A 68,335-nucleotide genomic window follows, 5' to 3' on the forward strand; every position below is an offset into this window, starting at 1 on the left:
AAAAAATGAACCAAATTTTCAAAGTCTGCTCCACAAATGCATGAGCCATCAAGAACTAGATGATCTATTAACTTATCAAAATTTAGGTTACTGGCATTATTACGCAACTGACACAATAGAATATATTTAATGCCCTATGCTTACAGTAAAAAAAAAACATCAGAAATAAAGACAGGGAATACAGATTTAAGCTTATTTTTTAGGCTCGAGATAGATACAGAATCTCTAATAGAAGGATCTAAAGAGTTCTATAAGTTCATAGAAGAGGGGAAGAGACTGTTTTGATAGGAGCTAGTTCTAGAAGCAGGTATATTAAAGTATCTTTCATTTCTAAAATTGTAGTTAGTATTATACTACAGGGCCTTTCATTTATTGTTATTCCTAAAATACTGTCTCAAAAGTCTTTTTTTTTAAACAAGATTCTATGTAATAACTGTCTGTGTTACTAGTATAAGCAGAGACATATATACAGAGAGCTCTGTATAAAGCTATTCTGAAAACAGTAACTAGACTTCTATATGTAGATCATTTTCTATCTCGATCTATGCATGTTTTATGATTTCACTGTAAATGACGTGTTATGTTTTAATTGATCTAATTAAACCGTATGTCAAACAATTAGAGCTTAAAGAATACGACATACTACTTTTTAATTGTGCTTATAATATAACGGGCTTTAGGTCCAGTGTAGTAAATAGGGTATGCGTTCCGTTTTATTATTTCAAATTTAGATCATCATAGTCACAGTCAATGAAACGCTTTATTGATTTGTCAGTAAAGTAAGCGTTGGTGTGATTTCAAAACAGAAAGGCGGGCATTGCGAAAAGAAAAGATGAAGATCTTATTTGGGTTTTGATAAAACTTTCCGAGGTAGGCCTATAGTATGGAAAGCCTTTTATAAAAAATGATACACACTTGTTTTAAGAATGTAAACAGTATCATGATAACGTTACATCCTGTACTGTACAGGGGTTTGCTGCCAAGCAGTACGTAAACAGTACCGTTACGCTTATGTACTGTAACAGTCACTAGGTACTGTACATGTAGGGTATATCCGTATGGCCTATTATGAACATCTCGCCCATTTTGACTACGTAACCTTAATCATAACCTTGCGTTGGATGTTTCAGTTGTACACTGCACAATATGCAAACGCTAACAGTTAGCGTGCTTTATTATGAAGTTGCCATCTTCGATTCACGGAACACGATTCAATATATTGCGGAAATTGCACAGTAGACTACAGTACTGTACCCATACTGTATATAAACTATGGCTATAATCTCACGTCAAGTTGATTTTTGAAAGCACACGTTACATCTCTCTGGTAGTTTGCAAAAGCTAATTAACAGTGAAAATTCAAAACCGTTAAGAAACATACAGTACACAAATCTCTTTTGTACAAGATACAATGATCTTTATTTTGTGTCGTGTGTTTTAAAAACAAACACCTTGTAACAAGGAAGAGAATAGTGTGTCTCGAGCGGGAATCGAACCCCCTTGCGCAAAGCTAGAAGGCGACCATATTACCATGTTCACTATTTACAATTAAAACCAGCTGCCACTAGCTCAGAGCTATTTCAATGACGGACACAATTTAAATGTATCAATACAAGATAATGTAGTACACAGAAAAACTATAATAGGCATGCAAATATTCATCACAGTTGGAACAAAATAATTTCATTTTCTTATCTGATGGAATTCTCTTAATTTGTTTTTCTCATTCCAGATGAATCATAATCGGCAACACTTTGGGTGCTCCTCCGTGAAAAGTGATGAATCATCACAACAGCTGATTATCAAAAATGCATTTGACCGATTATATGAGAGAAGTCCACTCCCTGAAGTAAGGAGAACATTGGGAGGGAAAAAAAGTTTAATTGATTTGAATTTAGGTTTATTTACTTTTACTAACAGTGTGTCTAGCTCCCCAGTGGCCAAATAGGGTCAATATTGCAAAATCTTTAGAGATCCTTCCTCTGTAACATGTTAACATCTTCTGAATGAATTGATGGATATTTATCAAATTTGATCTCAAGGATTATCAGGTTAAGGGGATCAAATGTTTAATAAAAAAGGGACTGGTTCCTAAGGAGTGGTAGAGATATGGGCCCCATCTGACAGATAAAAGAGGAATTTCTTGAGGATTTTACTTTATGTATGTATTAACATGAAGGGATTTTGATTGAATTTGATCTGCAGCATTCTTGTACAACATGAATATGGGTTGTTTATATTGAAAGCCTGTTCCTTCTAGGTTTCACCTTAATTTTCTTTAATCCTCTTATTGGAAAATTTCATTTTGAGCATGATTGATGGAATTGCCATTGGAAATAATTCAAATTGATAAGAATTATTGGATGGCAGTTTGATGATATGCTCATATTGACCCTGACTGACCCCCAGGGTTGATGGATGGGGCCACAATGGATCAAATTGACTGAACTAATATACCAGACCTTATGTGACCATTAAAACCCATAAGCCTCTTGTTTGTTAAAAGCTGGTTCATTTCCCCACTTTTTTGGAACACTTTACACAAAGAAAAGAAAAAGATTGACACACTTTTTACCATGGAATTTGAGGAGGATATTGTCAGTTTCAAATTCTAAAGTCAACCTGTTATTAACAGTAAAGTTGTGAATGGAAAAAAATAGCAGTGTTGAAACAGACATGATAAAAATTGTAAAGAAAAAAGCATATTGGGTATTGCACATGCTAAAGCAAATACATGTCCCCTACTGGCTCCTACCAAAATCCCTGAAACTCCAACTTGTCTGAGATATTATGGTCCTTTATCATTGTGTAAAGTTCAACCAAAATCCCTCAAGGAATGAAGCGGTTAGCGTGCTGACAAACCTTGGCGTTGCGTACAAGACAGAGAGGAAACCTATATTTTCCTGCTAGGGAGGTGACTAACAAGTGGAAATCTATCTTGAACTGTTAAATTCCTGATATGGTGTACACCAGTTTAACAAGCTCTTTCTAATTCTTTTAGCTTCTCCAAAGTCACCTTGGGAACAGTCCGAAGAAAAGGTTCCATGGAACAGGCAACGTAAGATTTTATCACTTCAAAATGTAGTATACACTGACTGTACAAGTAATACATGTTTTATTTTTGTATCTTCAGACAAATTGATTTTTGTGGGTAAGAGTGTCATATTTTTGTGATCGATGAATAAGGAGAATTATGATTTTGGAAAATTTGGCTTTTTTTTTTTTTTGTTGTTGCAATGCAAGATCAACATTTGCAAATGTCTATCAAACTATTGCTTTATTAATGTGGAGGTTTGTAGTACTAGTTGTGGGGGGGGGGGGGGGGGGGGGGGGGGGGGGATATAGAAATTTTAGTGAAATTCAGAGCTATGCCAGACATATTATGATATATACATGTGTATATGTGTAATTCTGTTGTATGTAATACTTAGAAGTGTATAAATAGGATATATTTTAGGTGTTCAATAGGTTGTGATACATTATAATATTGCACCTGACCTCTGTATTTGATAATGTAATTAAAATATATGCCTGGTTAGTTATGATATGATTGAAATTCATGTACATGTTTTCAGTTTTGAAATTACTATGAATTTAATAAGGAACACAGAATAACTATTTTCTGATTTTTTATTGCAACACAGGCAACACCATCTGACAGATTTAACCAGATTTATGCATCTCTGAAGAAAACAAGAAAGACTGATACTTCACTTTCTCACTCAGACCATAGTGCTAGTTTTTCCCACAACAACAGTTTCTCCAAAGACTATGTCCATGATTCCCCACACTTGAACAGAAGTTCAGATTCTGTGTTCAGGAGTCCTGTTCGACACTGGGATGACAGAGACACAAGTTTTAGCAGAGGTGCAGAAAACAAAAAAAATCCTAATCAGAACCGAAATAACAACTACAACAGTGAGTTTTCATTGAGACTTGACAATGAAAAGAATGTAAGACACAATATTGAAGTGTATGGAGAATCAAGAGACAAGTTTGTCGGAGAATCCACTCAGGGAGTAAACTCACAAGTTTCTTTTAGGGATGATGATTTCAGAGAAGATTTTGAATGTGACAGTGAAAATCGTGAAATCGTAGAAAGAGGGGCAAATTTTAAGCATAGAAACCATCAGTATAGGAAGGAAAGGGACACTCAAATCTCTGGGAGATATCGCAAGGAGAATGTAAACCGTACAGGCATGTCTGGTTGTCAATGGGACAAATCAGACTCTCATAGGGACATTCAAAATTTTGACATGCTCACAGGTAACCAAGAAGACAACCAACTTGTTTCCCCTGTCATACCAATCCAAGGGCGTGGACGCAAACCTCTTTGCACCAAGGGACCTGTGATGTCTGATCAGACACACTCTCGTTATGAAATATTAAGATCAAAAGGTAATTACGAAATAAATGCTTACGGTTTAGAAACTGTAATGTCCTTATATGGTACATACATATATCAGGACATTTTTATGAATTTATTTTTGATAGATGTCTGGAGTTGATAACCTTTATTTTTTAAAATTTTTACTCAAAACAAAGAGAAAAAATAATTCATCAAGAAAGTTAAGAATTGGAATTGGATTGTGCTGCTAATTTGTGCATAGCACTAGCATTGTATGTGGTACAATGTTATCACATTTTATGAATGTACTGTGCACATAATTGTTTGATAATGTATGGTTTAATGATTTAAGTACTGTGTGAACATATTTCCGACAAAATCTGCTTTTATATTACATTTTAGGTAACTTACTGGTAATTCCAGTCAAATGAACTTTTTTGCTTTAATAACATATATACTTTAGAGTCTGAGACATGGTGTGTAGCAGGAGGTGATTAGATATGTTCCATTTGTTGGCTGTAGTGTTTAATTGTGATTTACCTGTCTGTTTTGTACAAGGTCTGTATGAAGAATGACTAATTGATTTGTACTAGGTCCTGTATGAAGAATGACTAATTGATTTGTACAAGGTCCGTATGAAGAATGACTAATTGATTTGTACTAGGTCCTGTATGAAGAATGACTAATTGATTTGTACTAGGTCCTGTATGAAGAATGACTAATTGATTTGTACTAGGTCCTGTATGAAGAATGACTAATTGATTTGTACAAGGTCCTGTATGAAGAATGACTAATTGATTTGTACAAGGTCCTGTATGAAGAATGACTAATTGATTTGTACTAGGTCCTGTATGAAGAATGACTAATTGATTTGTACAAGGTCTGTATGAAGAATGACTAATTGATTTGCAAGAAAGTGATCCAGTGATCCTCATGCTCTTAACCGTTATGTTGACTCTGATCTTCCGAAACTTAATGAATGACTAATGTAATTATGAAAAAATATTTTGAAATGCACTGATCATTTCGTATGAATTTCTACTTCATTATTTCTTGAATTTTGATAATCATAATTCATCTGTATTTGCAGAAAGATCTTGTAGAGAAGAAAGGAGTATTAATAAAGGCAGGGAAGCAACAGTTGATTACAATAGTGAATCCGATTTTGAGAGAGGTGGGCATGAGCCTGGAGACGTTTTGAAGACTATCTTAACTGTTTCACAATAATGTTATTAATTCATATTAGTCACTGTTGTTGGTCTAGCTGATAATAATAAAATAAAGGTTTTAATGTATGCACGACAGTGGTACTCAATATTTAACTCCTGCAGGATGCATTCAAATTTTTAGTACCCATTAATATATCTCTTAGTAATTGAAAATGGTGTTATGAACTTGCTTGATACAAATCCTACAAAAAATAAAGGCCTAGGGGCATTCTTTCATTCGGACATCGGAAACATGCACAATTTCTATTGATGATATCTATGTCCGAATGATGATTATATGATTGTACGTGCCTACATGTAATGAAATTAATGCCAAAATGTACAAGAAAAAGGCATATCATATACAAATACTGTATGCCTTTGCAGTAGTTAGTGTTACTAAGGGTCGAATTAAGAATTTTCAGGACTTAATACTCGAAGAACTTTCGTTTATCTTGAGTGTAAAACTGCTTTATTAATGTAAAGATTATAATTTTTACTATTAGGAAAAATACATATTTTCCAGTAAGACTACCTTAACTTTATTAAAACGAAGGAATGCCCCTTTAATGCAATTAATTTGAAGGAAAAGAGCATGATTTATTTCACACATCGTCAGTGTGAAGTGGGCTGACAATTGATTTTCATACACAAACCATGTGAATTTGTTTACAAACTGATGGAGATGGGATAAAAGATGATAATTTTCTTCCTTGAGAATATAACAAACAAATCTCAACCTTTGAATGAGATTGCTAAATGTCCAACAAAAGCCTCAGTATGTACATTCCAGAATTCAGATTGAGTTTAATTTGTCACAATCAGCCTGGCTTATTATTTAGCAATTGTAATTTGCAGAATATGGAAATCCTGGTTGTGATAGAGCTGAATCAGATGGAAGCATTAGTGATATTGACCTTATACAAAGTGATAATGAGGACATCCACCCCCATCCGACTGACCACAACAGTCAGGGCCATGAGGGAAATCATGAGCTCCAGTCTATCTCCCATCAAGGTCAGTGTTGGAATGATTGTACCATTGCTATTTAATGTCTACTTCATTCTTGTTGTAACTAACTGTTCTATAGTGAACATTGCTCAAATGAAAATTGTTACTAGTATCCTTATAGGACCCTAATCAGTTTCTCTTCTCTTGAAGATCTTGGAACAGATAATCAGTCTTAAAATTTAAATCAATTCAAATAACAGCTAGAAAATAACTGTTGAATCTATTTTTTTCTTGAACTATGATTTAGCTGATTAGTGATGCATGAATTAGCTTGACTTTGTAATCTTTTGATTTTAAAAACAGAAATGATATTGCACATTGTCTTGTAAGCAAGAGGAATCTTCCTATTAGATATTAAGAAATCATACAAAAGTTGATAAGAGTTGTATTGTATTAACAAAGGTACAGAGATTGACACAGAAGATACTCGAGTACATCATGGATCTGTATCCATGGCTGATCAGGATGCAGAAAAAGTCTTACTAGATCAACCTAGTGAGGCAGCCATTGGCAAGAGGAGTCTGGGCAAGAAAGGCAAATGTGATAGTGATAGAGATAATAGGTCTGACAATAGAGGAGAAAGTGAAAGGTGGCATCATCTACAGCAGAGGACACCACAGAATATAATAAAGTGGAGGATACATTAGAGGACATAACAGCAGAGGACACATTGGAGGATATATTAGAGGACATAACAGCAGAGGATACGATGGACGATATATTAGACGATGTGACAGAAGAGGACACAATAGAGAATGGTCCAGGTATTCGGTGATGTTATATTGATGTTACACCTGATTCTCGGAAATCTCATTCATTGTGCATTGGGCAGCTCAGGATATGCTCGATAATTTTTACCTATGATTGGTTTAATGTCTTGATTTTACATTTGAAAAAAAAGTGATTGCTGATTTAAAATATTAACAGGAAAATGCACATGTGATCATTTATTTTTACACAAGAATTATCAGATTTTTTAAAATCAATTTGTCAGATAAAAAAGGAAAGGAAAAGGCAGCTGGTAAAATGGCCAACAAAGAAGAGCGGATCCTGTATGAGTGGATTATCAAACCTGTGGAGTCAGTTAAAGGAGTTTGTGTGGAGGGAAAACAGAGGTAGATAGAGAACCTTGAGAAGGTTATAATGTTTTAATTTCTCAGCTGAAAATAAACAAATTGACAGCAGAAATTATCTAAACCTATCCTTCTCCAGACTTATCACCTCTTTATACCAGACGAGACATTAATGTGTGAATCACCTCTTTATACCAGACGAGACATTAATGTGTGAAATTGTTTCTTCTTTATTATAGCATAAATAAACTTCCTAATATCAATCCCTAAATTTTGATCCTATTGATGAAGAATGTTTAAAACAAATTCTTAAAAGTAATGGTGCTATATTGCAGGAGAGAGTTAATGCTTTCAAAGATTACAAAACAAAAAAATATTGATAATGAATGAAATAAAGTTTTATAATAGAAGTAATTATATAAAACACCTTCACATGAATAACGGAAATTCAATTTCATCGTTATCAAGTACAATTCAGTATTAAAAATTTCAGCATTATTTATTAGCTCACCTGGCCCGAAGGGCCGGTGAGCTTATGGCATAGGCGCAGCGTCCTGTCGTCCGTCCGTCAACTTTTCCTTTAAATCGCTACTAGTCCTAAACTACTCAGTGGATTTTGACCAAATTTGGTCTGAAGCATCCTTGGGTGAAGGGGAACCAATTTTGTATAAACGGTGGGTCTGGCCCCCCAGGGGCCTTAGGGGCGGGGCCCAATAGGGGAAATATAGCAAATTCTTTAAAATCCTTCTTCTTCTGTAGAAATGAAGGGATTTGATTCATATTTGGTCTGAAGCATCCTTGGGTGAAGGGGAACCAATTTTGTATAAACGGTGGGTCTGGCCCCCCAGGGGTCTTAGGGGCGGGGCCCAATAGGGGAAATATAGCAAATTCTTTAAAATCCTTCTTCTTCTGTAGAAATGAAGGGATTTGATTCATATTTGGTCTGAAGCATCCTTGGGTGAAGGGGAACCAATTTTGTATAAACGGTGGGTCTGGCCCCCCCAGGGGCCTTAGGGGCGGGGCCCAATAGGGGAAATATAGCAAATTCTTCAAAATCCTTCTTCTTCTGTAGAAATGAAGGGATTTGATTCATATTTGGTCTGAAGCCTCCTTGGGTGAAGGGGAACCAATTTTGTATAAACGGTGGGTCTGGCCCCCCAGGGGCCTGGGGGGTGGGGCCCAATAGGGGAATATTGCATATTCTTTAAAATCCTTCTTCTTCTGCAGGAATAAAGGGATTTGATCCATGTTGGGTCTGAAGCATTCTTGGGTGAAGGGGAACCAATTTTGTATAAACAGTGGGTCTGGCCTCCTAGGGGCCTGAGAGGCGGGGCCCAATAGGGGAAATATAGCAAATTCTTTGAAATCCTTCTTCTTCTGTAGGAATAAAGGGATTTGATCCATATTTGGTCTAAAACATCCTTGGGTGAAGGGGAACCAATTTTGTATAAACGGTGGGTCTGGCCCCCCAGGGGCCTGGGGGTTGGGCCCAATAGGGGAATATTGCATATTCTTTAAAATCCTTCTTCTTCTGCAGGAATAAAGGGATTTGATCCATGTTTGGTCTGAAGCATTCTTGGGTGAAGGGGAACCAATTTTGTATAAACGGTGGGTCTGGCCTCCTAGGGGCCTGAGGGGCGGGGCCCAATAGGGGAAATATAGCAAATTCTTTGAAATCCTTCTTCTTCTGTAGGAATAAAGGGATTTGATCCATATTTGGTCTGAAACATCCTTGGGTGAAGGGGAACCAATTTTGTATAAACGGTGGGTCTGGCCCCCCAGGGGCCGTAGGGGTGGGGCCCAATAGGGGAAATATAGCAAATTCTTTAAAATCCTTCTACTTCTGTAGAAATGAAGGGATTTGATTCATATTTGGTCTGAAGCATCCTTGGGTGAAGGGGAACCAATTTTGTATAAACGATGGGTCTGGCCCCCCAGGGGCCTGGGGGGTGGGGCCCAATAGGGGAATATTGCATATTCTTTAAAATCCTTCTTCTTTTGCAGGAATAAAAGGATTTGATCCATGTTTGGTCTGAAGCATCCTTGGGTGAAGGGAAACCAATTTTGTATAAATGGTTGGTCTGGCCCCCAGGGGCCTTAGGGGTGGGGCCCAATAGGGGAAGTAGGGTTAATCCTTTAAATCGCTACTAGTCATAAAGTTATAAATGAATTTGAACCAAATTTGGTCAGTAACATTCTTGGGAGAAGGGGAACAGAGTTTGTATACATTTTTACTCTGAACCCCCAGGGGCCTGAGGGGCGGAGTCAAAAAGGGGAAATAGATATTAGTCTTTAAATCGCTACTAGTCATAAAGTTTTTAATGGATTTTAACTAGATTTGGTCAGGAACATCCTTGGGGGAAGGTGAACAGAGTTTGTATTAATTTTTACTCTGAACTCCCAGGGGCCTGAGGGGCCGGGCCAAATAGGGGAAATAGGGTTAATCTTTTAAATCACTGCTAGTCATAAAGTTATGAATGAATTAGAACCAAATTTGGTCAGGAACATCCTTGGGAGAAGGGGAACAGAGTTTGTGTACATTTTTACTCTGAACCCCCAGGGGCCTGAGGGGCGGAGCCAAATATGGGAAATAAAGATTAGTCTTTAAATCGCTACTGGTCATAAAATTTTTCATGGATTTTAATTAGATTTGGTCAGGAACATCCTTGGGGGAAGGGGAACCGAGTTTGTATAAATTTTTACTCTGAACCCTCAGGGGCCTGAGGGGCGGGGCCAAATAGGGGAAATAGGGTTAATCCTTTAAATCGCTACTAGTCATAAAGTTATGAATGAATTTGAACCAAATTTGGTCAGGAACATCATTGGGAGAAGGGGAACAGAGTTTTGAATAAATTTTTACTCTGAATCCCTAGGTGCCTGAGGGGCGGGGCCAAATAGAGGAAATAGGGTTAATCATTTGAATCGCTACTAGTCATAAAGTTATGGATGAATTTGAACAGGAACATCCTTGGGAGAAGGGGGAACAGAGTTTGTATAAATTTTTACTCTGAACCCCCAGGGGCCTGAGGGGCGGGGCCAAATAGGGGAATAGAGATTAGTCTTTAAATTGCTACAAGTCATAAAGTTATGAATGAATTAGAACCATATTTTGTCAGGAACATCCTTGGGGGGAGGGGAACAGAGTTTGTATAAATTTTACTCTGAACACCCAGGGGCCTGAGGGGCAGAGTCTAAGAGGCCCAAGGGTCTTTCCCCAGCCTAAGGGACTTAGTTTCTTCAAACACAATTAGGTTGTAAAAATAATCCATAGGGTCTTTCAGTCTCTTAGAGAGTATGTGTATGAATAAATTGAACATGAACATTATTTTGACATTTGGTCAAATCCAACCAGGTGAGCGATACAGGCCCCATGGGCCTCTTGTTCTTGTTTAGTTCAAGATCCAACAATATTAGGTACCATGTCACATTAATTTGACATTGGGTAAAGAAAACTGCAATATCAAAAAGGCATAATCATTTTTTTAAACCAATGGTTTTAAGGAAAGTTTTCATTTGAATGTTTCTATTGATATACACCATGGTTTTGATTGATTTACCTTCCTGTTACAGTGAATCAGCAAATGAAGAATTCTGGAAAAGTTCTGTTATCAGAGACAGGATAAATAAAACAACAGTACAGACAGCATCTGGCACAGTGTATAAGCTGATCGGTGATATAGACCATGTTTATACTTTGAACGAAGGTAAGTATGTGGTAGCTATAGACTAAACACAGCATATATGTACAGTGACGTTATAGACTACAAAATGCATATACATGTCACAGATAATTTTGTGTTCAAGACAGTCTGGGTATTAATTTTATGAAGTTTGAAATTACAGAATTTTATACTATTCTTAATTTAAAACTTGTATACTTTGATTAATTTTTTTTTCAACCTACAGAAAATAAACTCTATTTTTTTTTGTTTCATTTTCAGGCTTTTCCAAGAAGCTTGTTAATGCCTTCAGCTATGGTTTTCCTAAGAACTGGAAACAGTTGATAGCTGACTACTTTGATAAAACTGAAATGTAAGTATACAGGTACAGTGCTTATAAAACATTTTCTTTAGTTGTTAAGCATGTATTTAAGAATATATTGTACAGTCAAACCTGCTCTAACGACCCCCTGTCTATAACGACCGGTTTTAAGATTCCCCATCCGGTGATTTTGGAACGGCAGTCGCTAATTTGTTTTCTATAGCGACCGATTTCTGTCAGCCATCTTCTGCTCTCAGCAGTCATCTCATAAAATCCCCGGAAAATTCAGACACATCGACCCTGGTCTGATTATACAAACAAAGGACCACCACAACCCTGGCCTGATTCATTATATAAGCAAAAGACCTTTACCACATGTTAGCCTATAATTACTGTAGCTGCCCTGGCCTGGGGCTCGGTGAGAGAGGAGTTGGGTCACCATGCGTGTCAGTGTTACAGTACAACTGTGCATAGGTGGCTTCATTTGACACGGTCAGTTAATTTTGTGATTACATCTAGGATACATCACTTCAATAACAAACACTGGTCATATCTGTCAACAAGATTTACTCACATGAAAGCCAATAATGCCTTTCTTAATCGTAGCTGTCAGTACTAGCGTTTATACTGCCACTTTAATTAGTCCATACCAATAAAAAGTCGTAAACTGCCTCAAGTATCCAGATTTCAATTTGGGTCAGAAAAAAACAATTTTAGGTTTTAAGAAGTTAGACTATATCACAAAATATTTAGTAGTAACACAAATAGAATTAATGCTTCGCACTCGTGAAAATATCAATATTCTGTCATACTCGTGAAATATATGTCATATTAATCGGGAAACCATTCAATATCCTATATTTATGATGCATTTGTATATAAAATATCCAGATTATGAAATTGCTGACTTTTTTTCTCTGTTGTCAACAATTAAATTGCTGAAGTCTACATATTCGAAGCCTTATTTTCAAATGCTGACAATTACCAATCTATATAAACTGGACACCTGTGTGAACTGGCCAAATATTCTGGTATCGGTATACGTAACATCCAGTTTAAACAGGTTAAACTGTACTGACCGTAAATCTAGATATATTTTTATTAATATAGATATATGTACATTTATTCTTACCAGATTAATATAAATGTATGTACATTTATTCTTACCAGAGCGATTGACTCTGATGAAGAACATCAACAGGAGAAAGCTGAACATAAGAAGCCTGAAGTGAAGAAAAATAAATCAAAGGTCAAGAATCTGACAACAAAGAATGATCATAAGTTTATGTCACCAAAGAATACCAGAGGGACACAGGGTGAAGCGAATTCTGATACACTTGGTATGTTTCGGTCAATTGCTGTATAGTTTCCTTGTGTGTTTGGTTAATTACAGTGTAGTTTCCTTGTATGTTTCGGTCAATTACAGTATGGTTTCCTTGTGTGGACTTTAATATACCTGTAACTATTCATTTTGGTTGATTGGTGATATATATTATGTAGTGTTTCTTCAAGTTTTAGATCTACTTTTTCCCCAACCAACTGATACTATCTATGGTCTGTCCAACATTCTGCCCATTTTGTCAGGTTTTATTACCACTACTTCTCACAAGCTAATATAGCTAATAGGGATCTTTTTGAAATTTTATGCACATGTTCATTATAATTGCTACTTTTGCCTGTAACATATTATGATATTTCAACCTTTGAAGTAAGTAACCACTCTTTCTGAAGGAAAAAAAACAACTAATAAAGGGATCATCTGGGAACACCATATAAGCATGATAAGTATTCGAGTCTTTAAGATCTTGTCCAATATTGAAACTTTTGGGACATGATTACTCTGGGGTAAGTACACTGTGTAGTGTATGGTCAAGATGTCATTACCAAAGGACAAAGTCTTTTTTGATAAAATTGAATTTATCATTTTGTTTGTGGCAAACTTAGTATAGCAAAATTACAAAGCATTGTTACAGGATATCTACTTCTGTTGATTCAGGTTTAAGGTAATTGTCCTTAAGTAAAATGTTCTTTCCAGTAAAACTTTATTGAGGACAACAAAGGCTGTTGGTTCTTCTGTGATTTATTTTGATGTAACCAGTTAGTCAGTGATTAGAATCAGATCTTTTGTGTTCACTTAAAATTAACTTAACTTTCCAGTCTCTGAATTAAGTGTCTAGATCTTTTATACTTTGTTTCTTTAAAGACAATGACAAGTGAACACGATTTAGATGGATGTATAAGTATAATGTTACTGTAGATAAAGATTTATTGGCCCCTACCAGTGAAACTGGGGAAGTACATGTTTCCTCTCCGTTCGTATTATACATGTATGTATGTGTCTACATATGTAATGTAATGCCAAAGTTTGTCTGTGCTCTAGCAGCTTTAATAAAACTTCACACAATGAATGTCAATGATAAAAGACCATAATATCTCAGACAAGTTTGAGTGTCAAGGTCACTTACTATTAAGTGTGGGGCGGTATGGGTCATGACCCAATATGCTTGTAGTAATATAAGGATCATCAGAATTTAAATGTCCTGAAAATATTTTATGATTATCTACATATACTATTTATTTACATGTAGCAGTGATATGTGTAATGCAGTTTTTATCCAGCAGCCAAATCGGAAAATTCACCATTTTTTCTTCTATCATGTATAGTATGTACACCAGTCGGCCAGTTTGTGGATTTGAAAAATCTGAAGAAGACAAGGAGTGGTCGTATGGTGAAGCCACCATTATTTTGGTGGATGGGTCAGCAAATTGTGACAGACAGTGACAAGGTGGAATTGTCAGCCGTTACATCACATGCCAAAGACCACATACAGGGTATAGCCCACATCTATAGTGGAACTAAGACTAAGGTAAATATATAGAGTATAGCCCACATCTATAGCGGAACTAAGACTAAGGTAAATATATAGAGTATAGCCCACATCTATATTGGAACTAAGACTAAGGTAAATATATAGAGTATAGCCCACATCTATATTGGAACTAAGACTAAGGTAAATATATAGAGTATAGCCCACATCTATAGTGGAACTAAGACTAAGGTAAATATATAGAGTATAGCCCACATCTATAGTGGAACTAAGACTAAGGTAAATATATAGAGTATAGCCCACATCTATAGTAGAACTAAGACTAAGGTAAATATATAGAGTATAGCCCACATCTATAGGGGAACTAAGACTAAGGTAAATACAGTATATAGAGTATAGCCCACATCTATAGTAGAACTAAGACTAAGGTAAAGATATAGAGTATAGCCCACATCTATAGGGGAACTAAGACTAAGGTAAATATATAGAGTATAGCCCACATCTATAGGGGAACTAAAACTAAGGTAAATATATAGAGTATAGCCCACATCTATATTGGAACTAAGACTAAGGTAAATATATATAGTATAGCCCACATCTATATTGGAACTAAGACTTAGGTAAATATATAGAGTATAGCCCACATCTATAGCGGAACTAAGACTAAGGTAAATATATAGAGTATAGCCCACATCTATATTGGAACTAAGACTAAGGTAAATATATAGAGTATAGCCCACATCTATATTGGAACTAAGACTAAGGTAAATATATAGAGTATAGCCCACATCTATATTGGAACTAAAACTAAGGTAAATATATAGAGTATAGCCCACATCTATATTGGATTGAGTACAGTGGTACTAAGATTCAGATGAATGTACTTCAGAAATCTCTTTAGATATTACTATACATATTTTTCACATTTTAGTGTTTTTTTCTGTTTAAAGGTAAAATATGATTGAGCTAACTAGTTTCTCAATATTGATTTCAATGTTTTTTGGATATGCCGCGGTGGCCGAGTGGTTAGGTGTACCGACACTTTAACACTAGCCTTCCACCACTGGGTTGCGAGTTCGAAACCTACGTGGGGCAGTTGCCAGGTACTGACCGTAGGCCGGTGGTTTTTCTCCGGGTACTCCGGCTTTCCTCCACCTCCAAAACCTGGCACGTCCTTAAATGACCCTGGCTGTTAATAGGACGTTAAAAAAAAATAAACCAAAAAAAAAGATATGTCAATAGATTTAATACACCATTATGCTTAAATCCAATATTACAAGTATTTTCATTGTAAATTAAAACTAACAAACCTTAGGTTTGATTTAAATTCTTAATTTTTAACTTCTATAATATTATTTTTTTCAGGGAAAACAGACACCTAACTTAAATAGGTCATACAACACCAAGAAAATAAAATTAAACAAGTCAATGAATAAGACTGTAGGGAATGTTCTGGAGATGGAAAGCTCATATAGGAAAGCTCCATCTAACAAATCCCTCAGGTCTGCAAGTAAGTCCAGTAATTCTGAGTTAGAGGCTTCTTGTCAAAATAAGAAATTAAACAGAAGAAAGGGAAAAAAAGATTCTAATAATTCAACAAGTTTAACAGATGGGGATAGTAACTCCCAATGTTCTGACAGTGAATACCTGGACCCTGTGAAAGACATTGAAAAAACACTACAGAAGTCTAGAAGTAGTCGTTTGAAACTTCAACAAAAGAAGGGTAAGTGTTATGATGACAGTGATTCAACATCAAGGAAAAAGGAATCAACTGTCAGTGATGTTTTTACCATCAGCAGTGACGAGGAAAAGACCACACGACGAGGGAAACAGACCTCATCCAAACGTCAAGGAAAAAATACAAGAAAAAACACATCAAGAGTAAAACATTCTTCAACTGGGGAACAGAGTCCATCAGACTTGAGTAGTGAAGAAAACAGAAAAAGTGAAAAATATGATAAAAAGAAACAAGCAGACAAAATGTTGAGAGAAATTCAAGATAGTGAAAAAAAAGATGGTCGAGTGACCAGATCAAGGGTTTTAGATTCTAGTGAAAAATCAGACGTCCGAGTGACCAGGTCAAGGGTTTCAGATTCTAGTAATTTACTGTCATCTCTTCCAAGTAAAAACAACAATAAGGTCACACGTTCAAGGTCACGATCACAAGATGCAGAACCAATAAGATTAAGATCACAGACAAAGCAAACTGAGGCATCTTGTAGGTCACCACAGGAGGACCATTCTGATAGTGACAATGAAGCTAATAAACATTCAATATTGTCAAGGAAATCAAGCAAGTCAAAAAGAAAAAGTATGTTCAACTATTTTGGACTATTCATCTTCGGAGGAATATGTTCCCCAAACTAGGAAAAACAGATTGAGGAAAAGGAAATCTTCAAAACCCAACAGTTCTCAGTGTGCAACAGAGGATTCAGACAGTGAGGATTTTAGTCAAAAGACAGGAACTATAGTTAAAAATAGAACAATGTCCCGCCTTCATAACAAGCAAGAGAAAGGTGATAGAGAAGCTAGTAACATCTGGTCATCCTCCGAGGTGAAACGCCTTCAACAGTAAGTTATTTACAAAAATATCGCATGTAGCTAAATAACATGATTTAACTTGACCTAATTCAGAGGAAACTAGGTTGACATTTGCAGTTAATAAAGACAAATATGAAGTTGAGTAAATTGTTTAATTTACATTTTATTGGCAAATGGAGACTGTATGCAAGTAAACAAAACAGAGAGGTGATAATTTTACATTGAAGATTATTTTTCAAGATGGTATGAGATAAAATGAAATAAAGTATATATTATCTTTCCCGTTCCACTACATCAAAGATTATTCAAAGTTATTAGTAGTTACCAGTTTGGTACATATAAAACACAGGGTAATTGAATGTTCACTATTTATGTGTTACAGGGCTGTAGCCAGTGTAAGGTCAGATCACCCTGACTTCTGGCACTTGGTACAACAAGAAGTAATGACAAAGACAGTAGAGGAATGTCAGCAACACCACTGGAAGGACAGTGAAGTGAGAAATCAGAAAAAAACTAGGAAGGATAAATCTACAAATCATGGTTAGTTGATTGATGTACCTGAAAAGCATGGTTCTGGGTTTGTGTTGTTAGGCATTTCATAAAAATATTATGAAAAAAAAGCAAACATTATTAATTCTTATATAAGTATTCAATCTCTGATTATAAGATATAGGGAAGATTTATAGTTAAATGAAAACCTCAGTGGTTAATTGATGAATTTCCAAATCTTTGTGAAGAAATCTGAGAAATAGGGATAGTGTTGTGATTTAAACGTGAGGACCTGACAGAACATAGCTAACTGGCTCATGTCAACTCGCCCCGAAGGTGATGTGCAGTGTTTCCTAATGGCACTCGCCAGTCTACACTGCCAATCTGCTACCATACAGACATGTTTCACACTGTATCAGTTGGACCATAGACTCCCTTTTCTCTTCACAGGAATTCATAGACAAAGTCCATACAATATTTGTTCTCACATTGTGAATGATCACAATAATATTACAGAAATATGAAAACTGTGGTTAGCTATGAGAAATCTAAAATCTAATTCAGAAACCTAGGTACACTAACAGTGATTTGTTGGTAAATCTGGAATTGATCAATGTGTATAAATTAGGATAAGTTTATGAATCTGGAAACTATGAAGACCTAAAACATTGATATCGGGAAGTTCTTTATTTTTTCCTGCTTAATTTTCACTGTATGGCATTTTTCTGTGAGTTTGTCAAATGATACTTGATGGATGTGCTTTGTATACATGTAAATTTAGTAGGTTTTAATTGATATGTTTCAACTGTTTTTTCAAAAGCATACTACAAATAAAGCAGGGTGTGGGGGTATAGTGTACCAACATATTTCTAGTTAAACATACTAGTATACATGTATCTCTGTGTGGAAGGCGAAATAGAGTTTGTTATACAGATGTTTTAACAAATTAATAGAGATTTGGTTTATTTTGTACCTACACTGAGATATTAAATGATGAAGGAGATACACTATCCTAATCCTGTTTACCTAGATCTCTTAACAAACACTGATATCTATTTACAGGAGCCGATGGTAAGGTTGTGTTAACAGCGCGGCACGGCACCATGAAAAGAAAACAGCAGCTAAGAAGTCTGATGGAGCAACATAATGAGGGCCATGAGGATGACTTATGTGATGGAACGCCATTCAGGAATCGTACTAAAAGCAAGGTGAGTGCCATTTGTATGGCGTGATATCACAAATACTTGATAGACATAATAAACCATCCTATTCTGTGTAAAAATGTAAGTGGTCAGGTCCAGATCCACATTAATGGTTTCCCCAATAGGACATACCATACCTGCCTTAAACTTACTGCCTGAATAATGTGTTAACCTTTATATCTGAAAATGTAAAATTGTAAAGCTCAAACTTTAGAGAACCTATTCGTAAGATGTAAAATGACAAAGCTCAAATATGTAAGGAACCTAATAGGAAGGTGTAAAATCATATATCTCAAACCTGTTAGAAGCTAGGAAGGTGTAAAATCATATATCTCAAACCTGTTAGAAGCTAGGAAGGTGTAAAATCATATATCTCAAACCTGTTAGACGCTAGGAAGGTGTAAAATCATATATCTCAAACCTGTTAGAAGCTAGGAAGGTGTAAAATCATATATCTCAAACCTGTTAGAAGCTAGGAAGGTGTAAAATCATATATCTCAAACCTGTTAGAAGCTAGGAAGGTGTAAAATCATGAAGTTGAAACATGTGAAAAACTAACCTGAGATGAAAAACTTCAAAGCTGAAACCTTTGAGAACCAGATCTGAAATGTAAAATCATAAAGCTCAAACTGTGAAAATCTGATCTGCAGATGTGAAATAGTAAAACAGATTTTATTTGTATTAGCAACAATAGAGTGTGATTTTTATCAGGAATTGAATTATGTTTTTCCTACACAGGTGCCACGTATGGGGGAAGGAAGTGATGAAGAAAATGAAGAGGAGCTCTTCAATGAAGTGAAAAGGATGAATCCCATGCTCGCCAATCGGATCCATACACCTGTAGCACATTTTCACATTGAACCTGTGTCCCAGAAGAAAACACCATTTAATCCACTCATCAGCCCAAATGAGCCTGTAAACAGGTCAGTAGTTATGATAATAAAAAAATTCAGTATCACAATTAAACAGAATTGTAGAACTAATTACTGTATCTGTTAGTCTGTCTGTTTAACGTTTGTCATAACAGGGTGTGGACATATAACATGTACATTATCTAATAGTTTGATAGATAAGCATGTGTTGATTAGATAACATGTGTTACATTCTGGCTCTAATATCAATATTTTGTGTTAATTAGACATATTGTGTTACATTCTGGCCCAGATACCAATTTTAGTGTTAATTAGACATGTTGTGTTATATTCTGGTCCTGATACCAATTTTAGTGTTAATTAGACATGTTGTGTTACATTCTGGCCCTGATACCAATTTTAGTGTTAATTAGACATGTTGTGTTACATTCTGGTCCTGATACCAATTTTAGTGTTAATTAGACATGTTGTGTTACATTCTGGCCCAGATACCAATTTTAGTGTTAATTAGACAAGTTGTGTTACATTCTGGCCGTGATACCAATTTTAGTGTTAATTAGACATGTTGTGTTACATTCTGGCCCAGATACCAATTTTAGTGTTAATTAGACATGTTGTGTTACATTCTGGCCCTGATACCAATTTAGTGTTAATTAGACATGTTGTGTTACATTCTGGCCCTGATACCAATTTTAGTGTTAATTAGACATGTTGTGTTACATTCTGGCCCTGATACCAATTTTAGTGTTAATTAGACAATGTTGTGTTATATTCTGGCCCTGATACCAATTTTAGTGTTAATTAGACATGTTGTGTTACATTCTGGTCCTGATACCAATTTTAGTGTTAATTAGACATGTTGTGTTACATTCTGGACCTAATGCCAAGGCTGTATTAAGGTGTTGGATGACATGAAATGGAAATACTGTACAGACTAATTTCACTTCTGATTGCCATAAGAAAGAAATTATTTATAGATATACATGTGTATGTCATAACAAGCTGTAAAGAGAGTGCTATATACATATACATATATATATGTCTTGGCCAGAGATGGGTCTGTTATAGTAAGAGAGCTAGGAGTGATATGGTCTGTTATAGTAAGTGAGCAAGGGGTGATATGGTCTGTTATAGTAAGTGAGACAGGGGTGATATGATCTGTCATAGTAAGTGAGACAGGGGTGATATGATCTGTTATAGTAAGTGAGACAGGGGTGATATGATCTGTTATAGTAAGTGAGCAAGGGGTGATATGATCTGTTATAGTAAGTGAGCAAGGGGTGATATGATCTGTTATAGTAAGTGAGCTAGGGGTGATATGATCTGTTATAGTAAGTGAGCTAGGGGTGATATGGTATGTTATAGTTAGTGAGCTAGGGGTGATATGGTCTGTTATAGTTAGTGAGCTAGGGGTGAAGGGGTGATATGGTCTGTTATAGTTAGTGAGCTAGGGGTGATATGGTCTGTTATAGTAAGTGAGCTAGGGGTGATATGGTCTGTTATAGTAAGTGAGCTAGGGGTGATATGGTCTGTTATAGTAAGTGAGCTAGGGGTGATATGGTCTGTTATAGTAAGTGAGCAAAGGGTGATATGATCAGTTGTAGTAAGTGAGCTACGGGTGATATGATCTGTTATAGTTCGTGAGCTACGGGTGATATGGTCTGTTATAGTTAGTGAGCTAGGGGTGATATGGTCTGTTATAGTAAGTGAGCTAGGGGTGATATGGTCTGTTATAGTAAGTGAGCTAGGGGTGATATGGTCTGATATAGTATGTGAGCTAGGGGTGATATGGTCTGTTATAGTTAGTGAGCTAGGGGTGATATGGTCTGTTATAGTTAGTGAGCTAGGGGTGATATGGTCTGTTATAGTAAGTGAGCTAGGGGTGATATGGTCTGTTATAGTAAGTGAAACAGGGTTGATATGATCTGTTACAGTAAGTGAGACAGGGGTGATATGGTCTGTTATAGTAGGTGAGCTAGGGGTGATATGATCTGTTATAGTAAGTGAGCAAGGGGTGATATGGTCTGTTATAGTTAGTGAGCTAGGGGTGATATGGTCTGTTATAGTAAGTAAGCAAGGGGTGATATGGTCTGTTATAGTAAGTGAGCAAGGGGTGATATGATCTGTTATAGTAAGTGAGACAGGGGTGATATGGTCTGTCATAGTAAGTGAGCTAGGGGTGATATGATCTGTTATAGTAAGTAAGCAAAGGGTGATATGATCTGTTATAGTAAGTGAGCAAGGGGTGATATGATCTGTTATAGTACGTAAGCAAGGGGTGATATGGTCAGTCATAGTAAGTGAGCTAGGGGTGATATGGTCTGTCATAGTAAATGAGCTAGGGGTGATATTATCTGTTATAGTAAGTAAGCAAAGGGTGATATGATCTGTTATAGTAAGTGAGCTAGGGGTGATATGGTCTGTTATAGTTAGAGAGCTACGGGTGATATGATCTGTTATAGTAAGAGAGCTAGGGTTGATATGGTCTGTTATAGTAAGTAAGCAAAGGGTGATATGATCTGTTATAGTAAGTGAGACAGGGGTGATATGGTCTGTTATAGTAAGTGAGCAGGGGTGATATGGTCTGTTATAGTTAGTGAGCTAGGGTTGATATGATCTGTTATAGTAATTAAAGAGAGCTAGGGTTGATATGATCTGTTATAGTAATTAAAGAGAGCTAGGGTTGATATGATCTGTTATAGTAAGTGAGACAGGGTTGATATGATCTGTTATAGTTAGTGAGCTAGGGGTGATATGGTCTGTCAAGGTAAATGAGACAGGGGTGATATGGTCTGTTATAGTAGGTGAGCTAGGATTGATATGGTCTGTTATAGTAAGTGAGCTAGGGGTGATATGGTCTGTTATAGTTAGTGAGCTAGGGGTGATATGATCTGTTATAGTTAGAGAGCTACGGGTGATATGATCTGTTATAGTAAGTGAGCTAGGGGTGATATGGTCTGTTATAGTAAGTAAGCAAAGGGTTGATATGATCTGTTATAGTAAGTGAGCAAAGGGTGATATGATCTGTTATAGTAAGTGAGCAAAGGGTGATATGATCTGTTATAGTAAGTGAGCTAGGGGTGATATGGTCTGTTATAGTAAGTGAGCAAGGGGTGATATGGTCTGTTATAGTAAGTAAGCAAGGGGTGATATGGTCTGTTATAGTAAGTGAGCAAGGGGTGATATGATCTGTTATAGTAAGTGAGACAGGGGTGATATGGTCTGTCATAGTAAGTGAGCTAGGGGTGATATGATCTGTTATAGTAAGTAAGCAAAGGGTGATATGATCTGTTATAGTAAATGAGCAAGGGGTGATATGATCTGTTATAGTACGTAAGCAAGGGGTGATATGGTCTGTCATAGTAAGTGAGCTAGGGGTGATATGGTCTGTCATAGTAAATGAGCTAGGGGTGATATTATCTGTTATAGTAAGTAAGCAAAGGGTGATATGATCTGTTATAGTAGTGAGCTAGGGGTGATATGGTCTGTTATAGTAAGTGAGCTAGGGTTGATATGGTCTGTTATAGTAAGTAAGCAAAGGGTGATATGGTCTGTCATAGTAAGTGAGCTAGGGGTGATATGGTCTGTTATAGTAAGTGAGCTAGGGTTGATATGATCTGTTATAGTAAGTAAGCAAAGGGTGATATGGTCTGTTATAGTAAGTGAGCTAGGGTTGATATGGTCTGTTATAGTAAGTAAGCAAAGGGTGATATGGTCTGTTATAGTAAGTGAGCTAGGGGTGATATGATCTGTTATAGTAAGTGAGCTAGGGGTGATATGGTCTGTCATATTATGAGCTAGGGTTGATATGGTCTGTTATAGTTAGAGAGCTACGGGTGATATGATCTGTTATAGTAAGAGAGCTAGGGTTGATATGGTCTGTTATAGTAAGTAAGCAAAGGGTGATATGATCTGTTATAGTAAGTGAGACAGGGGTGATATGGTCTGTTATAGTAAGTGAGACAGGGGTGATATGATCTGTTATAGTAAGTGAGACAGGGGTGATATGATCTAATATAGTTAGTGAGCTAAGGTTGATATGATCTGTTATAGTAATTAAAGAGAGCTAGGGTTGATATGATCTGTTATAGTAAGTGAGACAGGGTTGATATGATCTGTTATAGTTAGTGAGCTAGGGGTGATATGGTCTGTCATAGTAAATGAGACAGGGGTGATATGGTCTGTTATAGTAGGTGAGCTAGGATTGATATGGTCTGTTATAGTAAGTGAGCTAGGGGTGATATGGTCTGTTATAGTAAGAGAGCTAGGGTTGATATGATCTGTTATAGTTAGAGAGCTACGGGTGATATGATCTGTTATAGTAAGTGAGCTAGGGGTGATATGGTCTGTTATAGTAAGTAAGCAAAGGGTTGATATGATTTGTTATAGTAAGTGAGCAAAGGGTGATATGATCTGTTATAGTAAGTGAGCAAAGGGTGATATGATCTGTTGTAGTAAGTGAGCTAGGGGTGATATGATCTGTTATAGTAAGTGAGCTAGGGGTGATATGGTCTGTTATAGTTAGTGAGCTAGGGGTGATATGATCTGTTATAGTTAGTGAGCTAGGGGTGATATGGTCTGTCATAGTAAGTGAGCTAGGGGTGATATGATCTGTTATAGTAAGAGAGCTAGGGTTGATATGGTGTGTTATAGTAAGTAAGCAAAGGGTGATATGATCTGTTATAGTAAGTGAGCTAGGGGTGATATGGTCTGTTATAGTAAGTGAGACAAGGGTGATATGGTCTGTTATAGTAAGTGAGACAGGGGTGATATGGTCTGTTATAGTTAGTGAGCTAGGGTTGATATGATCTGTTATAGTAATTAAAGAGAGCTAGGGTTGATATGATCTGTTATAGTAATTAAAGAGAGCTAGGGTTGATATGATCTGTTATAGTAAGTGAGACAGGGTTGATATGATCTGTTATAGTTAGTGAGCTAGGGGTGATATGGTCTGTCAAGGTAAATGAGACAGGGGTGATATGGTCTGTTATAGTAGGTGAGCTAGGATTGATATGGTCTGTTATAGTAAGTGAGCTAGGGGTGATATGGTCTGTTATAGTAAGTGAGACAGGGGTGATATGGTCTGTTATAGTAAGAGAGCTAGGGTTGATATGATCTGTTATAGTTAGAGAGCTACGGGTGATATGATCTGTTATAGTAAGTGAGCTAGGGGTGATATGGTCTGTTATAGTAAGTGAGCTAGGGGTGATATGATCTGTTATAGTTAGTGAGCTAGGGGTGATATGGTCTGTCATAGTAAGTGAGCAAAGGGTGATATGGTCTGTTATAGTAAGTGAGCTAGGGGTGATATGGTCTGTTATAGTAAGTAAGCAAAGGGTGATATGGTCTGTTATAGTAAGTAAGCAAAGGGTTGATATGATCTGTTATAGTAAGTGAGCAAAGGGTGATATGATCTGTTATAGTAAGTGAGCTAGGGGTGATATGATCTGTTATAGTAAGTGAGCAAAGGGTGATATGATCTGTTATAGTAAGTGAGCAAAGGGTGATATGATCTGTTGTAGTAAGTGAGCTAGGGGTGATATGGTCTGTTATAGTAAGTAAGCAAGGGGTGATATGGTCTGTTATAGTAAGTGAGCAAGGGGTGATATGGTCTGTTATAGTAAGTGAGCAAGGGATGATATGATCTGTTATAATAAGTGACCAAGGGGTGATATGATCTGTTATAGTAAGTGAGCAAAGGGTGATATGATCAGTTGTAGTAAGTGAGCTACGGGTGATATGATCTGTTATAGTTCGTGAGCTACGGGTGATATGATCTGTTATAGTTAGTGAGCTAGGGGTGATATGGTCTGTAATAGTAAGTGAGCTAGGGGTGATATGGTCTGTTATAGTTAGTGAGCTAGGGGTGATATGGTCTGTTATAGTTAGTGAGCAAGGGGTGATATGGTCTGTCATAGTAAGTGAGCTAGGGGTGATATGATCTGTTATAGTTAGTGAGCTAGGGGTGAAGGGGTGATATGGTCTGTTATAGTTAGTGAGCTAGGGGTGATATGGTCTGTTATAGTAAGTGAGCTAGGGGTGATATGGTCTGTTATAGTTAGTGAGCTAGGGGTGAAGGGGTGATATGGTCTGTTATAGTTAGTGAGCTAGGGGTGATATGGTCTGTTATAGTAAGTGAGCTAGGGGTGATATGGTCTGTTATAGTTAGTGAGCTAGGGGTGATATGGTCTGTTATAGTTAGTGAGCTAGGGGTGATATGGTCTGTTATAGTAATAGAGCAAGGGATGATATGATCTGTTATAGTAAGTGACCAAGGGGTGATATGATCTGTTGAAGTTAATAGTGAGCTAAGGGTGAGTTTTTCAGTAATCTGTTATAGTAAGAGAGCTAGGGGTGATATGATCTGTTAAAGTTAATAGTGAGCTAAGGGTGAGTTTTCAGTAATCTGTTATAGTTAGTGAGCTAGTTGTGAAATGATCTGTTACAGTTTAATTAACTTAATTTTGTAAGTGAGCTCTACATCTATATATATATATATGTCCCCTTGATTATTGACAGAAATGAAATGGATAGATACATACACAGAGTTATGAAGCGGAGACGATTGGGGAACAAACAAGCAGTGAAAGGAAACACAGATTCGCTTAAAACACCAGTCAATAAACCCAAGTCTAAATATGTAAGTATGTGAATTATAGGTGTTTGTGGTGGCCTGTCAGTGAATCATCACTGATGGTGGCATGTTGATTAATGTGGACACTTCCTGTCCATAGAGACAGTTATAGTCACCTTTCATAAACAATATCTCAACCAAATGCCTATACATTGTCATTTGTATTCATTCTGATGGGTCCCATGGTATATATTCTGGCTCTCATATTTCATTTTTTTGGGAGAGTCCATCTTCATCATGTGTCTACAAACAGACTATTTATTGCTTTGTTTGCAAAACCTACTGTAGTTATAGTGTCATAGATGGGTATATAGAGTTTCTGTGATAAACATTTATTAGTAAACATGTTGTATATTACTTACCATTGCCTATGTTTGATGTTACCTGTACGTATATGACATACCTGTACCAGTGATTAGTGTTACCTGTACATGACATACCTGTATCAGTCATTGATGTTACCTGTAAATGACATACCTGTACCAGTGATTGATGTTACCTGTACATGACATACGTATACCTGTACCAGTGATTAGTGTTACCTGTACATGACATACCTGTACCAGTGATTAGTGTTACCTGTACATGACATACCTGTACCAGTGATTTATGTTACTTGTACATGACATAACTGTACGAGTAATTGATGTTACCTGTACATGACATACCTGTACCAGTGATTGGTGTTACCTGTACATGACATACCTGTAGCAATGATTGGTGTTACCTGTACATGACATACCTGTACCAATGATTGGTGTTACCTGTACATGACATACCTGTATCAATGATTGGTGTTACCTGTACATGACATACCTGTACCAATGATTGGTGTTACCTGTACATGACATACCTGTATCAGTTATTGATGTTACCTGTAAATGACATACCTGTACCAGTGATTGATGTTACCTGTACATGACATTTCTGTACCAGTGATTAGTGTTACCTGTACATGACATACCTGTATCAGTTGATTGATGTTACATCATTGTTACCTGTACATGACATAACTGTAACAGTGATTGATGTTACCTGTAAAATAGACGAGGTTTGATTATGAGAATTTCCTCACAAATATTTAAATTATCCTAAACAAACTTATATTTCACTGTGGCTCACTAAGATCAGTTTAAGGCTAACACATATTAGCTATTTTCAATTAGAGATGGAATCATTTTTTATGACAAACCAATGATTAGGATGTCAAAAATGAGGTACTCATATGTTCACCAGAAATTTTGTAGCATTCAATCCGATTTTAGCTCACCTACTCAAAGGGACACCAGTGTGAAAGATACCTTGGTCCACTTTCAATGTCACAAGAGTCAAATGTGTGAAATCTTTAAACTACTTAACAAAAAACTATCACAGAATTTTGATATTTTGCACACTTAAACTTAGGCAAAGGGTTATCCAGATGAATGACCATGAACTACTTTTCAAGTACACAGGGGTCAAATATGTTTAAACACTTCTGAAGAATATGGACCGATAGCGTTCTGATATTAAGAGATATCTGGTTTGTTCATATTAATGACCTTGGTCCACTTTCGAGGTCACAGGGTTTAAATGTGTTAAATTCTCCAAAACATTGTTTTAAATAACTCGGATGCACAAGCTCATGCTTCTTGTTATGTAACACACTGGAACAATTTTATGACCTACGTGAATGACAAAGGTCAACTTTTAAAACTCGCAAGAATACAATCTTCCAACAATGTCTCCTCTTCCTATGCTGCTGAATAATAACCCCTGGATGTACCTTGAAGATCATAGCTTTTTTTATTGATTGAAGAGCAATTCAGACCCATTGGTTCTCTTCGCGCTTGTTAATTATTTTAACTGTATCATTATTAACAAGTCTATAAATGATAACATTATTATTTTCTTCATACAGGATGAAGATAAGGTTCCCACTCCTACCAAAAAACTGTTCGATGTCACGCCGGGTAATGTCAACAGTTTGTTGATGATGGAAGAAAAGTCCGACTCTGATAATCATGCCAACTCAGAGGAAGATAGTGATTACTACTGGACAGACATGGACCAGTGAAGATAGTGATTACTACTGGATGGATATGGACCATTGAAGAGAGTGATTACTACTGGACGGATATGGACCAGTGAAGATAGTGATTACTACTGGACGGACATGGACCAGTGAAGATAGTGATTACTACTGGACGGACATGGACCAGTGAAGATAGTGATTACTACTGGACGGACATGGACCAGTGAAGATAGTGATTACTACTGGACGGATATGGACCAGTGAAGATAGTGATTACTACTGGACGGATATGGACCATTGAAGATAGTGATTACTACTGGACGGATATGGACCAGTGAAGATAGTGATTAATACTGGACGGACATGGACCAGTGAAGATAGTGATTACTATAGATAGTGTTTGGACATGGACCATTGAAGATAGCGATTACTACCTACTGTATGCACATGCATCATGGCCAGAGGAAATAGTGATTATTTCATGGTCCATTGTAGGCGATATTGCAGAAGATTTGTAAATACATTGTAATTTGGTGCCCTAAGCACTGTTTCTGAATTTTTCTGTCGCAGAGCTAGGTTTGTTATTTTAGCCAAAATTTCAGTGTAGAATTTCATCAATAATAGGTAAAAGCATTTGGAGACAATATGAAGCTGCCTGATAAGTCGAAAATCAAATGCATTGTTTAATCAAATTTAGGGTATATTAAACTCTGTCATGATTTTCTTTTCCTGATTCAGTGAGATGACTTTTAATTAGCTTCCACGGCCTGCAGGTCACTTTGGTGTTATTTGAAATTTGGATATTTTCTGCTCTCAATGAGAATTAGTATTTTGTTGCTTTGTGAAAAATATATATTAACTATATATATATGCTGGTATACACAGAGATATGTATTGTTGTTGGAGCGGGATGGAGATAGTGTAAAGCCATGCCCATTAGAATCATTTGTGTAGTACATACATTTCACTATATTTTGTATCCTATACTACTGTAAATAATGCTATATATATATTATATATATATAGATGACTTCATCCATTTTGTATAAAAAGGGTGCCAATCTAAGTCTTATGAATACCTGAGGGTCAAATACCACTCAGTATCGCCCAAATTTGGTACAAAGGACATGTCAAACCCTGCTGAGACTTCTGTGGGCCTGATCACTGATTAGTTGAAACGGATTGTCCCATATTATTGGTATATGGATGTGTGATATAACAATGAAATAATTTTAGAGAGAGGTCACCATTGCAGTTGGTACTTATTTGTAGTATTCTACACTTGCATATTGTATAATTAGTGTTAATATTTTGTGTAGGTCCTTCTGGAAATATTGCTATACATTGACGTATCACTTCATACAAAAACACAACATTGTACAGGATGTGTTCAGTAGTTATTGAGTTAGTATTAGCCTGCATTTTATGATTTCCACCTTGTAAGGATCTTGGGTCAGAAATAGTCTGTATACCTACTATATGCATGCCTAATACTAGTCCTTTGAGTGGTTACTGTATGTGAACTGCACCTTATATACTGTTAGAAGCCGATGTTTAAACATCCTTTGAAGTGTTATGTATTAATATAACATACAGCTTATTATCACCTGCACAATTTTGTTGATCTGAGGGTGTACAAATGGGTTATGTCCATCCGAATTCGCTTTCTGCAAGATATCTTTTTTTTAAAGAATGATCAGATTTTGATGAAACTTGCTTGATAGACTTTTTACCTAAACCCGTCTCTCACGTTTGAATATTGTCATATATTCCCCCCGTATTTAATGAGTCTACTGTGATCTGATTGGTTGATTGCTTTCTGCACTATATTTTTTGACAGAATGATCAAATTCATATCTGCCTTACACTTAAAATAATTTTACAGTTTTATACAAAGGTTTTGATTCATGTGATTATATTAGAGGGTTTACTTTTGGACTTTGGTTTTATAGAACACACACGGGTGGTGCTAAGCCTGTGTTATTGTGTTACGGTGCCTTTCTCTATTGATATTTCCACATCTGATCAACTTAAATCATACATACATGTACATACTGTAAAATGATAATGTGTTAATAATCAAACAATATTAGAATCCATGAATGATTCAACTACTTCAGAGTTTTTGTTTTATTTTTTTATTCATTTTTTTTTTAGAAATCAATCAAGCCTTTGTATTTGTACAGTCTCAATGTGTCTCAACCTAAGGCTTTTTTTCTGCATCAGTTTATTTTTGTAAATACTCTACTGTATTTTCTTAATTATGTGAGTGTGAATCTTTTGAGACAATTGTTTTATGTTACCTCTGCCCCACATCAGTTTCAATTTACTATTTATATAAGTTGTATACATTTGTATGTACATTCAAAATTGTACCAACTTTGGAAGAGGGTGCAGATTTTATAGATGGTAAAAGTTCTCTTTTATTGTAAAAAAAGGCAATCTATTTATTTTTCTTTTGTTTTTCAGCTGTAAATTTTATTCCAGCTCATTTTTATGTAGTGTTGGTTATACATCACACTACTTGTAAGAATTGATGACAAATTTGATTCATTGCGGAAACAATAATGTAAACTGATATGATACACAGTAAACAATACATAATACAAAGATGTTCCTTGTTTGACATTTGGCATTATAAAGATTTTGGGTTTTGCCATTGGTGTTACATTACATTCTATGTATGCCTTATTTCAAGGCCTTTCAATATGCATGTGCATCAGGTAAAATGAAAATCTGTGAAAAATTCTAAACAATACATGTTACATCTTCATAGACTATATTGTGTGGTGAGGCAACTGGACTGTAATTACTGTAAAGGGAATTTATCAGTATTGTTCTTCTATTACAAAACAAAGTTAGGCTTTTGTAGTTGAACCATATACAGTTGTATTTATAATCAAAATTGATTTATTTAAAATGTGATGGCTACCTTGTTTAAAACTATAATAAATTTGATTAAAATCAATTGTATTTTAACTAAACTTTCACTGAATATAAACATTACATTTTGGAGTGTTTTAATCATCTTTATGGATTCCATCTTCCTTGGAGTCTTCAATGAAACAACAAAATTCTGTATTGAATTAACCTATTAAAATAAAATTTGATGTCTCATATTGAAGGGGTTACTTTTTACTATCATACATCAGTCTGTTTATATCATAATCTAGCTACCCCAAAACAAGGGTGGTTTGTACATGTGTTTCTCATGGAGATCAAGGACCTTCCATTGCTGCTGTGGTTGTGTCGTGAATGAGCAAAACACTTCAACCCAATTGTCCTATATAGCATATACCATGCTCTAAATTGTTTAATGAGGTCATTAGTGGCTACAAAAGGACAGAGCTACCGTCATCAGGGTGACAACATACCATTACAAGTGTTAGACAGAGCTACCACCATCAGGGTGATAACGTACCATTACAAGTGTTAGACAGAGCTACCGTCATCAGGGTGATAACGTACCATTACAAGTGTTAGACAGAGCTACCAGGTCCCTCAGGGTTGGATAACGTACCATTACAAGTGTTAGACAGAGCTACTTCCCATCAGGGTGACACACCATTATCAAGTGTTAGACAGAGCTACCCTCGTACCATTACAAGTGTTAGACAGAGCTACCACCATCAGGGTGATAACGTACCATTACAAGTGTTAGACAGAGCTACCGTCATCAGGGTGATAACGTACCATTACAAGTGTTAGACAGAGCTACCATCATCAGGGTGACAACATACCATTACAAGTGTTAGACAGAGCTACCATCATCAGGGTGATAACGTACCATTACAAGTGTTAGACAGAGCTACCATCATCAGGGTGACAACATACCATTACAAGTGTTAGACAGAGCTACCATCATCAGGGTGACAACATACCATTACAAGTGTTAGACAGAGCTACCATCATCAGGGTGATAACGTACCATTACAAGTGTTAGACAGAGCTACCGTCATCAGGGTGATAACGTACCATTACAAGTGTTAGACAGAGCTACCGTCATCAGGGTGATAACGTACCATTACAAGTGTTAGACAGAGCTACCACCATCAGGGTGATAACGTACCATTACAAGTGTTAGACAGAGCTACTGTCATCAGGGTGACAACACCATTACAAGTGTTAGACAGAGCTACCCTCATCAGGGTGATAACGTACCATTACAAGTGTTAGACAGAGCTACCGTCATCAGGGTGATAACGTACCATTACAAGTGTTAGACAGAGCTACCGTCATCAGGGTGACAACGTACCATTACAAGTGTTAGACAGAGCTACCGTCATCAGGGTGATAACGTACCATTACAAGTGTTAGACAGAGCTACCGTCATCAGGGTGACAACACCATTACAAGTGTTAGACAGAGCTACCCTCATCAGGGTGACAACATACCTTAGGATGGCCTTGTTTGCTAGAGTGATTGGTCAAATATCAAGGTCATTTTCGGTGAGTTTTTATATCTGGTCTAATTAAGGAAAATCTTCTTTTTTTTTGCTGATGCTTAAATCTTACACACTGACTATCACTTGGAGATTCCAAGTATGTTAACTTTCGATTATTATAACAAAGTCAAATGGCAGAAAGAGATGTTCCGCTATGTAATTGTTTATATTGATATCACATGCTGATTATATATACATGTATGTTCTCACCAAGGTAGGGAAGCTCAGGCAAATAACATTGTTATGTGGGAGCATGTCTGTAGTACATATCAATATTACACAGTTGTCTTTGATGATCAACGCGTGCCTGTGTCTTCATGAATCATCAAATAAACTGGATATATTAGCTCAGATTATTTTCATCATCGTGGAACAATAACAAGAACATAACCCTGGAACATAACAGCTAACTGTACGGAGATGATTGGTGATTTTATGTCACGTGGTATACATTGACCCCGATGACCCCGTCATCTGTCTTGCCTGTACTAATGCAGGCGTGTAAATCACAAGACAATTAAGGTAATTGGGTCCCAACACGTGCTATATTGGGCAGCGCTAATCAATACCCAGCATTATAGGTTTCGTGAAATATTCATCGTTTCCCGTTTTTTTTGTACGACGATGACAGCAGAGGTGACACACATTACGAGAACTATTGGTCACCTATCTGAACAGAGTTACTTGTCACATTGATGTGAATAGGGGAAATCCTCCCAATCTAAGTTACAAGCCATCCTGCTGTTTTGGTTTGAACTACCTTACCAGTCGATCACTTTAGGGGACTGGTAATGTAACTAAACAGGGTTATATGCTAAACAACAGTGGAGATTGGTTACGTTACGGATCAAGGTCATATCTATCTGCCAATCACCAATAGGGATTTGTGACCTGATTGGCCCGAGTTACCAGCCAATCAGCTGTGAGGATTGGTGACCTGACAGATTCAAGTTACCAGCCAATCACCAGTGGGGAATGGTGACCTGATTGACTAGCTTTATCTGCCAATCACCAGTGGTTTATTTTGTCTGTGTATTATTTTATTGTGTATTGTTTTTACTCTTTTGCTTTGATCGTTTATTGGTTTGACATTAATATGAAAGGTAAGTAAATGTGTTGAGATTGATTGGTTTTATGACTTTACATGTATGTGTCGTTACCCCCTTCCTATCACACGGTACCAGCATTTTAATTCATTACAGATTTCTTCGGCAAATCAAATTTGAAAAAAAAATTAAATTAAAAAAAAAAAAAAAAAAATCGGACCAAATCAATGACACCACACCGGAACACAAAATTTGGACCAGATCATGAAACCTCACCAGAACAAACATTTGAACCAGACTAATGAAACATCACCAGAACTAACATTAGACACAGACTTATGAAACATCACCAGAACTAACATTTGGATCAGATCATGAAACCTCATCAGAACTGACAAAAATTTGACCAGATCATGAAACCACGTCAGATCATGTTTAAAATCATAGTTGGGCCACCGTACGAAACGGCTGAATGATGACGTTTAATTAATATTTTGCTGTATCGTATCTATTTCTCTCAATTTCCATTGAAAGGTGCTATCCTAAGCGTCGTTTGTAAATCCTCCAATGGATGCCAATCGCCATGCTACGGCAGTTGGTGACCGAATAGTGTTACTAGCTACTCGGGAGCTTGAGCAATCCAAAAGTCACCGTTCGAACTTTCTGATCCTTTCAACCAGACGTTAATTGTTTTCGTGACTCCTACAAACCCCATCGCTTCCAGCCCATCAGTCTGAACTCTAATCTCTCGGGGTAACCAGAGAAACACTTGACACAGTCTTTGAGAGGATGTTGACCAGAATTCTCTAGTCTCAGTGACTCCTATGGGACTGTTTCTAGCTATTAAGAGTTCATGTTGGCTTTGGTGTCGATTGCAGAGTCGCTGATGGAGACACCAATATATTTCCGCTCACCTTAATTAATGTACCATGTACCGTGACATAGTTTATTCATGACGTAATTGCGACTGTACAACATGTTCTGAATTCAATGATAAAGAATACACCACGTTAATTGTGGTTTGGGTGTTGTTTGATTTTAATTTCCAGTCTCATTGACAAAACTATAAACACGACTTCATTAGCGATAGATTGCACTAGCGTTTGTGATCTTTTAGTTTTGATGTAAATTAAAATGACTTTTATTGTAATTGAACAAAGCCGTTTGTAGCAGCCTGAATTTTATTTTCTCCAAGATGTAAGCGAAATATTGACTGAGGAAGATCTAGATCAATTCTATTATCACTAAGGTGTCAACAATGAGGAGTTAAAGAACTGTCAAGGAGTCAACAATGAGGAGTTAAAGAACTGTCAAGGTGTCAACATACTTGAGAAATCGCTTAATCAATGTTGTCATCGTCAATGTGTCAACACACTGGAGAGATAACTAAAACACTGTTGTCGTCAATGTGTCAACACACTGGAGAGATAGCTAAAGCACTGTTGTCATCAATGTGTCAACGCACTGGAGAGATAGCTAAAGCACTGTTGTTGTCGTCAATGTGTCAACACACTGGAGAGATAGCTAAAGCACTGTTGTCATCAATGTGTCAACACACTGGAGAGATAGCTAAAGCACTGTTGTCATCAATGTGTCAACACAGTGGAAAGATAGCTAAAGCACTGTTGTTATCGTCAATGTGTCAACACACTGGAGAGATAGCTAAAGCACGGTTGTCATCAATGTGTCAACACACTGGAGAGATAGCTAAAGCACTGTTGTTATCGTCAATGTGTCAACACACTGGAGAGATAGCTAAAGCACGGTTGTCATCAATGTGTCAACACACTGGAGAGATAGCTAAAGCACTGTTGTCATCAATGTGTCAACACACTGGAGAGATAGCTAAAGCACTGTTGTCATCAATGTGTCAACACACTGGAGAGACAGCTTAAGCACCGTTGTTGTCGTCAATGTGTCAACACACTGGAGAGATAGCTAAAGCACTGTTGTCATCAATGTGTCAACACACTGGAAAGATAGCTAAAGCACTGTTATCATCAATGTGTCAACACACTGGAGAGACAGCTTAAGCACCGTTGTTGTCGTCAATGTGTCAACACACTGGAAAGATAGCTAAAGCACTGTTGTCATCAATGTGTCAACACACTGGAGAGACAGCTTAAGCACCGTTGTTGTCGTCAATGTGTCAACACACTGGAGAAATAGCTAAAGCACTGTTGTCATCAATGTGTCAACACACTGGAGAGATAGCTAAAGCACGGTTTTGTCATCAATGTGTCAACACACTGGAGAGATAGCTTAAGCACTGTTGTCATCAATGTGTCAACACACTAGAGAGATAGCTAAAGCACTGTTGTTATCGTCAATGTGTCAACACACTGGAGAGATAGCTAAAGCACGGTTGTCATCAATGTGTCAACACACTGGAGAGATAGCTAAAGCACGGTTGTTGTCATCAATGTGTCAACACACTGGAGAGATAGCTAAAGCACCGTTGTTGTCGTCAATGTGTCAACACACTGGAGAGATAGCTAAAGCACTGTTGTCATCAATGTGTCAACACACTGGAGAGATAGCTAAAGCACTGTTGTCATCAATGTGTCAACACACTGGAAAGATAAGTAAAGCAATGTTGTTATCGTCAATGTGTCAACACAGTGGAAAGATAGCTTAAGCCGAGTGTCAACGCGGAGGTTAGAGATGTCATGTTGTTGACATGACGACTTACACTACGAGGGGGATGAGCTACACACATGTAGCTGGGAAGGATAATCATAGCAACATCATGAAACCAGTATTTCTGATTATATGCCAACTTTATTGACAATGATGTACTCGAAAATGGTATATGTAGTCAAAATATGGCAATCCGACTGCTATATTCAAATATGGTATACACATGACACCTCACGTCAAATGAAATTGCGAAAACCTGGCATGAAGAGTAAGCTACTTTGAACGCAGATCAACATGCACACAGTACAAATGGAAGCCATATGGTGGGTGTTTGCCTGCCTGATGCTTCGGTAGTCATAGTTCTAATGTCAGTAGAATGCTGTCAGGATGAGTAAAGTCAAGCGTTCAGAACACTCTACCGTAGAACAAGCTTTCGGTGCACGCTACGACATTAGCCCTTAATTGCATTGTAGTGAAAGCGGTGTAGAACAGATGCTGCTTGATTCTAAACGATGTTAAATAATAGTTCATTTTCATTTTAACATCCGCACCCCACCACAGACATATCACGAAGGGAAGACAACTCCTATCACATACGTACGACCACGGACATATCACAAAGCCTATCACAAACGACCACGGATATATCACAAAGGGTAGACAACTCCTCTCACACGACCACGGACATATCACAAAGGGCAAACAAAGGGTAGACAACTCCTCTCACATACGACCACGGACATATCACAAAGGGTAGACAACTCCTATCACAAACGACCACGGACATATCACAAAGGGTAGACAACTCCTCTCACATACGACCACGGACATATCACAAAGGGTAGACAACTCCTCTCACATACGACCACGGACATATCACAAAGGGTAGACAACTCCTCTCACATACGACCACGGACATATCACAAAGGGTAGACAACTCCTCTCACATACGACCACGGACATATCACAAAGGGCAAACAAGAGGTAGACAACTCCTCTCACATACGACCACGGACATAGGGTAGACAACTAAGTACAACCTCACACCGCCACGGGTATATCATAAAGGGTAGAAAATTCTATTACATACCGCCAGGGGTATATCATGAAGGGTAGATACTCCTATTACATACCGCCACGGGTATATCATAAAGGGTAGAAAATTCTATTACATACCGCCACGGGTATATCATAAAGGGTAGATACTCCTATTACATACCGCCAGGGGTATATCATAAAGGGTAGATACTCCTATTACATACCGCCACGGGTATATCATAAAGGGTAGAAAATTCTATTACATACCGCCACGGGTACATCATAAAGGGTAGATAATTCTATTACATACCGCCACGGGTATATCATAAAGGGTAGATAATTCTATTACATACCGCCACGGGTATATCATAAAGGGTAGATACTCCTATTACATTGTACATACCGCCAGGGGTATATCATAAAGGGTAGATAATTCTATTACATACCGCCAGGGGTATATCATAAAGGGTAGATACTCCTTACTATTATACTGCCACGCATATTTCACAAAGGGCGGATAACTCGCATAACGATGGTACAGCACCAGCATACGAATATCGTAACCAGTAATAAGACATCGATATGTACATCGAAGGGCGAGGCGATTCCGAAGTCTCTATTCACTTCCACTGAAAATGTTAGTTTGAGTATCTCTAAGTATAAAAACAGTCGGAATGATTAACATTTTAAACTACATTGTATTAACATTTTAATTTCAACATTTGTATGCTGCCTTTGTACCGGATCATAAAAAACCCAATCATTATAAGCAATTTCCTGAGGTTTGTGTTGTTTAGCTCATTTCACAATAGCGTCTATCCATAATGCATGCCTAATGATTGATTCGCTGTTTGCTGCCTGTTAGTCCATCCCCTCGGGCGTTTTACGTGGTTAATAAATAATAAATCCTCTCATCATCGACCTGACAAGTTATCAGGAATCACAGAGAAGAAGCATACTCGGTAAACAACGAGTAAAGGTGCTATTGGACATTAGTGGTCGACACCGGCAATCAGGACCCTTTCTTTTTTTCTTCTCAGAAATATATGACGTCATAATTCTTATCTATGTACGCTGTGTAAAACACATCTGAAGAAGAAAAGAATGTGCTGATTTACAACTTGTCGTGTTTACCAGCCTTTTAGTTTTATTTCTATATTTGCTGAATACGGAAATTTCTCAAATATACATATATATGTATGTGTGAGTGTATACACAGTGTTTATGATGCTTAATATATATTGAGAATCACCGGACTATTTCGGGATGTTAATCCAGTTGCGACAGTGTTATTTGAATAGTGGATTTAGTGGTAAATGTATGGTCTTGGTTTGGACAGTAAACGTTCTTTTCGAAATATGTAATCATGTGTTGCTATTTTTTTATTGAATAGTTTTCTAATAAATGTGATATGAAATGTTTTTATCATCAATGTGATCAATATACAATTAAAGAAGAGAAAGTCGTATTCAACAGTAACAGAATGTTATCGCGACCAATCAGAAGGTCGTATTCAACAGTAACAGAATGTTATCGCGACCAATCAGAAGGTCGTATTCAACAGTAACAGAATGTTATCGCAACCAATCAGAAGGTCGTATTTAACAGTAACAGATGGATATCGCGACCAATCAGAAGGTCGTATTCAACAGTAACAGGTCGTCGCCCAATCAGAAACTCGTATTCAACAGTAGCAGGTGTTTATCGCCACTAATCAGAAGGTCGTATTCAACAGTTAGAGGTAGTTATCGCGACCAATCAGAAAGTCGTATTCAACAGTAACAGGATGCTATCGCGACCAAGCAGAAGGTCGTATTCAATAATAATAGGTTGTCTATAAAGACAGCCGACACGCGCTATATGACGCTGCTCACAATAACGTAACGTCATCATTTTACTTTGAGTAACCAAGTCGTAAGTGATGACGTCATAAATTGTGACGCACATTCCAAGGAGCATTGAAGACGGCGCGATGAAAACTTATGTTTGGTTGCAAGTATGTGAGAAAAATGATCAATCGTGGGTCTGTTTCGCGAACAAGGATATCTCAACCCTCGTGTAAAAGTTTGGCTGGCCAGGGTAAGAAAAATGACGTCACGGCGACAATTCAATCACACCACGTCAAGATTGTGTTGCATTGCAATATTTCTTTTCAATGTTGGAACTGGACCCTAAGTTATTAAAAAATCAGATGGGAGACAAATAATCACCCCCTACCTTGAGGACGTGTCAGATAAATCTCCCATCCTCGGGATGATATTCTTGATTGTCCGACTCTCGGGTTGGACAACCTATATCATCGTCCCTCGGGTTGGACAACCTATATTATCGTCCCTCGGGTTGGACAACCTATAATATCGTCCCTCGGGTTGGACAACCTATATCATCGTCCCTCGGGTTGGACAACCTATAATATCGTCCCTCGGGTAGGACAAACTATAATATCGTCCCTCCGGTTGGACAACCTATATCATCGTCCCTCGGGTTGGACAACCTATAATATCGTCCCTCGGGTTGGACAACCTATATTATCGTCCCTCGGGTTGGACAACCTATATTATCGTCCCTCGGGTTGGACAACCTATATTATCGTCCCTCGGGTTGGACAACCTATATTATCGTCCCTCGGGTAGGACAACCTATAATATCGTCCCTCGGGTTGGACAACCTATAATATCGTCCCTCGGGTTGGACAACCTATAATATCGTCCCTCGGGTTGGACAACCTATAATATCGTCCCTCGGGTTGGACAACCTATATTATCGTCCCTCGGGTTGGACAACCTATAATATCGTCCCTCGGGTTGGACAACCTATATTATCGTCCCTCGGGTTGGACAACCTATATTATCGTCCCTCGGGTTGGACAACCTATAATATCGTCCCTCGGGTTGGACAACCTATATCATCGTCCCTCGGGTTGGACAACCTATAATATCGTCCCTCGGGTTGGACAACCTATAATATCGTCCCTCGGGTTGGCGATTTCGCTATCACACCTTCTAGATAGGGAAAGATTCTATTAATATCGGGGAGATATTGGAGCTCGCCTATTGAATTTACTTTATTGGGTCCATGCAAGACTGGCTCTTTCTCTACTTTGCTCATGTTTCCTCTTTCCCTGTTAATCATCTGAAAGCAAGTGGCATACATACGAGAAATCCGCTAAGAACACTAAGAGAAATAATAAACAACATGGATACATTGTCCGCCTGTCAATCATTCTGTTTAGGATCAAATGAACAAGCCAACTGGACCCTACACATCCAGGTTGAGAAGTATCCTTTCAGTACAACCGTTTCGTGATCAGACTCAAAAACTGGAACCTACACGTCAAGCTTTAAAAATACCCTTCCAGTACTTCTCAAGAAATAACGATAATTTACAAGCTTCAACTATCAAAATCCAAGATGGCTTCCTGTCGGTAATATAATTTTCCAAGTAGTGTCAAAATTTAACGGGCTCAACTATGACCAAGGGGAGCCTACCCATCACGTTTCACAAATGCCCGTCCAAAATTTCTTTAAAAAAGAAACGATAACGAGGATAGTTTACGGACGGACCACGGACCATGGACGCAGGGCAATAGGCTGCAATCTGATGATGGTATTTTCAAAAGGTAAAGGTCATTGCAGGTCAGGCCCGGGTCCACTGTAGGCCAGACCCACCAGATCATCTGAGCGACGGTAAGATAAGAATAACCACATTCAGCGTTCTCAAAATGTCAAGGTCATACGCCGGTAGTATATCAACAGCAAATACTTCTTTTAGGTGGCATGTTACGATGTCAGACCCTATCGAATTACGATTACAAGGTAGTGCTGATAAAACGCGGATAAATATCAACTAGTAGGTTTTTATTTAACCATTCTGCATTCTCTTCATTTAAAAGTATCCTGAACACCTATTGATGTCATTCGAGATTCACAAGGTCGGCAACTGTTTAATACACCGAGTTCCCTTCGATAGATTTTGTCCTGGGAACATCAACTCCAAAAGGATTCATAACTACTAATGTTGTACGTTTATCAATTCCATAGTGACGTACAAATTACATATTTGCCGGGTTTGTCGCCTCGTGGGCATCTAGGACTACTTTGAGGCAGGCACCATGGTAGTAGTTGGTGGCTACCTATGCTAGGCTGTGGGTGTGTATTAAACAAGTCAACAGAAGATTTGGTATAGCACTTTATTTCTCAACCGCACTTCAAAATAAGTGAACGAATCTGTCACTGATTCGTTTGGAATCGTGAGATTATGATTTGAACCATTCGGAATTACAATTATATATCATGATGTGGACAGTTCGGAATCACAAGGTCAGGCCGTACACTGCTGTGGACGATATTGAGTCTCCCTACGTCACCTCGGTGACATTGGTTCATGACCGTTTTGAATATGCCGCCTGCTTAATTCTACATACCATATGATATAATGTTAAATTATCTTAAAATCTTTGATTCGATGAATATTTGCATACACAAGTTTTAAAAGCAATACGTTGTTAAAAACTGTTTTTTAACTAACAAAAATTACAGACATTTAAAATCATACTTTTACAATACTATAATCCACATCTGTTACCTGATCGGGAAATATATGTGTTATATAAAGCTAAGTAGTGATTTCAGGTAAAGAAATTCGATAGTTTTTTTTAATATGATCACTTAGCCCTATATCACTATTGGGACAGCTTAAAAAACTCACGTTGAAACGGTGCAGAAAATTCGTATTGATCCAATAATCAGCGTTAAAAAATACGTACATCAAAATGAACAATGATTAAAAAGGAAACATAGGATATATATAACTACAATACTTCCGTGATCCCATAAACACGACGCGTAACAGTGGTCTCGGACCCTCGGTCCTCGGTCTTTGTGTGGCGCCATTGTGCGTGCTTTGAGGACATCGCTATCGCATAGCCGGGGTTGTGTGACGTAGCACTCACGGCGACTGGCGTTTTCCGGTAACTGTTTCCGTCATGTTTTAAGGGAAAACGGTAATTATAGTTATGCGAGTTTTACCAGTAATAATACATTACACAATTGGCACAACGGAATGTTTTTGGTCTCAGGACTAATTATCCCATAGTTTACAAAATTTTGGCGGTTATGCCTTGACAAAAATTGCTTTGAACCAACGATATATTGAATAATTGACTGTCAGTGATAATTTTCCTTGTTGGAGTACATTACGACGACGAAATTTTTATTTTATTTAAAGAAACTCTATTGTATATTTCTCAAACTAACTATGAAGTTCAACAATGTATTTCATTTAAGTCAGTATCAAAATACATCCTGCGTTTTAAATGAAGATGGGAACATCAATTGACATGTGATTTGTTATACTAGTACTTTAAAGTGACATAAATATAGTTTCTGTATATCACGTGACTCAGGGGACTACCAAGATACTTCTGCTGATGTTATGGCCCGAGTAATGCCTTTCTGTGATTTTTAGCAAAATACAGAACAATCAATACTATAGCTGTGAAAAAACCCCGTAAGATCATAAAAAAAAAATTTGATGCTTCAAAATAGCACTGTTAATCAAAAGTAAAAACATGTGTTCAGAGTTTTCCAGACGTCCACAAAACAGTAACGAGTCCAATAATCCTTCATACGAATGACGGCTAAATTACATCACATGATATACTCTCCCACGCATGGATGGTCAGGACAAAATCTGTATCTAAAACAAATTTCTTTAATTGTACTTGAGGAACTGTTGCATCAAAATACATTACCTACGTCACGTGATGTAGATGTAATTTATACATTGTATTTGCGTAGAAGAGTTTTATGAACTTGTCATTTACATTTTCTTAATTAATACATCGTATTCATTATCCAATTGAAACACTGGCCGCCTTCTCTCATCATAATCGCAATAAAGTTTTGATAATCCAGTGAAGTAATCAGCAGTTCACAGTCACACACATACGTCACTTCCGGTAGTAACTCGCTGTAAATGGTAAGTTACTTTCTGACTTCATTCTCCATAGTACTCATTTGTCTTTCAGAAATGTTTTGACTTGCTGAGAACAATTACATTAACCATTTACCTTCATTCAACAAGATGTTGCGCCTTTCATCGTGCAGTAAATATGCCTGTACATGCACAAGCTAGCACCACAACGCACTTAACAATGGCACATGATGTAATCCGATGTCAGTGACGTCATTCATTCGGCCACAGAGCATCCACGGCGTACAAAATGTCGTCGATATTGCCATCCAGCAGTTTGTCGTTAAGGAAGAGTTTGTCGTTGAGAAGTTCTGGTGTTATTTCAGACTTATCATCATTGTTGACAGTGAAGAGACTAGAACTACGATACTTCAGGCGATGTCTCAAGCGGGATGTTTTACCTATTAAATTCTCCACACTTCGACTGATTATTCCGGAGATCTTGCCCTTGTGTTTACGACGGTTTGTTCTTAATCCTCCGCCCTCCCCATCTGCCTCTTCCTCCTCGTGCTCTCGCACGGTCATTATCTCTATGGGAGGCTGGAGAAGGGAGGACTTGCTTTTTTCACACATTATATCATCTTCGTCACTGAACGTTGTTTGACGGCTACACCTTGGGGATTTGGAATCAAGACTGGCGCTCGACGAGCGATGTCTGTTCCGATCAGAGCTATTGCTTGTACTGTCGTCGATACTCTCATATATATACACTTTAGGGATGTTCGGCACGGGTTCCGAATACTGTTTTGTGAACTGGTTGCGCTGGGTTTTCGGAACTTGTCTGACTTTATGATGACTACGCAATAAGCTTTGTTGTTGGTTTACGAAGAAGTTTGCCGAGTCGTTAAGGTCGCTATACGATTTACTGGATCTTTTATAATGAGTTGGATCCCCACATGTTGAGTCAAACGATACAGCGCTCTGTTTTTTAAGCCTCGATCGATTGCGGTTGTATCTAGGTGGATCTGGGGAGAGTTTGAAGCTCTTTGGTTTAGGCTGGTTCTCCATGTAACCTTCAGCTTCTGTCTCTTCCTCAATGTCTCCACACGACCTTGACGGTTTACTACACAGCGGCCCTTCGTAACTTACGTGGATATCGTATGATTGGGACCGAGGACCAAGATTTTTCTTTCGATTAGCCGCGTTGCCAATCAATGGTGATTTTCGGAATTCCTCTACAATTTTCGTATCCTTAAGGTCAATGTCGTCACCATCCGCCATCTCCACTAGCCAATGGATGAGCTTGTCATACGAGTCCTTTGGCGGCTGGGGACTGACTCTGGTGGCGTCACAGTCCGTATCTTCCTGTATGATGAGAGGGATTGGAAGGTCATTGCGCATGCCGATCATCGAGTCGACATTTGGCTCAGTAAACTCTGTGTCTTCTGTAAAAAAGACAATATTTGACATTACATGACATTACATGACATTACAAAATAATTAATCATCCAAAATGGAATGTAAGTTAGTATAATCGATGTTAAATGCAGTACCATTAAGTTAATTGGTAACCAAACGTTTTATGTGTATATATAAAGAATATATTCGATAGGTTATCCTAGCAGTAACGTATAACTCGCAAAAGTAGGGCAAAAGTCTAATATGTCGATATGAAATAAAACCAAAGGCTCTTGCCTCATACGGGAGACATGGAATTATTTTCCCCACCATTCCTGCTAGACGACTATGTTGAACAGTGGTTTATTGTGATGGAACATCGACTTTCTGTAACACATACGACTAAAGATTAATTTGAGAGCAATGATCTACATGTGTTAGGACGTTATTAGCCTCTCCGGTAACCTTTTATGGTAAGTGTTGAGGTCAGAGCGGTCATTGTATTTACCCTTTACGATCTATCCACACAATATTGTCGTAAAGGGCAAGAGAGAACAAAGAAAACGTAATTGGTTTCAGAGCGGAACAATATGTGCATGACACATCTGTCATCAACAGACATGCGCATTGCATTGCCAGACTGAACGTAGTACAGCTATAGGCACCTCTGTTACCCTGACCACAGGGACATGTCTAGTCTTATATTATAAAAGTTAGTATGAAATACTACAAAGACAAGAGAACGAATGGCGGCCCATTGAAATTCTGACCTATTAAGTATTTTGGGTACGCACATCGTCTGTAACCACGTGACCTGTCTTCACACCTGAACCAAATCCATTAATCTGATTGGCTCCGCTGAAATGTTTTCGGAAAATATGTCCTACCAGAAACGTCATTCTATGCACTCTTTGGTTTGTTTGGCAATGTTTGGTAAAGTTTGGTCCTCGGTGTTTGGTCCTCGGTGTTGGGACCAGCCCGACGAACTGTTTCTCTCGCCCTCCGGCCTCGGGAAACAGTTCATCAGGTTGGTCCCAACACCTCGGGGAAGAGTTTTGACTGTTAACTGATAAGGCATGAAACAACTGTGTACTGTTAGGTACAAATTATGACGGCCACCGATGGAAGACAATTTTACAGACTGTGACACGTAAATCTCAGGCATTGATACTGACTACAGCCAGCAAGTCATGATGATATTCGTCAATTCATCAAGGATTGGCTGCAGTTTGCTAAGATAGATATAGCCGGAATGAGGAGAGGATAAAAAGAAATTCGAATTGGGAAATTCAATGCAGATATGGATCATTAAATAGATTCTAATTTTGATATAGAATGCACTATATTTTGAGGTTTTGTTATATTTTCTATTCCACATTTGACATGCAGCAACCAACTTTTGGACCGATGTTTGTCACACAACACTTAAGTTTGCCCAAAGTTGGTCCAACATTTCACATACAGCCAACAAGCTTTAGGCCAACATTACGCCAACATGTTGGACCATCATTTTGCCGATTTGCATATTAACGTTGTTCCGATGTTACATCAGAATTTAGGTCCAACGGAACAGACATCTTTACGCCAACATTAGATCATCATAATCATTCTATCTGGGTATGTCTTGATGACAAACACTTAAATCAAATTACAGGCAAACCTAAATGAATAAACTAAACACTACCTGACCTTTGATATTGAAATACCAGCAGTTAAATACTGGTATGTAAACCTACAGACACTGCTCCATTGATTCGACTGTTCAGTTCAAACTATCCTCGTGTTAATTTGGAGATAATGAACCCATTGGTCATATTTCCTAACCAACAATGTTCTATGGTCAGATCGACGGACATTGGGGACCCGCGTTTCCTGTGCTTGACCGGCGGTAAGTGTGAGCTTTGACTGGTCAATCACACCAAAAGTGTCGAGGGACACAATTCTCCCCGAACATCAGACGTCGGCCATTTCGTATCGATCTGAGTGTTATGTTACATGTCGGGAAGACAACAAGGTGGAATGTTTCAATCGTGTCAAAACAGTTGAGATAGAGGTTACCGTTGCATATCGAAGAAATCGGGTTTTATTTTGCTAAATAATTGCATTCCCTTTCAAGGAATTCAATTATCAAGATGGCGTGCATTCATAATGCCTTGAAGCATAGTATGTGTATAAAAAAATCTAAAATTCGATCCGCAGAGCTAAGTACTAATTCCCCGGGTCTATGCTTGTTTTTTGTTTTAAATGTTTTGAGTATCAAAGAATGATGTTAACAAATGAAAAATGTAATAGATATTACAGATTAATTGTTCTTGGTCGACCAATCGAAATAGGGGTCGACCCTACTACTATACGTCCTCAAATGACGCAAAACAGCATGTTTAACATAGACCGACTAACTTTTAAAACTAGGCCAAGCAGAAAAAAACATTATCTTATAATTTTCGGTAAGTTTGGACACCTCACATGAATGACGTATATATATCCAGTCTTCATAATCCGGAAAAATAATCTGGGACCTTTTTTGTAGATTATGATACAAACTGGTTTGGTTTATTTTGTTAACGTCCTATTAACAGCCAGGGTCATTTAAGGACGTGCCAGCTAGGTTTATGAGGTGGAGGAAAGCCGGAGTACCCGGAGAAAAAACACCGACCCGCGGCTAGTACCAGGCAATTGTCCCACGCGGGTTTCGAACTCGAAACCAAGAGGTGGAGGGCTAGTGATAAAGTATCAGGACAGTTAACCACTTGGCCAACACGGCCCCTTATTTTTACAGATTGTCACACCTTTGTTCACCACTCTATAATTATTATACAAATGTTGGTATTGAAAGCCAAGATAAGATAACAGTTAACAAAAAAACAAAAAAAAGAGTAAAATATTGATTCTTTTTAAGTAAGGACTTTAGTATCAGACAGTGTTTTTTAAAGTGAAGTCGTTGAGACAGTAAATGCGGGTTTGAATAGAGACAATATACCACCACAGCAGTCTACACAATGCCACCAAAAGATACACGGAACAGCGATACATAGGAAACAGTAATTAGATGTTCATTACTTCGTCGCCAAAGAAACAGGAAAACTGACAGATTGAGGATCACGTCGTTGTAAAAGGAAGGTAATGTTACGACAATTCGTGTCCATCTACTCCCATCAGAAAGGTATGAAGACATACGCTTACGGGTTCTGTTGTAGAAAGGCAAATTACTTCCTTTTATGTACTGTTATCTGTGTATTTATGTCTTAACAAACGGATAGATTGCCTCATACACTGGTCACTTTTTATATCGGTTCGGTCGTCATAGGTATATCATATACTTTTAAACCTGTTCTTCATCACACACACGGCTATAAAATAGACACATTACTTCGTAGCTAATCAGAAATTGCTATCATATGCGACGTGGAAAATTACCAATATCGTATTAAGTCATGTGACTTGAGGCGTTTTTTTGCTGTTCCAAAACAAGCATTAATTGCAATATAGGGATATCGATCGTCCGGACTACGTCAGAGGCAGGTAGACATCGGTACCTTGTACGATACCAAACCGAGGGAGGGGAACTGGATCAACCATAGCGTCGTTAGAGAAAATTGGATGCATATTCATCGATTTATTTTATTACTTTTGCGATATATATGTCATTAGCTTGTTTATACATCCAAGGGTTATGCTACGTCACATCCTGATATATAGCTAGTGCCATTTGATAATTAGGGCGCATCCTGTTTGATAACTGTACTGTTTGATATGTCACATTATGCTGTGGAAGACATTTGCACTGGTTGATAATTGCATCTTATCCTGTTTGATAACTAAAAGCAATTGATATTTACGTCACCAGCTGTTGTAGAATTAGTACTGTTTAATATAGTCACATTTTATTGTGTAAATAGTACTGTTTGATAATAACGTCATATCCTGTTGTATCATTTGATAAATGACGTCATATCCTGTTGTGTAACGTGATTGGTCCATTATGTCACGTCCAGTTGTGGTAATTTACCATTTCATTTCACACAAAGAACTGGGTTGCACACCTTGTTTTTATACATACTTTATACCACGCCCTTTTGAATACCTATTTTGGTTTTGATGAGAAGGTGCCTCTCGCGGTCAAACCAATCAAATTACCTCATCTCGCGAACATTGCTACATGATTACCTTCACAAGAACAGACTTTTTCATCAATATCTCAACACATATAATTAGGAAGTCAATTTCTTCTGAAATACCAAAGGCACAAGAGGCCGTTCGGGCCAGCCTCATATATATATAGAACGCTGCTTTAGGAGACCATCCTGAAGATGCAGAGTGCGTGCACCCAGTCACCTGCTTGCGTGATGACACTAGTGACAATATTTTACAGCAGGAATGAGCATTGCCAGATACTGGCCGATATAGTGATGTAACTGCCTTCCAGTCTTTAGATGATTCCTGTTTGACCCGTCGAAACGCACATGGCCATCGACGCTTCAGGACAGCGCCAAATTTTCCACTGATATGTTTTATAAAACTCATGAAATGCTAACTGTAAATAATGATTTTGCAAAATTACACGCCATCTTTGTAAGTAATGCCGGTTATTTTTGATATTGTTTGTATCCAAGTTTGTTATTTGATGGTTGTGATAATGCCTAAACCAATTGTAACATGTATGACAGTAAAATGTGTTTGAGTCAAAATAGCGTGGAGGACGTCACGTCGTCAGGGACCATCAACGCAAGTCAATCAAAAATAGCCAAATATAATTCACAGCGACCACTCCTATTCTGTGCGATGATAATTAAATTTTGTGTCATGATTTATGAGATTTTGGATAAGGAGTGTAATTTGCAATGGGGGCGGACAAAATGTTTTCTTGACTCCCAAAGTTTAATTTGGGTACAAAAGTAGTTAAAAATTCAAACTTAGATAAATGTATTGAATAGAAGTCGTATTTAAACAGCTATCGGACGGATAAATATAATAAATGTTTTTTTTCAATCGACTTTTTTTTTTTTTTTTTTTATCTTTCTTCGAAATCCAAAACAAGTGAAACAAAATTAAAAGAGATGTAATAATTAAAATCCACACAGAAGGAGGACCGAACATGATCAGTGACAGCAGACTCATTAAAATTCTGATACAGACTCATTAAAACCCTGATACAGACCCAATCAAACCCTGATACAGACCCAATAAAACTCTGATACAGACCCATTAAAACTCTGATACAGACTCCTTAAAACTCTGATACAGACTCCTTAAAACTCTGATACAGACCCAATAAAACTCTCATACAGACTCATTAAAACTCTCATACAGACCAATTAAAACTATCATACAGACCCATTAAAACTATTATACAGACACATTAAAACTCTCATACAGACCCATTAAAACTATCATACAGACCCATTAAAACTATCATACAGACTCATTAAAACTCTCATACAGACCCTTTAAAACTCTCATACAGACTCATTAAAACCATTATACAGATTTATTAAAACTATCATACAGACTCATTTAAATTATCACACAGGCTCATTAAAACTCTCATACAGACTCATTTAAACTATCATACACAGTCTTTAAGCTCTCATACACGGTCATTAAGACTCTCATATATACTCCTTAATACTCTCACATTAAAACTCATACAGACGCATTCATACTCTCATACAGACTCATTAATACTCTCACACAGACTCATTAAAACTCTCATACAGAGTATTTAAAACTCTCTTACAGACTCATTAATACTCTCACACAGACTCATTAAAACTCTCATACAGACCCTTTAAAACTCTCTTACAGACTCATTAAGACTCTCATACAGACTCATTAAAACTCTCGTACACACTTATTAAACATCTCGTGGAAAGCTGATCACAACATCAGAAACATGACAAAATATTTTGAATGTTTGTATTGACAGAATCCTCCTTGCTAACTATGGATTGGAATACGTTATTTTGTCTAAGCAGTTGTAAAAATATCTTTTTGGAAAGATGAACTAAATACATTTAAAACCCTAGTAAATACATTTCATCTGTAGGGTGGGTTCCAGGTATTCCAAAAGAATTTTTTTTATGAACAAAAGAAAAGGACAACTCATATTTTATAACATTATAGAAAAAATGCAACATGTAAAAAACAACAACAAAATACAGGAGGAAGATTTTGATTCAGATGATATTGACGGGAATGCAATTTTTAAGCTTCGTTTTCCTATACCACAAATACCAAATTACAATGGTTTCAGTTTTGGATTAATCATGGTATTCTGACGACAAACTCTTACTTGTTAAAACTAGGTTATCCCTTATTGTATTACTCACAAAACTAAAATTGAAACACACATTATGGAACTGTGAGAGAGTACAAACTCTGCTTCAAGTTATAGAAATTGTATTAAATACTCTGCTTATCACATTTCATAATCAACCGTTTCTTTTTGGTTTAGCTGATACTGGCGTTAACAAAAAAAGTTGCAATATGAAACTTTTAACCACAGGGACTTGCGACGAATTGCCAACCCACGGTGCATATTTATGTGCATGTTCAATATGAATTCATGCCTAGTCCCTGTGCTTTTAACCACCAAACAATACATTAAGAAATCAAGGTGCCCCAGAATGACCTTATCATTGTAGTCTTAAACGCGCTTTAGGACATATGTTTATCATCCTGATATTGGTTGTCAGAGACAAAGGAGATGGAAATAAAAAGGAACGGCCTCCTGGATAATAAGAACAAACAAACGAAGAAGAAGAAGAAGAAGAAGAAGAAGAAGAAGAAGAAAACTTCTTTCTTCGTTTCTATCAACTTAAAATATCCTTCTTCTGTCAAATCTTCAATTCAGTTATGATGTTATAAAAGTTTAAAACAAACAATCCTTTGTGTTCTGTTTGGTGTTGTTGACACTTGTAATCCAGATATTGAAATGATTCGCGTTAGATATACAGTATAATGATAATCGATCTATTTGTTGTTTTCGTACTCGTATTATGTCATTTTGTAGGTATAAATAAGTTTAAAACTTGTGTCATATGTCATCCAAGCTTTACACTACTTTGTCTCCCTCTACTTCAGAGAATGAGAGTGTCACTCTCTACTACAGATATTGACAGTGTGTCACTCTCAACTAGATATTGACATTGTGTCACTCTCTACTACAGATATTGACAGTGTGTCACTCTCTACAACAGGTATTGACAGTGTGTCACTCTCTACTACAGATATTGACAGTGTGTCACTCTCAACTAGATATTGACATTGTGTCACTCTCTACAACAGGTATTGACAGTGTGTCACTCTCTATTACAGATATTGACAGTGTGTCATTCTCTACTACAGATATTAACAGTGTGTCACTCTCAACTAGATATTGACATTGTGTCACTCTCTACAACAGGTATTGACAGGTCGTCACTCTCTATTACAGATGTTGACAGTGTGTCATTCTCTACTATAGATATTGACAGTGTGTCGCTCTTTGCTACAGATATTGACAATGTGTCACTCTCTATTACAGATATTGACAGTGTGTCTCTCTCTATTACAGATATTGACAGTGTGTCGCTCTTTGCTACATATATTGACAGTGTGTCACTCTCTATTACAGATATTGACAGTGTGTCACTCTCTACTATAGATATTGACAGTGTGTCACTCTCAACTACAGATATTGACAGTGTCATTCTCTACTACAGATATTGACAGTGTGTCACTCTCTATTACAGATATTGACAGTTTGTCACTCTCTACTACATATATTGACAGTGTGTCACTCTCTACTACAGATATTGACAGTGTCATTCTCTATTACATCTGTTGACAGTGTGTCACTCTCTACAACAGATATTGACAGTGTGTCGCTTTCTACAACATATATTGACAGTGTGTCACTCTCAACTAGATATTGACAGTGTGTCACTCTCTATTACAGATATTGATAGTGTGTCACTCTCTATTACAGATATTGACAGTGTGTCACTCTCTATTACAGATATTGACAGTGTGTCACTCTATTACAGATATTGACAGTGTGTCACTCTCAACTAGATATTGACATTGTGTCACTCTCTACAACAGGTATTGACAGGTCGTCACTCTCTATTACAGATGTTGACAGTGTGTCACTCTCTACTACAGATATTGACAGTGTGTCACTCTCTACTACAGATATTGACAGTGTGTCACTCTCTACTACAGATGTTGACAGTTTGTCACTCTCTACTACAGATATTGACAGTGTGTCACTCTCTACTACATATATTGACAGTGTGTCATTCTCTACTACAGATATTAACAGTGTGTCCCTCTCAACTAGATATTGACATTGTGTCACTCTCTACAACAGGTATTGACAGTGTGTCGCTCTTTGCTACAGATATTGACAATGTGTCACTCTCTATTACAGATATTGACAGTGTGTCTCTCTCTCTATTACAGATATTGACAGTGTGTCACTCTCTATTACAGATGTTGACAGTGTCATTCTCTACTATAGATATTGACAGTGTGTCGCTCTTTGCTACATATATTGACAATGTGTCACTCTCTATTACAGATATTGACAGTGTGTCTCTCTCTATTACAGATATTGACAGTGTGTCGCTCTCTACTACAGATATTGACAGTGTGTCACTCTCTATTACAGATATTGACAGTGTGTCACTCTCTACTATAGATATTGACAGTGTGTCACTCTCTACTACAGATATTGACAGTGTCATTCTCTACTACAGATATTGACAGTGTGTCGCTCTCTACTACAGATATTGACAGTGTGTCACTCTCTATTACAGATATTGACAGTGTGTCACTCTCTACTATAGATATTGACAGTGTGTCACTCTCTACTACAGATATTGACAGTGTCATTCTCTACTACAGATATTGACAGTGTGTCACTCTCTATTACAGATATTGACAGTGTGTCACTCTCTACTACAGATATTGACATTGTGTCACTCTCTACAACAGGTATTGACAGGTCGTCACTCTCTCTTACAGATGTTGACAGTGTGTCACTCTCTACTACAGATATTGACATTGTGTCACTCTCTACTACAGATTTTGACAGTGTGTCACTCTCTACTACAGATGTTGACAGTGTGTCACTCTCTACTACATATATTGACAGTGTGTCACTCTCTACTACAGATATTGACAGTGTGTCACTTTCTATTACAGGTATTGACAGTGTGTCACTCTCTATTACATATATTGACAGTGTGTCACTCTCTATTACAGATATTGACAGTGTGTCACTCTCTATTACAGATATTGACAGTGTGTCACTTTCAAGTAGATATTGACAGTGTGTCACTTTCTACTACAGATATTGACAGTGTGTCACTTTCTACTACAGATATTGACAGTGTGTCACTTTCTACTACAGATATTGACAGTGTGTCACTTTCTACTACAGATATTGACAGGTTGTGGCTTTTCACTTCATAATAATATAGGTTTAGTGAATCTGTCTGTCTATCTCTGCCTCTCTTCTTCTTCTACTAATACCACCACGACGACCACCACCACCTCCACCACTACCACCACCACCACTACTACTACTACTACTACTGCTGCCTTATCTAGACAAGTATTATCAGGAGTATGTTGTTCTGAAAGACAAAACCATGCCACACGGATAAACCAAAAAGTCAAACAACGGTGAGTTGGTTCGTTCCAATGCGAGGGCGAGAGTTGAAGACGATAAATGAGACATTACATCGCCTCGTTACCAGAGATCAGTGTTGTTGTTATAGTTATATAACACCACTGGGAACCGTCCGGGTAATGTCGTAGACTGGAGCAGGTAATAACAGCTTCAATATTGCTTAAACTTCGTGGCTTTGGTGACCTTGAATTCTAAATTTGATAAACTGATTCACTCAGTCTAGTGATACATATTTCCAAAGTCCTATTCATCTTCATCTTTGATGCATTTAAATATTCCAGAATGGTTAATGATCCAAGTATATTATTCTGATAGTATCTTACGTATTACAGGCCTCATTGACAGCGACTAAGTTAATTTTAACAGAACTCCTTGGGGAATTAATAACGTGTTTAAGTCCCATATTATCGTACAACCGGGTTTGTTTACCACCTGTTGGATGGCCTTTGTTATTGAGGATGAGGTGAATGTTCCACACATGAGATCAGGTTTCGTTAACCTGGTAATACAATCAATATCTCAGAGAAGTTTTAGTGTTCTACTGGTAATTTCCGTCTTTGGCGATAAATGTTAAATGTAACTTTCACAAAAAATACAACCAGCATATCTGGAATCATCCCACATCTTTATAATTACAAAGTCAACAAAAATATAACATCAAACTGAAATTACCATCCTATCAAATCGTCACCCTGAAAATAGACCGTAAGACAGCTATCAATAGAGAAAAAACAACATTGGAAAGTGACAAAACCAATATCTGTAGTACGAGTGACGCTCTATAACTGTAGTAAAGAGTGACACACTTTCAATATATTTAGCAAAGAGTGACACCATGTCTTTATCTGTAATAGAAAATGACACACTGTCAATATTTGCAATACAGTGACACCATGTCAATATCTGTAGTAGTGACACACCTTCGATATCTGTAGTAAAGTATGGCACATTGTCATTATATACAGTAGCCAGTGACACACTGTCAATATCTGTAGTAGAAAGTGACACACTGTCAATATCTGTAATAGAGAGTGACACACTGTCAATATCTGTAGTAGAGAGTGACACACTGTCAATATCTGTAATAGAGTGACACACTGTCAATATCTGTAATAGAGAATGACACTGTCAATATCTGTAATAGAGAGTGACACACTGTCAATATCTGTAGTAGAGAGTGACACACTGTCAATATATGTAATAGAGAATTACACACTGTCAATATCTGTAATAGAGAATTACACACTGTCAATATTTGTAGTAAGAGTGACACATTGTCAATATCTAGTTGAGAGTGACACACTGTCAATATCTGTTGTAGAGAATGACACACTGTCAATATCTGTAATAGAGAATTACACACTGTCAATATCTGTAATAGAGAATTACACACTGTCAATATTTGTAGTAAGAGTGACACATTGTCAATATCTAGTTGAGAGTGACACACTGTCAATATCTGTTGTAGAGAATGACACACTGTCAATATCTGTAATAGAGAATTACACACTGTCAATATTTGTAGTAAGAGTGACACATTATCAATATCTAGTTGAGAGTTACACACAGTCAATATCTGTTGTAGAGAATGACACACTGTCAATATCTGTAATAGAGAGTGACACACTGTCAATATCTGTAATAGAGAGTGGCACACTGTCAATATCTGTAGTAGAGAGTGACACACTGTCAATATCTGTAATAGAGAGTGACACACTGTCAATATCTGTAATAGAGAGTGACACACTGTCAACATATGTAATAGAGAATGACACTGTCAATATCTGTTGTAGAGAGTGACACACTGTCAATATCTGTAGTAGAGAGTGACACACTGTCAATATCTGTAGTAGAGAGTGACACACTGTCAATATCTGTAATAGAGAATGACACACTGTCAACATATGTAATAGAGAGTGACACACTGTCAATATCTGTAATAGAGAATTACACACTGTCAATATTTGTAGTAAGAGTGACACATTGTCAATATCTAGTTGAGAGTGACACATTGTCAATATCTGTAATAGAGAGTGACACACTGTCAATATCTATTGTAGAGAATGACACACTGTCAATATATGTAATAGAGAGTGACACACTGTCAATATCTGTAATAGAGAATTACACACAGTCAATATTTGTAGTAAGAGTGACACATTGTCAATATCTAGTTGAGAGTGACACACAGTCAATATGTGTTGTTAAGAATGACACATTGTCAATATCTAGTTGAGAGTGACACATTGTCAATATCTGTAATAGAGAGTGACACACTGTCAATATCTGTTGTAGAGAATGACACACTGTCAATATATGTAATAGAGAGTGACACACTGTCAATATCTGTAATAGAGAATTACACACAGTCAATATTTGTAGTAAGAGTGACACATTGTCAATATATGTAATAGAGAGTGACACACTGTCAATATCTGTAATAGAGAGTGACACACTGTCAATATCTGTAATAGAGAATGACACACTGTCAATATATGTAATAGAGAGTGACACACTGTCAATATCTGTAATAGAGAATTACACACAGTCAATATTTGTAGTAAGAGTGACACATTGTCAATATGTGTAATAGAGAGTGACACACTGTCAATATCTGTAATAGAGAATTACACACAGTCAATATCTGTAATAGAGAATGACACAATGTCAATATATGTAATAGAGAGTGACACACTGTCAATATCTGTAATAGAGAATGACACTGTCAATATCTGTAATAGAGAGTGACACACTGTCAATATCTGTAGTAGAGAGTGACACACTGTCAATATATGTAATAGAGAATTACACACTGTCAATATCTGTAATAGAGAATTACACACTGTCAATATTTGTAGTAAGAGTGACACATTGTCAATATCTAGTTGAGAGTGACACACTGTCAATATCTGTTGTAGAGAATGACACACTGTCAATATCTGTAATAGAGAATTACACACTGTCAATATCTGTAATAGAGAATTACACACTGTCAATATTTGTAGTAAGAGTGACACATTGTCAATATCTAGTTGAGAGTGACACACTGTCAATATCTGTTGTAGAGAATGACACACTGTCAATATCTGTAATAGAGAATTACACACTGTCAATATTTGTAGTAAGAGTGACACATTGTCAATATCTAGTTGAGAGTTACACACAGTCAATATCTGTTGTAGAGAATGACACACTGTCAATATCTGTAATAGAGAGTGACACACTGTCAATATCTGTAATAGAGAGTGGCACACTGTCAATATCTGTAGTAGAGAGTGACACACTGTCAATATCTGTAATAGAGAGTGACACACTGTCAATATCTGTAATAGAGAGTGACACACTGTCAACATATGTAATAGAGAATGACACTGTCAATATCTGTTGTAGAGAGTGACACACTGTCAATATCTGTAGTAGAGAGTGACACACTGTCAATATCTGTAGTAGAGAGTGACACACTGTCAATATCTGTAATAGAGAATGACACACTGTCAACATATGTAATAGAGAGTGACACACTGTCAATATCTGTAATAGAGAATTACACACTGTCAATATTTGTAGTAAGAGTGACACATTGTCAATATCTAGTTGAGAGTGACACATTGTCAATATCTGTAATAGAGAGTGACACACTGTCAATATCTATTGTAGAGAATGACACACTGTCAATATATGTAATAGAGAGTGACACACTGTCAATATCTGTAATAGAGAATTACACACAGTCAATATTTGTAGTAAGAGTGACACATTGTCAATATCTAGTTGAGAGTGACACACAGTCAATATGTGTTGTTAAGAATGACACATTGTCAATATCTAGTTGAGAGTGACACATTGTCAATATCTGTAATAGAGAGTGACACACTGTCAATATCTGTTGTAGAGAATGACACACTGTCAATATATGTAATAGAGAGTGACACACTGTCAATATCTGTAATAGAGAATTACACACAGTCAATATTTGTAGTAAGAGTGACACATTGTCAATATATGTAATAGAGAGTGACACACTGTCAATATCTGTAATAGAGAGTGACACATTGTCAATATCTGTAATAGAGAATGACACACTGTCAATATATGTAATAGAGAGTGACACACTGTCAATATCTGTAATAGAGAATTACACACAGTCAATATTTGTAGTAAGAGTGACACATTGTCAATATGTGTAATAGAGAGTGACACACTGTCAATATCTGTAATAGAGAATTACACACAGTCAATATCTGTAATAGAGAATGACACAATGTCAATATATGTAATAGAGAGTGACACACTGTCAATATCTGTAATAGAGAATTACACACAGTCAATATTTGTAGTAAGAGTGACACATTGTCAATATATGTAATAGAGAGTGACACACTGTCAATATCTGTAATAGAGAGTGACACACTGTCAATATCTGTAATAGAGAATGACACACTGTCAATATATGTAATAGAGAGTGACACACTGTCAATATCTGTAATAGAGAATTACACACAGTCAATATTTGTAGTAAGAGTGACACATTGTCAATATATGTAATAGAGAGTGACACACTGTCAATATTTGTAATAGAGAATTACACACAGTCAATATTTGTAGTAAGAGTGACACATTGTCAATATATGTAATAGAGAGTGACACACTGTCAATATCTGTAATAGAGAATTACACACTGTCAATATATGTAATAGAGAGTGACACACTGTCAATATCTGTAATAGAGAATTACACACAGTCAATATTTGTAGTAAGAGTGACACATTGTCAATATCTAGTTGAGAGTGACACATTGTCAATATCTGTAGCAAAGAGTGACACACTGTCAATATCTAAAGTAGAGTTACACACAGTCAATATGTGTTGTTAAGAGTGAGACAATGTCAATATCTGTAGCAAAGAGTGACACACTGTCAATATCTTGTTGAGAGTGACACACTGTCAGTATCTAGTTGAGAGTGACACACTGTCAATATCTAGTTGAGAGTGACACACTGTCAATATCTGTAGTAGAGTTACACACTATCAATATGTGTAGTAAGAGTGACACACTGTCAATATTTGTAAAAAAAGAATGACACACTGTCAATATATGTTGTAAAGAGTGACACATTGTCAATATATGTAATAGAGAATGACACAGTCAATATTTGTAGCAGAGTGACACACTGTCAATATTTGTAGCAGAGTGACATACTGTCAATATTTGTTGTAAGAGTGACACACTGTTATTTTTTGTAATAGAGTGACACACTGTCAATATTTGTAGTAGAGTGACACACTGTCAATATTTGTAGTAGAGTGACACACTGTCAATATTTGTAGTAGAGTGACACACTGTCAATATTTGTAGTAGAGTGACACACTGTCAATATTTGTAGTAGAGTGACGCACTGTCAATATTTGTAGTAGAGTGACGCACTGTCAATATTTGTAATAGAGTGACACACTGTCAATATTTGTAGTAGAGTGACACACTGTCAATATTTGTAGTAGAGTGACACACTGTCAATATTTGTAGTAGAGTGACACACTGTCAATATTTGTAGTAGAGTGACACACTGTCAATATTTGTAATAGAGTGACACACTGTCAATATTTGTAGTAGAGTGACACACTGTCAATATTTGTAGTAGAGTGACACACTGTCAATATTTGTAGCAGAGTGACACACTGTCAATATCTGTAGAAGAAATTCACACACTGTTTCTCAGTGAATTGTAACTGAAAGTGTCATATCCTTTATGCGTGATAAAATATCGCTATTAGCTATGGAAGATCGTGACATATAGCCAATAATTGCAGCACAAACCATTACCATGTCAAAAGTGGTAGCGGAGTGTGAAAAAAATATCAAGGATTGCTGCCGAAAGACACGTTCATATGTGATAACAGACAATGGTTTATCTCGTGCAGAACGTACATACATATCTGTCACAAGAAGAAATCCATAGACTGGAGTGTTTCCCTTTTTTATGCTCGCAGTTTTTTATGTCTAATACAAGGTTTGGTTTTATTGGATACAAATGTCTGATCCGTGTACTCACTCACGATATAAAATACCTGTAGATTTATCTTGTATTTAGATTTGTGTGGAATCGACACAATGAATATAAAATGTCCTATGTATGAAGCGAACGAAGTTACATTGTTCTTGATTTACAAACGGGCGTATCATAATATCATTTGTAATTAAAGACAAGTTAATAGCAAACAACAAAACAATTTCGACTTATTAAATGGAATCACTATATTTGCAGATCTAGAAAGTAGTATGCTATGCCGCGTTGGTTGTACGGACAAGGCTTGGCCTACTGTTAGATGGCCAATATAATCTGTTGTCTGTAAGATTACGAACCATTAGGCCTACTGTAGGGAATCATTTCGATCATCGATTATTGGAAAATGACCCCCATGTAAAACATTTTATAGGCGCCCAATCCTCTTTAATTATAATAAACCCGATTGTTAAGTACTTTCCGTGGATGCCTCTTTGTAATGTTAATTTAGTACCGTGTTTCGCACTGTTTAGTTGTAACCTATATTATAGATATGTGTGTGGATTTGGGATGACGTAGTAACTTTGGAAAACGGGAACCTCGATAGATATCTGAGCTTAAAAAATATAACGAGTCGATTAAAAGAATACTTTTTGTAATTCTATTTTCTGTTATTCATCTTAAGTCGTAATCTGTTCTTTTATTATACTATTCAACCCTTTTGTTTCCCACTATTCTCATAAGTTAAGTGTTTCTTTAAGATTACGTAAAAACGCCGAAAGTCAGCCGGGTCCATCTTGAACGTATTTTAAAAGCACCGTTTAGCTAAGTATAATTTTTGAAGTATTAAATAATTCACCTAGGCTCGTTCCAGAATATATGTCAAATGATAAATAATTGGAAAAATAAACCCAATTAGTAACAGGTCATTTGATAGGTGTTGTCGACATCATATGTAACTTACCTTCGGTGTTAACAACGTCAAAGCTGAACTGTTCCTCCTTGACAGAAGGTTTGCAAGGTTTGTTCCCCATTTAATTCACCGGTAAAGACTAACCGTCACTGTTACGTGGAAGTACTCCTTAAAAAGACGATACGTACAGGTCTCTCCAGACTTGGAGCCACAGCGATCAATACAGACTACTAGGACACTGTGCTGACAATTGAAGAAGAGTGCCGTCTCCGTAATGAGTACAACAGAAATGTTGAGTACCAAGTCCAAGTTGATTACGTCCGAAATGTTGAGTACTAAGTAAAAGTTGAGTACGTCAGAAATGCTGGGTACCGTGTGTAGGCCGAGTAAGGCAGAAATGTTGGGTACCGCGTCTAGGCCGAGTACGTCAGAAATGTTGGGTACCGCGTCTAGGCCGAGTACGTAAGACATTCGCGAAAGTTGAATACAGAAGATAGGTCGTGAACGTCAGACAGTCGCGAATATGGAGTACCGTGCCTAGCAATAGTACGTCAGACAGTCGCGATTGTGGAGTACCGTGTATAGAACTAGTACGTTAGACAGTCGCGAATATGGAGTACTGTGTCTAGAACTAGTACGTCAGACATTCGCGAGAGTTGAATACAGTAGATAGGTCGAGAACGTCAGACAGTCGCGAATATGGAGCATCGTGTCTTGGACGAGTACGTCAGACAGTCGCGAGGGTGGAGTATCGTTTCTAGACCGAGTACGTCAGACAGTTGCGAGAGTGGAATATCGTTTGTAAATATGTTTTTCTCTATGCATCATGTCAGTATGTGAAAAGAGAATAACATTAATTTGTTTAGGCCAAATACGTCAGATAGACGCGAGTTTGGAATATCGTGTCAAGGTCGAGTACATCAGTCAGTCGCGATAGTGGAATATCGTGTCTAGGATGAGTACATCAGTTAGTCGCGATAGTGGAATATCGTGTCTAGGATGAGTATGTCCATAAAAAAATGGTGAAAAAAAACATGCCTTCGTAGTTCCAGCTTTCATTGAATAATAATCACTGAACTTAATTAAATGCAATCGGAATGTTTCTCCTGCTCAAAGGCATAATATATACCATCTGCGTACAAATCGTTGACAGGAATTTCTCCTTACACCTTGTCCTTTCCAACCTTTCTCCCGGAAATATCTCCGGCAAAATGTGATTAGAAGTCCACAACAACTGTAAAATGTAATTGATTCTTAACAGTAAGTCCAGCCATCAGCTGCGAATGTCGATTTCACCACGGCGCTTACTGACTGTGTCTGATGATGCTTCACCCGGGAATACCTAACAAACCAACACAAGGTATCGTGACTCCTCGACTCGAAACACTGCACACATGCAAGCATTTCTTTTTTCACCTGGAAAGTCACATACATCCGTAATGTCACGATATATATGGTACATAGGATTATCCACAATATATTGGTCATAAAAAAACCACTAGAAAGTATTTGTAGACTTTCTACATCACAATAGTACCGTCAGTACGTGTAAACAGGTGCTATGTATGGTGTTCTGTTGGGATCATATCACAATCTCACTCTGTCGAATTCATGATCTCGTCGTCGCTTTCTCGCGACCTCGTGATATCGCATTCTATTGATCTTTCGATCTGGACTGAAAAATCTGATATACCAGATGGAAAGTATCGCCTGGATTAGCCTGATACAGTGTAAATAGCTGTCAGTGCTTATTGGGATATCAACAATTTATATTTTAGAAACCAAAACACCCTCTTGTCCACATGGCGGGATTAAAAGGGAATCACGCCATTATCGACTAGGCCAATATTAGTAGATAAACTATATCGTAAAATATTGTAGCAGATGTTCATAAGTTTGAGGAAGATGAAAACAATGTCAATTAGCTGACTAGAGACTGCACGATGACATGATATGTGTTCATTAGGCGAATGTTACATCGGGCATTGCAGACGCCGTTCGCCTAGACAAATTCGTTTTCCTACAACAGTAAGACTCCTCGAGCGCTCCTATCAGAGCACACAAGAGTGATATATAAGTATTGGTGTATTAATATATATGTTGAGTTGATGTCCTTTTTTATTTCAAAATTAGGATAGATTCCATGCCGTTCAATCAAACTGAAAATGGAATATTAATTAAAACAGTATACTTCATCTAAAAATTGAAAGTTTTTACGTGGAATATCAAGCATAATTGACTAAATGATCAACAAATTATATCTTTGCTGTGGGAACATGATCATATACATCCTAATATTTACATCTCTCCCTTCTTCAGCTTAGTAAACTCTGACTGCGTTAAAATCAGCGTAAAGCAGTGAAAAAAATAAGCGCGGGAATCGGTAACATAAGCATGACGTCGTTTCTTTGTGACGTTACCGGAACGTCAACTAGACGGCGCCATTTTCAAAGAAGTGATCTACACAATATTCGGCGATTTCTCCTTTTACCCGATCTCTGTTCAAAAAGCTAATGTCAAGTGAGTGTTTTGTCAAATACTAAACTGAAGATTGCAGAAATGAGTGAGTATTTAACCTCTCCACGAGGTAAGCTAACAACAAATGGCTGAAGCGTACAGTTCCTATAGAACAATCGACCACGTCACTACTATATCAGTGTCAATACCCGCTGTGCTTGACAACCATAGTTAATGCGAGACAGAAATTGTGGATTGTCATGTTTATAATTAAACATAGTTAATTTGAACAAAGTTTGTTTGCAAACTTCTGTAAGAATCCGCTACGCGGATTCATACAGTTTGCAAACAAAATTTGTTTCATACCCCGATGAAAATAATAAAAAAAAATGACATCAATGCTTAAATGAATTGAAAATAGAAAATGTTTTGAATGAAAATGTTGAGGTGCTTCTTTTAATTTTGTAAACAATACTGGAGTGTTTACGTAGATTTGAATTACGTAGATAAGTCCTTTGATTATGTTATTCCCGCGCTTATTAATCTGCTGAGCCTTATTTCACTCCTTTACAGTAATTTTAACGCAGAGTTTGCTAAGATGAAAATGGGAGAGATGTAAATATATTTAGTTTGAACGTCATTGATTTGTCAGCACGGTAGCAAGTGTTAACTTCGAGCATAATTTCATTACGAACCCATCAGTCTGTCGAGTCGAGTATCCCGCAGAAGTAATCCTTCGCCTCTGCCATCTTTCCACCTGGTTGCCGTTTTTATACGACCTTATATATATATGTGTGTATATATTTGACGTTTGCTATCTTGTCCTGTCCGCATTATTCTCGCTGATTCCGATTTCAGTGACCCATTAGCTATAATCGCTACCACGAGGAGCCTTGTCCGACATTTTAGTTTTTTTTTCGTTTTTTTATAGCATAAACTCATTTCAAAGACGGAAGGCTGTTTTTACGAAAAATTAAAAAACCAAAAAAAACAAAAAACAAAAACAAAAAACAAGTAAATATTGCTTTGATCTTCAGCATGCTTTGTTTATAAGATTAAATTTGCCGTTATAGTTGAAAAGTACATCGAGATGATTCACTTATCTACAACCTCTAATTCTCTGTTATAAAAAAATCAGTTTTCATTTATAAAATTAGTTTCATAGTCAATTAAGTATATAGAGAGATAATGTTACCCCTTGAAAAAAACCGTTGTTATTAGAAAAAAACAACAAAAAAACCGTTAAACTGTTATGTTTTACACTCGATATAACTCAGCTGTATAACGATTGTATGATACTTAACATCTAACCTCGAATACCATATCTAATAAATCTACACCATAACTGGCCAAGTAGGAACGTGATAGCGACTGTGGCCATCGCATTCTCCCGATCTCGACCTAAAATCGGCAGAGTAAGATTGGCAGATGGCCCTAACCGGCCACCGTATAACGACTAACCGGCCACTACTCCACAGGGACAGCTGTAGTTCTAGAACGAAGACGTGTGATGTCTTTACATAGATGTGTGCGAGTATATCGACACCTTTTATGTTAGTATACAAAACAGTAGCCTTACTGAATGTACGGGTTCACAGCGACACAGGCACTGACTGATACGTTTATTCAAAAACATCATGATTATCAAAAATCAATGACAACAAGAAATATCTTTAAAAGAGATAAACGGCATATTTTTAATGCTGTTGTTTATAATGTAAAACTGCTGGTGAAATAAATTAACGAACTAATGCGTTTCCACACGGATAACAGTATATCAGTTTGAATCATTTTGGCGATAATAAGACTGCATTTGAATCAGGAATATGATTTTATCAATGTGTCATTTGAAAAGATACAGCAATTTATTCAGCTTGCATTCAATCTTAACTTTGTTTCGTTTTTAAGTGCATATCTGCATTTTACATTTACCGCTACATTGACCAATCACATACTTATCTTGACAAGTAACGCCACCTGTCGCGTCATATCCGGGGCCAAAAGATTATAATACGGCTATGCCGAAAAAATACACATCTTACACACATCATGCAACTTCCTCACTATTACCCGTGTCGCCTGAATGATACGTATGTCGAAATACCGGTAACGCCACCTATTGGCGCATATCCTAATTTCTTCTGTCAATATTTAAGGCGACTGTCTCGTCATTTTAGAGTGTATACGAACACGTGTACTATCAGTACTAAATTTATAATTTTTCAGTACAAAGACACACGCGCAATGTCAGCACACAGTCACTTGTAATGTCAGAACACAGGCACGTTTAATGTCAGTATAGAGGTACATGTGCGTGTAATCCAGTACACATGTACACGTACGTGTAATATGTCAGTACACATGTACGTGTAATGTCAGTACACATGTACGTGAAATGTCAGTTCACATGTACGTGTAATGTCAGTACACATGTACGTGTAATGTCAGTTCACATGTACGTATAGTGTCACGGTACTCAGCCTTTGTAATGTCCGTACTCTGCCCGTGTAATGTCAGAACTCAGGTACGAGTAATGTAAGTACTCAGCCCGTGTAATGTCAGTACAATGTACGTGTAATGTCAGTATACTCACTCCGTGTAAAGTCAGTACACAGGTGTAATGTCGATAGCACTGAGTATATTTTGAAAGTTTAGTGTAAGAATAAGGGCGATCTGTATTGCTAACCGTGATGAAGTGTCGATTACAAAAAATTGAAATAATCTAAAGAGTTTCATATATATAGTTGCGTACGTACTACGCTCGCATCGACATCGAATTGGAACGAAATTGAGCGAGCGAAAGAAATAGCATGTTCGGCTAAGTCTGAAATGTAGAAATGTGCTACTGTACGTCCCCAGAAAAAACCTCATTGATTGAGTTTACAGCTAGTTCAAACCTAATCACCACGTGGAAATTGTGTTTGGGAAAAAATACAAATTATAGTAGACTAATACTTCTCTCCAAATTACAGGTGGTGACGTAACATTGGTTAACCATTCGGACGTGACGGGTTCCAGCAACAGCGAACAAAATGGTTTCACGCTGCTCGTTGTACGGCCTTGGGTCAGTGTGTCACTGTATTGCACGTATGACGACGTTTCCCTGGGTCAGTGTGTCACTATATTGCCCGTAGGATGACGTTTCCCTGGGTCAGTGTGTCACTATATTGCCCTTATGACGTTTCCCTGGGTCAGTTTGTCACTATATTGCCCGTAGGATGACGTTTCCCTGGATCAGTGTGTCATTGTATTGTCCGTATGATGACGTTACTCTGGGTCAGTGTGACATTGTATTGCCCGTATGATGACGTTACCCTTGGTCAGTTTGTCACTGTATTGTCCGTAGAATGACGTTACTCTTGGTCCAGTGTGTCTCTATATTGCCCGTAAAATGACGTTACTCTGGGCCAGTGTGTCATTGGTTTGGTCGTACGATGACGTTGCCCTGGGTTAGTATGTTACTGTATTGCCCGTATGATGACGCTACTCTGGACCAGTGTGACATTGTATTGCGCGTATGATAACGTTACCCTGGGTCAGTGTGTCATTGTATTGCCCGTATGACGACGTTACCCTGGGTCAGTGTAACATTGTGTTGCAGGAATGATGTCGTTACCCTGGGTCAGCGTGACATCGTATTGCCCGTAGAATGACGTTACCCTGGGCCAGTGCGTCACTGTATTGTCCGTATGATGACGTAACCCTCGGTCAATGTGTCTCTGTATTGCCTGTATGACGATGTTACCCTGGGTCAATGTGTCTCTGTATTGCCCGTATTATAACGTTTCCCTGAGTCAGTGTGTCATTGTATTGCCTGTATGTTGACGTTACCCTTGGCCAGTTTGTCACTGTATTGTCCGTAGAATAACGTTACTCTTGGTCAGTGTGTCTCTATATTGCTCGCATGATGATGTTAACCTGAGTAAGTGTGGCATTGTATTGCCCCTATGGTGACGTTACTCTGGGCCAGTGTGTCAATGTCTTGCCCGTATGATGACGTTACACTAGGCCAGTGTGTCACTTTCTTGCCCGTATGATGACGATACCCTGGGTTAGTGTTTCATTGTATTGCCCGTATGATGACGTTACCCTGCGTCAGTGTGTCATTGTATTGACCGTATGATGACGTTAACCAGGGCCAGTGTGTCACAGTATTGCCCGTATGATGACGTTACCTGGGTAAGTGTTTCATTGTATTGCCCGTATCGTGACGTTACTCTGGACCAGTGTGTCATTGTATTGACCGTATGATGACGTTACTCTGGGCCAGTGTGTCATTGTATTGCCCGAACGATGACGTTGCCTTGGGCCAGTGCGTCACTGTATTATCCGTATGATGACGTTACCCTGGGTCAATGTGTCTCTGTATTGCCCGTATGATGACGTTACCTGGGTTAGTGTTTCATTGTATTGCCCATATGGTGACGTTACTCTGGGCAAGTGTGTCATTGGTTTGCCCGAACGATGACGTTGCCTTGGGCCAGTGCTTCACTGTATTGTCCATATGATGACGTTGCCTTGGGCCAGTGTGTCATTGTATTGCCCGTATGATGACGTTTCCCTGCGTAAGTGTGGCATTGTATTGTCCGTATGCTGACGTTACC

At 37.4% G+C, this 68,335-nt stretch overlaps 3 protein-coding genes across 5 annotated transcripts; 2 read left to right on the forward strand and 1 right to left on the reverse strand.

Moving 5' to 3' along the window:
• Window positions 1–768: 768 nt before the first annotated feature.
• LOC117324103 lies at window positions 769–7,331 on the forward strand. Of its 3 annotated transcripts, none has more exons than XM_033879761.1 (7): window positions 769–870; window positions 1,733–1,849; window positions 3,002–3,058; window positions 3,645–4,398; window positions 5,439–5,522; window positions 6,415–6,573; window positions 6,970–7,331. In XM_033879761.1, exons 2-7 carry the CDS (start codon window positions 1,733–1,735, stop codon window positions 7,212–7,214), a joined length of 1,416 nt encoding a protein of 471 aa, XP_033735652.1. In that variant the 5' UTR covers window positions 769–870; the 3' UTR covers window positions 7,215–7,331. The 3 variants fall into 3 exon arrangements, with proteins under 3 accessions (XP_033735652.1, XP_033735653.1, XP_033735654.1); XM_033879762.1 differs by having other exon boundaries at window positions 6,988–7,331; XM_033879763.1 differs by lacking the exon at window positions 5,439–5,522.
• Window positions 7,159–17,513, forward strand: LOC117324102 (mis18-binding protein 1-like). Its single transcript, XM_033879760.1, has 8 exons — window positions 7,159–7,331; window positions 7,562–7,682; window positions 11,211–11,344; window positions 11,582–11,672; window positions 12,792–12,961; window positions 14,286–14,488; window positions 15,815–17,020; window positions 17,373–17,513. Exons 1-7 carry the CDS (start codon window positions 7,277–7,279, stop codon window positions 16,814–16,816), a joined length of 1,776 nt encoding a protein of 591 aa, XP_033735651.1. The 5' UTR covers window positions 7,159–7,276; the 3' UTR covers window positions 16,817–17,020; window positions 17,373–17,513.
• A 24,037-nt stretch (window positions 17,514–41,550) lies between these two features.
• LOC117324104 lies at window positions 41,551–44,720 on the reverse strand. The gene has a single exon (XM_033879764.1). It carries the CDS (start codon window positions 44,690–44,692, stop codon window positions 43,556–43,558), a length of 1,137 nt encoding a protein of 378 aa, XP_033735655.1. The 5' UTR covers window positions 44,693–44,720; the 3' UTR covers window positions 41,551–43,555.
• Window positions 44,721–68,335: the final 23,615 nt, after the last annotated feature.

The sequence above is a fragment of the Pecten maximus genome, chromosome 3, assembly GCF_902652985.1.
Source record: "Pecten maximus chromosome 3, xPecMax1.1, whole genome shotgun sequence".
Taxonomy (NCBI): domain Eukaryota; kingdom Metazoa; phylum Mollusca; class Bivalvia; order Pectinida; family Pectinidae; genus Pecten; species Pecten maximus.

What these genes read in the sequence shown, in the direction of transcription:
- LOC117324103 (XM_033879761.1), top strand. Translation starts at nt 1,733, where the DNA reads ATGAATCATAATCGGCAACACTTTGGGTGCTCCTCCGTGAAAAGTGAT. An exon ending in GGTTCCATGGAACAGGCAAC is followed by an intron (nt 3,059 to 3,644) that starts GTAAGATTTTAT and finishes ATTGCAACACAG; the next exon opens with GCAACACCATCTGACAGATT. An exon ending in CCAGTCTATCTCCCATCAAG is followed by an intron (nt 6,574 to 6,969) that starts GTCAGTGTTGGA and finishes GTATTAACAAAG; the next exon opens with GTACAGAGATTGACACAGAA.
- LOC117324102 (XM_033879760.1), top strand. Translation starts at nt 7,277, where the DNA reads ATGGACGATATATTAGACGATGTGACAGAAGAGGACACAATAGAGAAT. An exon ending in TGTTTATACTTTGAACGAAG is followed by an intron (nt 11,345 to 11,581) that starts GTAAGTATGTGG and finishes TTTCATTTTCAG; the next exon opens with GCTTTTCCAAGAAGCTTGTT. An exon ending in AGCGAATTCTGATACACTTG is followed by an intron (nt 12,962 to 14,285) that starts GTATGTTTCGGT and finishes TATCATGTATAG; the next exon opens with TATGTACACCAGTCGGCCAG.
- LOC117324104 (XM_033879764.1), bottom strand. Translation starts at nt 44,692, where the DNA reads ATGATCGGCATGCGCAATGACCTTCCAATCCCTCTCATCATACAGGAA.